Here is a 72089-nt window from a genome sequence, read left to right as displayed (position 1 = left end):
TGGGATTCCCATCTCTCTCAGAATTTTCCAGAGTTTATTGTGATCCACACAGTCAAAGGCTTTGGCATAGTCAATAAAGCAGAAATAGATGTTTTTCTGGAACTCTCTTGCTTTTTCGATGATCCAGTGGATGTTGGCAATTTGATCCCTGGTTCCTCTGCCTTTTCCAAAACCAGCTTGGACATCTGCCGGGAGGAGCTACCTCGCGTCCAAGGTTAGGGGAGGCAGCCGGGAGGAGCTATCCCATGGCTGAGGCCAGTGGCAGCAGCCGAGAGGAGCAATCCCACGTCCAAGGAGCAGTGGCTGTGCGGGCGCGGGAGGGCCAAGAGGAGCTACTCCACATTCAAGGTCAGGAGCAGCGGTGGTGAGGAGATACCCCATGTCCAAGGTAAAAGAAACCCAAATAAGACTGTAGGTGTTGCGAGAGGGTATTAGAGAGCAGACACACTGAAACCATAGTCACAGAAAACTAGTCAATCTAATCACATGGACCACAGCCTGGTTTAACTCAATAAAACTAAGCCATGCCGTGTGGGGCCACCCAAGACGAGTGGGTCATGGTGGAGAGGTCTGACAGAATGTGGTCCACTGGAGAAGGGAATGGCAAACCGCTTCAGTATTCTTGCCTTGAGAACCACATGAAAAGTATGAAAATATAATATTACTCAGCTATTAAAAAGAATGTATTTGAATCAGTTCTAATGAGATGGATGAAACCAGAGTCTATTATACAGAGTGAAGTAAGTCAGAAAGAAAAATACCAATACAGTATATTAATATATATATGAAATTTAGAAAGATGGTAACAATGATCCTATATGTGAGACAGCAAAAGAGACACAGATATAAAGAACAGACTGTTGGACTCTGTGAGAGAAGGCGAGGGTGGGATGATTTGAGAGAACAACATTGAAACATGTATATTATCATATGTGAAATAGATCGCCAGTCCAGGTTTGATGCATGAGGCAGGGTGCTCAGGGCTGGTGCCTGGGATGACCCTGAGGGATGGGATGAGGAGGCAAGTAGGAGGGAGGGTCTGGCTAAGGAACACATGTACACCCATGGCTGATTCATGTGAATGTATGGCAAAAACCACCACAATATTGTAATTAGCCTCCAATTAAAAAAAAAAGACTAAAAGTGGAACAGAGGGAGTTGGAGGGAGACCCGAGATAGAGGAGATATATGTACACCTATAGTTGATTCACTTTTTGTACAACAGACACTAACACAACGTTGTAAAGCAATTATACCCCAATAATAAAATAAAAAATAATTTAGAATGTTTAAAAATGAAAAAGAATGAAAAGAAATCATATATTGAAGAAAATATCAACTGTATTTACTGTACAATGTAGGCTGTGTTAGACACATTTGATTCATTTGTCCAAAATCTCCTCTTGAGAAATGTTCTCTCATCCACATGGTTACTATGGGAACAGTCATTTTCAGAGCTGCTTCCTGTTATCTTGTGAAAGCTGATAGTTAGCCCCTCATCCCAATCCACATTAGTGATATCCCATTGAGAGCTTGAAAATGGCCGTCATGAAAGTATTTACAACTCAGAGATGGCAATCACCACAAATGGGTCCCTCTGTCCACCCAGGTTCCCACTTTCATACCCCTCAGCCCACCTCCTCACTCCTGCCTTACTCCAAATCAGCACACCACTGCATTTGGTACACTGTGGTTCTGGTTTGGGCTACAGCTTATATAGGGGGGATCACCAGCTGAATCAATAGGTTCTTTTCCCATAACCTGTGAAACTGGAATTGAAAATAAAAGCCAGTTTCTCTCAGTATAGTATAAGTAAATCTTAGCAGAGAAAGGAGAGATGCTTATTGCTGTTTAGATCAGAAAACCAAAGACAAAGGGCCTAGAAAAATAGAAAGAATTATGAATTATGCTGTACAGAGGTGAGCAGAAATGAGAAACGGTGAGACGATTTAAGAATATTTAAATCCTCCTTCTACTTATTCCTTGAAAACATCTGCATGACTATCCATGGGTTCCATTCAACACTTCATTTCCTTTATAACAAATTATTCTTTGTGTTAATTTAATTTCGATAAGATTTCTGATCTTTGCAATCCAGGAGAGTCCTAATTAACATGTGAAACCTCAATTATTTGCTGATTTAATCAGAAAAACCTCTCAAAGCCTCTCATTTAGTAGTAGCCAATATATAACCAAACTTAGAAGCGTCAACCTGACACTAACCTTATTTAAAATTAAAAGGAGTCAAAATGAAGTGATTTGTGATAAGAAGCATTGAAAAGATAGAAACTAATCCTTCCAATATAAATATGGTATGAAATCCTGTGTGGGAATTCCCTGGCAGTACAGTGGTTAGGACCCCACACTTCCACTGCTGGAGGTTGAATTTAATCCCTGGTAGTGGAACTAACTACTTTGCCCCTGATGCGAAGAAACAACTCATTGGAAAAGACCCTGATTCTGGGAAAGATTGAAGGTGGGAGGAGAAGGGAACAACAGAGGATGAGATGGTTGGATGGCATCACTGACACAATGGACATGAGTTTGAGTAGGCTCCAGGAGTTGGTGATGGCCAAGGAAGCCTGGCATGCTGCAGTCCATGGGGTCGCCAAGAGTCGGACACGATTGAGCCACCTAACTGACTGAGTGAAACTAAGACTGTATAAGTTGTGCAGTGCTGCCAAAAAAGAAAAATTGTGCTGTGCCATTAATTACCATCTCTGAAAGTTAAAGAAAAGAAAGTTACAAGGTATTTATATTTCAGTAATTTCACAAGTTGTTGGCTTAAAGCTCAACATTCAGAAAACGAAGATCATGGTCCCATCACTTCATGGGAAATAGAAGGGGAAACAGTGGTAACTATTTTGGGGGGCTCCAAAATTACTGCAGATGGTAATTGCAGCCATGAAATTAAAAGACGCTTACTCCTTGGAAGAAAAGTTATGACTAGCCTAGACAGCATATTGAAAAGCAGAGACATTACTTTGCCAACAAAGGTCCGTCTAGTCAAGGCTATGGTTTTTCCAGTGGTCATGTATGGATGTGAGAGTTGGACTGTGAAGAAAGACGAGTACCGAAGAATTGATGCTTTTGAACTGTGGTGTTGGAGAAGACTCTTGAGAGTCCCTTGGACTGCAAGGAGATCCAGCCAGTCCTTTCTAAAAGAGATCAGTCCTGGGTGTTCATTGAAAGGACTGATGCTGAAGCTGAAACTCCAGTACTTTGGCCACCTCATGCGAAGAGTTGACTCATTGGAAAAGACTCTGATGCTGGGAGGGATTGGGGGCAGGAGGAGAAGGGGACGACAGAGGATGAGATGGCATCACCGACTTGATGAACATGAGTGTGAGTAGACTCCGGGAGTTGGTGATGGACAGGGAGGCCTGGCGTGCTGCAATTCATGGGGTCGCAAAGAGTTGGACGCAACTGAGCAACTGAACTGAACTGAATTCCACAAGAATATAGTAACCAAAGACAAGCTTTGGAAATTATTCAGGTGAGGCAAAGTTACTTTCTCTGTTTATTATTATTGTGTTAATAGTTTCACCCATGTTTATTGATACTTAATGATAAGTTGAAAAACCTGCATAATTTTTTAGCATCAATTTTTTAATTTCCCAGAAATTTTACATCAATTTTGTTTCATGGTTACCCAAAAGCTTATAAGATACATTTGTTAAAGTTAACTTCATTTGATTCATAATAAATGTTTATTATAGAAAATAAAATTTTCCTAATTTATAAACTCTGCCATATTAATTACTCACCACTTAATACCCATTCTGTGAATTTCCTTGAAAATAGGAAATGTATGACTTCATAGTCCACACTCTCTCCCTGTCACTAACTTAAAATTTAAAAGCACCACTAGGAAGTACTAATCCGAATAAAACTGGGAGCTTTGGTCTTCTACTTTCACAATTCTTAATTTCATCATTCATAGTTTAAAAAATTAGGTCTGTCATTCTCTCACAAGGCATAGTGTTTAAGATCTCGGATTTTGGAGTCAGAGTGCCGAGTTTCAAATCCTGAATTCATACTGACTGGATGTGTGGCTTTAAGCAAGCTCCTCCACCTCTACATATCTCAGTTTTCATGTCTATATAATAAGAATAGACATATCGATAGTACTTATTTCTAGGGTAATTGTGAAAATTAAATGAGTTAACATGTGCTAAGCTTTCAAAACAATCCCTGACATATCATAAGCTATATGAGAATTTGCTATTAGGTACTTACCCATCTTTAGACAGTTTTGCATAAATAAATTCCTGAAACTATGTTCACCTAAAATATTAATGAATATTTCTACTTGGTGAAGTATTCAATGTTCTTTTTTTCCTTCTTTGTAACTTTTTACAATACCTTATTTTTATAGTATGTATATGCTGTTTATATAAACACAATAAAGCTTTACTGTATATATGCTGCTGCTGAGTCAGCATATTTTTTATATATTTATTTTATATATAAATTTATTTATATATAAACATATTTATTTTATATATAAGTAATGTAAATAAATTCATTTGGAAAGAAACAGACACATTATGGCTAGGAATGTTTCTTTTTTTTTTTAAGTGATAGGGGAATGATTCTTCTGGACATAAAAATAAGCTATAAATTTGGGCTACAAAAAGAAAATTAAACTTGTGTAAAAATAGATAAGTAGATCAATGAAACAAAATAAATTGCCCCAAAATAGAAGCACGTGTGCATGAGAATTCAGCATGTAATAACATTGACCTATCATATCAACTGGAAAAGAATAGCTATTCAACAAGTGCTATTAGACATCTTGAGGAAAAACTTGCGAGATTTCTATCTTACTGAAACATAGACATAAAATTTTAAATTGATTACATTGGCATTTTACAAGCAAAAATATAAAAGTCCTAAAGAAGGAGATCATATTAGTTTCCTATTGCTCCTGTAACAAATTTCCAAAACCTTACTGAATACAATACAAATTTATTCTGTAAAAGTTCTGGAGGTCAGAGTCTGAAGTGGGTCTCACTGGGCTAAAAATTAACGGCCAAAGTCCCTTCTAAGGCTTCTAGGAAGGAATTCATTTCCTTGATTTTTCTTCCCTATAGCAGCTTCTGCACTCTTTGTCTCATGGCCTCCTAAATCAGCGATGACTAGTCAAACCTTATCCTTCTGACACTTCCCCTCTTCTACTTCCCTCTTTCATTTATAAGAATCCTTGCAATTACACCTTGAAATCCAGGATAATCTCCCCATTTTAAAGTCAGCAGTTCAGCAACCTTAGTTCCAGCTACAATATAAGTTCTCATTTGTCATGTAACCTAACATATTCACAGGTTCTGAGAATTAGTAGATGGACATATTTGGGGGACTATTTACCAGCCTACCACAAAGATAAAGAAGAGTATTTTGGTAGTCTTACAAAACTTTTTTAGAAATAAAAATTTTCTAGACCAACAGAAACTCAAGTTAACATAAAAATTTCAACAGGTATGACTTCATAAAGATTTGGAAACTTCAATGAGCAAAATGTCAGTTTGAAAAACAAATGAAATACTTTGATTAAATATTTTTTACTACATGGAAGAGAGAAAGAATTTATATACAAATATTTTTAAATTTATTTAAATTCTCTGATATATTCTGTTTGCTAGTATTTTGTTGAGGATTTTTGCATATACATTCTTCAGTGATATTCATCTATGATTTTCTTTTTTTGTGGTATCTGTGTCTGATTTTGGTATCAGGGTGATGGTCACCTCATAGAATGAGCTTGGGAGTATTCCTTCATCTGTAGTTTTTTGGAAGACTTTGAGAAGCATAGGTATTAGCTCTTCTCTAAATATCTGATAGAATTTGCCTGTGAAGTCATCTGGTCCTGGACTTTTGTTGTTGGAAGATTTTTATTCACAATTTCAATTTCAGTACTTGTGATTGGTCTATTTATATTTTCGATTTCTTCCTGGTTCAGTCTTAAACGGTTGTAGCTTTCTAAGATTTTGTTCATTTCTCTAGGGTGGTCCATTTTATGGGCATGTATTTGCTTGTGGTAGTCTCTTATGGGGCTTCCCTCATGGCTCAGGTGATAAAGAATCCACCTGCAATGCAGGAAACTCGGGCTCAATCCCTGGGTCAGAAAGATCCCCTGAAGAAGGGAATAGCTACCCTTTCCAGTAATCTTGCCTGGAGAATTCCATGGACAGAGGAGCCTGGAGAGCTACAGTTCACGGGTCACAGAGTCAGATACAACTGGGCAGCTAACGCTTTCCCTTTACTTTTTCAGAGGTCTCTTATGATGCTTTGTATTTCTGTAGTGTCAGTTATTGAAGAAGGCAGTGGCACCTCACTCCAGTACTCTTGCCTGGAAAATCCCGCGGATGGAGGAGCCTGGTGGGCTGCAGTCCATGGGGTCGCTAAGAGTCGGATATGACTGAGCGACTTCCCTTTCACTTTTCACTTTCATGCATTGGAGAGGAAATGGCAACCCACTCCAGTGTTCTTGCCTGGAGAATCCCAGGGACGGGGAGCCTAGTGGGCTGCCATCTATGGGGTCGCATAGAGTTGGACACAACTGAAGTGACTTAGCAGCAGTAGCAGTGTCAGTTATAGCTCTGTATAATTTCTAATTTTATTGATTTTAGTCATCTGTCTTTTCTTGATGAGTCTGGCTAAAGGTTTATCCATTTTGTTTATCTCCTCAAAGAACTAGCTTTTGGTGTCACTGATATTTGTTATTGCTTTCTTCATCTCTGGTGGTGGTTTAGTCACTAAGTTGTGTCCAACTCTTTGCAACCACATGGACTGTAGCCAACCAGGCTCCTCTGACCATGGGATTCTCCAGGCAAGAATACTGAAGTGGGTTGTCATTCCCTTCTCCAGGGGAATCTTCCCATCCCAGGGTTTGAACCTGAGTCTCCTGCATTGCAGGTGGATTCTTTACCATCTAAGCCACCAGACATAGAAAAATATGCCTGACAGAAAAACTTGACAGAAAAATATAAAATTCCAGATAAGAGAAGATAAAGATAAAGTTATAAATATCTAATTTTCCCACTATAATCTTCAAAGTCAAAGCAATTCCTATTAAAATCACAGGAAGATTTTTTTTTAGAGAATTTGATAAACTTACTCTAAAATTGATATGGTAGGGCGGTAGTGAGACCAGAGCTGCGCTCCAGCCCCCTTTTCCCTCCATGGTTTCTCTCCGCTCCCGCGAGTAACTTGGCTCCGGGGGCTCCGCTCGCCTGCCCGCACGCCGCCCGCCACCCAGGACCGCGCCGTCGGCCTGTGCCTCGAGCAGACCCCTTCCGACGGCCCCTTCCGACGGCCCTCGCTGCGCAGGCTGGGACGCCTCTCCCCCCTCCGCCCCCGCCGCGGAAAGTTAAGTTTGAAGAGGGGGGAAGAGAGAGAAACATGGACATGAAGAGGAGGATCCACCTGGAGCTGAGGAACCGGACCCCGGCAGCTGTTCGAGAACTTGTCCTGGACAATTGCAAATCAAATGATGGGAAAATTGAGGGCTTAACAGCTGAATTTGTGAACTTAGAGTTCCTCAGTTTAATAAATGTAGGCTTGGTTTCAGTTTCAAATCTTCCCAAACTACCTAAATTGAAAAAGCTTGAGCTCAGTGACAATAGAATCTGTGGAGGTCTGGATATGTTAGCAGAAAAACTTCCAAATCTTACACATCTAAACTTAAGTGGAAATAAACTGAAAGATATCAGCACCCTGGAACCTTTGAAAAAGTTGGACTGTCTAAAGAGCCTGGATCTGTTTAACTGTGGGGTTACTAACCTGAATGACTACCGAGAGAGTGTCTTCAAGCTCCTGCCCCAGCTGACCTATCTGGATGGCTATGACCGAGAGGGTCGTGAAGCCCCAGATTCAGATGCCGAGGTGGATGGTGTGGATGAAGAAGAGGATGATGAAGAAGGAGAAGATGAGGATAAGGAGGAGGATGAAGATGGTGAGGAAGAAGAGTTTGATGATGAAGAGGATGATGATGAAGACGAAGATGTAGAAGGGGGGAGGATGAAGACGAAGTCAGTGGGGAGGAAGAAGAATTTGGACATGATGGAGAAGTTGATGAAGATGATGAAGATGAGGATGAGGACGAAGATGAAGATGAAGAAGAGGAAGAAAGCGGGAAAGGTGAAAAGAGGAAGAGAGAAACAGATGATGAAGGAGAAGATGATTAATAAGACCCCAATAACCTGCAAAAAAAAGAACTGTTCAGTATTGGTTGGACTGCTGACATGGATTTGGTAGCTTTTTTTTTTTTTTTAAGAAAAATAAAAGGGTAGCTGTGATACAAACCCCAGGACACCCACCCACCCAAAGAGCCAAAGAATAGTTCCTGTGACATTCCACCTTCCTCCATTTAGTCCCTCTTGGAAATCCACCACCAAGCTTGGGGACTTCACCCCAACAAAATTGTAAGCATTGTTAGGTTTTTGTGTAAGACTTGCTGTAGCGTGTGTAGCTGTGATTGGTGAGGCAACTGTCCGTGGCTACCAGTTACACCAAGATTGTAACAGCATTTTTACTTTCTGTACAACAAAGAAGCTTTGTAAATAAAATCTTAACATTTTGAAAAAAAAAATAAAATAAAATTGATATGGTAAAGAATATGCATAATCATAATAAAAAGAATGGCTAAAATTTTTGAGTACTTAATATTTTCCATTCACAGAATTATAATCTTCATTGTAACACTACTAGCAGCATCACAAATGAGGAAATTGAGACTTACAGAGGCTAAATGACTGGTCTGATATGACAAAATGACAATAGGCAAAGCATTAGCACTGATCCCAGCTGATCTGACCCAGAATCTCTGCTTTTAGCCCCTAAACACTCAGGGTTCAAAAGACACATGAAAATAAATTCCTAAAAAGAAAAACAAAAATAAGGGACTTGGAATTATAATTTGATTGTTAAAGTAATTAAAGAATGTTGTCTATGAACTAAATAAAGACACTTAACCCAACTACCTATGTGGACTCGACTAATGGGCCATTCTCCCTGAGCTCTTATGCTATGATTCAGATCAACAGCATCATGAAGCAAGGGCAGGCTCCAATCTACAATCAATGTCCAAATGAAGATGTGCCAATTTAGTGCCAAAGATTGGACTACTGGGAGCTATAAAGTTAATAACCCCCACAGATCATATTTCAGCATCTCAGCCGACTTAATTAATGTCCTCTGGTGCCAGCTTCCTTGTACAACGTTTGTGCATGTTTGGAGCATCAATCACTCTAGAGAGCTCTGGATACTTGATCTTTATTTTTAAATTCCAGGATTTAGTACCAAGATATCAGGTGACTATAGAGTGGTTAGGATGAAAATTAGACAGACGCTAAATCCTCCTGCAATGTCTTTGCCAAAATGCACATATTGATTTATTGCCATCGGTTGATAATGGTTAGAACCATACTTGATTGCTGGTTGGCAAAATTGCCTAGGAAATGGGCTCAAAATTCCCAGGCAATTTTATTTGACCTCTACAGTTTAGGTCCAAGAACTAGCTTGAAATCAGATGTATAGAACTAAAAATGACCTCGTTTGCATCATGAAAATAGTTAGTTAGGAATTAAAGTCCTGAAGGTGTATCATTTTTATTTCACTATATTTTAAAGCAAATAAGCATATAAATAAATAATTTTCAAAGCAGAAATGACAGACTTCCTGCAGAGGCCAGAACTGGGCCCTTGGACTCAATTCCTTGGTATATGCCAGTTCTATCAGTGAGTAATCAATGGTCCACAGAGTCCAGTTCTACCTATGAGAGAAGTGGATGCAGTTTTTCTATTATTCTCATCTTGTTTCTATAATTTTCTCACATTCCCCACCCTTTCTAGAGATTTTTCTTTTCTTAGATACCTGGATTTTGATTCTTGCTATTGCCACGCAGGAAATCAATAGGTAAACTAATTCACAGTAAGATATACAATACTAAAATATTTTATATTCTCTTCTCTCATACCCTTAATTTAGACATGCTACATCATTCCCTGCATCTGTGTTTTCAAAGTCTCATTCTTTTCTGATCACTCTACTCTTCAATTCCTGGTATAGGGGAATAGCAGCAGCATCTCATACAATTCTTTTTTCCTGCTCCATACTAAATTCAGGGTTGAATTTAGTCTGTTTCCTTGATTTTTATTGAGGCGTTTCTTATAGCAGAGTTTACCAAAAGTTCAGGGAAACGCACAAGGTTTATGTTAATATTAATGCAACATGAATATACTAAAATTGAATATTAGGCTTACTTGTTTTGAAAAACAGTTCTTCAGATTTTTTTCTACTAACCTGAGCTGCAACATTCAGTGTTTCCACTCAGTTGATTTGCTTTCTCCTCTGTTACTCCCGGGGTGCCCAGGTGGCACTAGTGGCAAAGAACCCACCTGTCAATGCAGTTGACATAAGAGACATGGGTTCAATCCCTGGATCAGGAAGATCTCCTGGAGGAGGGTATGGCAACCCACTGTAGTGCTCTTGACTGGAGAATCTTGCCTAGACAGAGGAACCTGGTGGGCTACAGTCCATAGGGTCGAACAGAGTTGGACACAACTGAAGCAACTTACACACACACATGCAAACATGCTCTTACTCCTGCTTGATTGCCATGGGCAATTCCTCAGTCTTGGGCAACCAAGGTTCTTTCTCTAGCCCTTGCGCTAACTGAGGCCTCCCTTCTCATAACGCAAGTTTCATCCATTCATAGGCCATTATCTCTCCTCCATCCATATCTGTAGGGAAAAGGGACCAATCCACATTGGATTATTTCCCACTAATCTGAAGCATATCGTTATTTTACTAGAGCCAGCTTCACCTCCAAGTATCATTTTTTTCTTCTATAACTGTGTTCATCCTTTAAGACTTAGCACAAGTTTATCTCTCGTATAAATTTTCCTGACTCTCAACCTCTAACCTCCCTGTGCCTCCACCCCTACTCCTATCAAAGTAATTTGTCTCTTCTCACAATGTACGCTTCCCTGTAGCTCAAACAGTAAAAGATATGCCTGCAATGCAGGAGGCCTGGATTCGATCCCTTGGTCGGGAAAAATCCTCTGGAGAAGGGAATGACCACTCCGATATTTTTGCCTGGAGAATCCCATGGACAGAGGAGCCTGGTGGACTATAATCCATGGGGGTCTCAGACACGACTGAGCAACTAACACCACCTCTACTACTGCTACTACTACTACTCTCACAATGTATTAAAAATAAATATTTCATAATTTTTTCTTTCCTAAGATGCAATGTATTCCTCAAGAAAGGAATCATGTCTTTTTTGTTGTCTTAATCCCCCATTTACTAAACGTGTTCTTAATAAATGTTTTCTGAACTTTTCGAATCTCAGAAATATTTGCATGTTGAGAGGGCAATATTTAATCTCTTTTAAACCATAACTCCTAATTATTCACCACCCTTATGGCAGAAAGTGAAGAGGAACTAAAAAGCCTCTTGATGAAAGTAAAAGAGGAGAATGAAAAAGTTGGCTTAAAGCTCAACATTCAGAAAACGAAGATCATGGCATCTGGTCCCATCACTCCATGGGAAATAGATGGGGAAACAGTGGAAACAGTGTCAGACTTTATTTTGGGGGTTCCAAAATCACTGCAGATGGTGACTGCAGCCATGAAATTAAAAGACGATTACTCCTTGCAAGAAAAGTTATGACCAACCTAGATAGCATATTCAAAAGCAGAGACATTACTTTGCCAACTAAGGTCCATCTAGTCAAGGCTATGGTTTTTCCAGTAGTCATGTATGGATGTGAGAGTTGGACTGTGAAGAAAGATGAGTGCCGAAGAATTGATGCTTTTGAACTGTGGTGTTGGAGAAGACTCTTGAGAGTCCCTTGGACTTCAAGGAGATCCAACCAGTCCATTCTAAAGGAGATCAGCCCTGGGTGTTCTTTGGAAGGAATGATGCTAAAGCTGAAACTCCAGTACTTTGGCCACCTCATGCAAAGAGTTGACTCATTGGAGAAGACTCTGATGCTGGGAGGGATTGGGGACAGGAGGAGAAGGGGACGACAGAGGATGAGATGGCTGGATGGCATCACAGACTCAATGGATGCGACTCTGAGTGGACTCTGGGAGTTGGTGATGTACAGGGAGGCCTGGCGTGCTGCGATTCATGGGGTCGCAAAGAGTCAGATACAACTGAGCGACTGAACTGAACTAAACTGATTCATCAAATTTAGTTCAAATGTTATCTCTTCTATGAAACTTTGAGTTTTCACAGTACTTTATTCACATTTTTATTATAACAATATAATCTTTTCACATAAGATTCCAGGTGTCTTTTTGCTAAAGTAAACACTGGATTCCTTTGGGGAAGGAATGACGTCTACTTTATGACAATATCTCAAGATCCCCAACTTTTATGGTGTCTGGGTCATGAAAGGCATTCAGTAGATTAAAGGAGAAAAAAAAAGGATTACTAGAAATATAGAAATTATCTGGGTTTTCCTGGTCCTCAGATGGTAAAGAATCTTCCTGCAATTCAGGGAGACCTGGGTTCTATCCCTGGGTCTGGAAGATCCCCTGGAGAAGGGAATGGCTTCATTCCAGTATTCTTGCCAGGAGAATCTTGCCCACAGACAGCCTGGTGGGCTACAGTCCATGGGGTTGCAAAGTGTCAGACATGACTGAGCAACTAACACTTTCACTTCACTTTAGAGATTATTTCCCCACCAATATGAAGAAGTCTTCCATCTGCTGGAGTCAGCTTCAATTTAAGGCAAGGGAAGGAGGCGTGAAGGAAGGAGTTAAGAGGGTCCTTTCAGATAGCTTTTGATCTAAAAGCTTTTCAGAAAGCTTTTCTAAAAGTTTTCAGAAAGGCAGGCTTTCCAATGCTTTTCAAATGAAATCATACTGCTAACTACTACTAATGTCTGTAAATGACATCAGTCCAGCAAGTTTATTATAAAGTTAACTCAGTAGAAAAAATATCTTCTCTGATATCTTATGTATCTAACATGTCTCTAACAGAAAATCTAGACAAAAAATCAGCAGCTATAACAACACATTGATATATCATGAAGTCTTCACACCTATCTACCAAATATTTATTATTGAATAAATATTTTTATACCCCACCTGAAGATATATTCTAATATAATGATAGCTATTGGCTAGACCATTGAGTTAAGTGGGTAATAAAAAGCAGTGTACTGCCAAGTACAATCTGATACAAGTAAAAGCTAGAATGGTAATGTAGCACTAAGATCACTAAGATGGCACCAAAGTAATGTCTCAGATTTCCTGGAACATGTGAGAACTTCATTTCTTAAACATGTAAGCAAATCCAGTCAGGACCATTATCCATAGTTCAGCAACATTTTTCTCTAAATAGTAAAATACTGAATATTTTAGCCTTTGTAGGCACAGGCCATGTGGAATCTGTCACAGTTACTCAGCTCCACCATTATATTACAAAAATAGCAATAGACAATAATAAATAACTGTGCATGACTATGTTCCGATAAAATCCCAGATATCATATAATTTGTAAAAATGTTAGTATGGGTATCTAAACGCATAAAGACTCATTTTTAAAAACATAGCTGTATTTTGTTAGTTGGTGGGTCAGGGCCTATTGTATGCAGATTCATGCCATAACCTGTTGTTCAAACAACATAATTTTGAAAGTCATTAGTGCATAGTCCCATAAAGAAGAATTAAATGCAAGTGAGTCACACCAAGTGTACCTTTAATCCTTTCTGTGTTTAAAACTGTGCTGTGAATACAGTTCAGAATCACAAGCCCTGATTTAGCCTCTGCTAATATGACTTTCTGCCTGAGTGCTTGCTGCTGTGATTCAGGACAGTACATGTCATGAGTAAGAGCAGGCTCTAATCTTTGGTCTATATTCCAAACAAATATCTATTGAGTCTCCTTAAAACAACAACTTACTTGAAGCTCAGTATTCAGGGACCTGATGTGTTACCCAAAATCAGTCTGGTCAATCACCACTCAAAAACCAATAAAGAGGCAAAGTTGATGGAAAGGAAAGTTTGCTCTATTTTAGAGGACAGCAAATGGGAGAAAGAACGGCAGATTCCTGTCCAAAGGCCAACTCCCCCCACACTGACAAACAGTGAACAGGACCTTTTAAAGAGGACTTTCAAGAGTATATAGGTGGAGGGAGGGGACTAGATGCAGTAACAGCACAGTCAGCTCTGATAGTAATCTTGAAATTGGTCATGTGGTGATCTGATCAACATCATTGTGACTGTTTTAAGTACAGTTAATCTTTAGTTCCAGGGTTGGCTTATTCCCATTTCTATGAGGTCAATTCTTGGAATTACAGCAGCTTATGTCATAGCTACAATCTGGTCATTGTGTAGTTAACATCTTCCATCTGGAGGGGTTTCAGTATTTACAAGGCAACTCAAAGGACGTGGCTCAAAATTACCCACAGCCCTTGTAGAAAAACTAAAAGCCTTTTCTTTACTGACTAACCTATTAATATTCAGTCTTACTTTCCTTTGCTTTTGCCTTTTCTCACTTCTCTGATTATACTTAGTCTTTGGCTAAAGTTTTCCTACAGACAAAAAGATGGAAGACATGGGGGAAAGACCAGAGGATCCTGCTCCGTCTCAGCATGGTATTTTATTTTAGCAAAGAGCACAAGTAATTGATCCCTTAGTTGATAATTCAAATAGGCTTGAGAGTACAAAATGCCTGAAATCTATATTCTTGATCTTCCTTTCAGAGAAACAGGATGCACTACACAGATATGATTAAGCACTAGCTGTAGGACATGCCCAGAGCATATAAAAATTATTTGGACAGAAGCTGAATTTTCACTTGACTCAATAGCTGAGAATTGTTTACTATAATGTACTTATTTTATTCAAAAGCTGTTTTGGCTGACAATTTTTTGGTGTAAAGTTATTATTCTTTAATGATAATATTGCCAAGTGGATGGATTCCGAAATTTTATTGACCAATACAATTTTAGCTTAAGAGCCAGTTCTAACAATTACACAAAGCTAAACTACACAATTTAAATGATTAAAGTAGTTGGATGAGGATCAACATTTCCGAAGGGATTCCATATTGATTTCTTCTTAAAGCACATTTAAAAGTAAACAGGGATTGAAAACAAATATTGCTGCTGGATGGTAATTGCAGTTTTCTGCAGAGGTTATCGCTGGGCCCTCAGAGTCAATCGTCTTGTGGCATGGTAAAAAACATGCCTGCCAGCGCAAGAGATATAAGAGACGTGGGTTTGATCCTAAATTCAGGAAGATCCCCTGGAGGAGGATCTTCACTCCAGTATTCTTGCCTGGAGAATTCCATGGACAGAGGAGCCAACAGTGAACTATGGTCACAAAGAGTTGGACTGAAATGACTTAGCACAGCATAAAATGAAATGAAGTGGAGACCATGGGCCCAGGAAGCACCGCATCTGAAGGAAAGGCTCTCTTTTAATACCCTCCTTCTAGAATTTTCTATCTTCTCCTCAGAAACACACATGTCCCTTCTGGAGGCTTCTTCCTCGAGGGGCATCTGGAGCACTGACATTGCCCAGAACCCTTACTCCTTGCTTAACAGACTAAAGCACCTGAAAAACTATTTCCAACATAATACTGGTGACTACATTTTATTAGCTTCCTTCTCCTTTTTTTACATGGCCAATTCCAATTTTAACCCACACGTCAGCATATCCAACCTCCAGCCTAATCCTGGATCCCTCCTCCTCACGTCTATGCATTCCTACGGTTAACCTTCTAGGTCTTAAAGTTTTCTTCCCAAGAGTTCTTCAGTATCACCTCCCATGACTGAGGTGTTCCATCTTGTGGCACTTAGGTTTATTTCCTTATGTTCTGCAAAAGGGAAAATAAGAAAAGAACAAAACAGACAAATCATTTGTGTTGCAGCGTTTTGTGAAGACCTGGAGACAATGGACAAAGTTGTATAGCAGCAATACACACAAGCAGTTCAATACCATGTCCAGTGAGAATACCCTGGCAGTGCAGTGGGTAGGACCTCATGATTTAACGGCTAAGGATGCTGGTTCCATCCCTGGTTGGGAAATTTCAGCAAATCTCTCAGCATGGCAAAAAAAAAAAAAAAAAGTCCACCAACTTTGATGAAAGCACCCTCTACTGTTGCTCAGCATTCTCCTTCCCTCTTTACAAACACCAGCATTTCAAAGACACCAAATCTGGTTTCAGTATTTGTATCCAAAGACTCATCCATATGCTCTGGTTAGACATGGGTCATTTCATTTGAATCCAATTTTTCTCTCCATCTCCCCAGTCTCTAAAGACAAAAGGGTCAAATGGAGATACAGTTAACCAATGAAGTGAACTATGTCACATCCTCTACATTGTAGAATGGGTTAGGGTTCATTTTATTTTAAATAGCTATTATTTCATTCTATAACACTAGTCTTCCTTTCTTAGTTAAGTGTTTCTCCATGTAATGCATTAAAACAGTCTCTTTGGATCTCTCTTTCCAAGAGACTGCAACTTTTCTAAATCAGAAATCAAGTCTAATTGTTTTATTTTTACTGTTTATTATGAAAAATAATCTCATGAATCCCTGATACTCACCACCCAGCTTCATCAATAACCAGTTTATGACCAGTCTGGCCATCTATACCTTGCCCTCTTGCTCTTTCCAACATGATTTTAAAGAAAATCCCAGATACCATAAAAAAAAAAATTAAAGATACCTTGTGCTCATTTTGCCAGGAGGAATATCAATAACCTCAGATATGCAGATGACACCACCCTTATGGCAGAAAGTGAAGAGGAGCTAAAAAGCCTCTTGATGAAAGTGAAAGAGGAGAGTGAAAAAGTTGGCTTAAAGCTCAACATTCAGAAAACGAAGATCATGGCATCTGGTCCCATTACTCCATGGGAAATAGATGGGGAAACAGTGGAAACAGTGTCAGACTTAATTTTTCTGGGCTCCAAAATCACTGCAGATGGTGATTGCAGCCATGAAATTAAAAGACACTTCCTCCTTGGAAGGAAACTTATGACCAACCTAGATAGTACATTCAAAACCAGAGACATTACTTTGCCGACTAAGGTCCACCTAGTCGAGGCTATGGTTTTTCCAGTCGTCATGTATGGATGTGAGTTGGACTGTGAAGAAAGCTGAGTGCCGAAGAATTGATACTTTGAACTGTGGTGCTGGAGAAGACTCTTGAGAGTCCCTTGGACTGCAAGGAGATCCAACCAGTCCATTCTAAAAGAGATCAGTCCTGAGTGTTCTTTGGAAGGAATGATGCTAAAGCTGAAACTCCAGTACTTTGGCCGGCCACCTCATGCGAAGAGTTGACTCATTGGAAAAGACTCTGATGCTGGGAGGGATTGGAGGCAGGAGGAGAAGGGGACGACAGAGGATGAGATGGCTGGATGGCATCACTGACTCGATGGACGTGAGTCTGAGTGAACTCCGGGAGATGGCGATGGACAGGGAGGCCTGGCGTGCTGCAATTCATGGGGTTGCAAAGAGTCGGACACTACTGAGTGACTGAACTGAACAAAGAAACACAGGAAATAAGTACATTCATTATACTAATTGCAATGATGGATTTATAGGTGTCAAAACATGTCAAAAGTTGCCAAATTGTATACTCTAGCTATATGTGGTTTATTGTAAGTTCAGTCAGGCCTCAATAGAGCTGTTCAAGCAAGAAATCTCCATGGTCCAGTGGTTAAGAGTCCAGCTTCCAATGCAGGTGCTGTGGGTTCAATACCTGGTCGAGGAACTAAGATCCCACATGCTGTGGAGCAATTTATTCTGCATGCCACAATGAAGACCCTGTGTGCCACAATTCAGACCTGATGTAACTAAATAAACAAGCTTTTTTTTTTTTTTAAAGCTATCTTATTAGGAATGAGGCCAAATATTAATCATGTTTGTAACCCTGTGTTCTGAATGCTGCCCTGGTACATCATAAGTACACAGCAGCACAACCAGAAATAGCAGTTGGTAAATGAGATAAGAGAAGGATAGTGTCCAACTCCTGTCGTCATGTAGACTGACTTTGGACAAGTAAATTCATCATATCTCAGTCTGCAAGTGGTTACATAATATTCACACTGAAGCCTACATCATGGGAATATTTTTAGTTTTTAATAAGTATCATTGTAATTCTTTGGGTAAAACTTTAAAAGATTATTTCCATAATGAGCTCTAGGTGTCCATTGCCTCTTGACCTACTCTTTATTCAGAGCAAAGGGGAAAACTATAACCTGTTAGTTACAAAGCATGAAAAGAAAGAAGAAAAGCAAAATTATTTTATCTATTTTATCTTCAGTTCAGTTCAGTTCATTTCAGTCACTCAGTCATGTCCAACTCTTTGTGACCCCATGAATTGCAGCACGCCAGGCCTTCCTGTCCATCACCAACTCCTGGAGTTTACCCAAACTCATGTCCATCAAGTCAGTGATGCCATCCAGTCATCTCATCCTCTGTCATCCTCTTCTCCTCCTCCCCCCAATCCCTCCCAGCATCAGGGTCTTTTCTAATAAATCAACCCTTCGCATGAGGTAGCCAAAATATTGGAGTTTCAGCTTCAGCATCAGTCCTTCCAATGAACACCCAGGACTGATCTCTTTTAGAATGGACTGGTTGGATCTCCTTGCAGTCCAAGGGACTGTCAAGAGTCTTCTCCAACAGCACAGTTCAAAAGCATCAATCCTTCGGCACTCAGCTTTTTTCACATTCCAACTCTCACATCCATACGTGACCACTGGGAAAATCATAGCCTTGACTAGACAGACCTTTGTTGGCAAAGTAATGTCTCTGCTTTTCAATATGCTCTCTAGGTTGGTCATAACTTTTCTTCCAAGGAGTAAGCATCTTTTAATTTCATGGCTGCAGTCACCATCTGCAGTGATTTTGGAGCCCAGAAAAATAAACTCTGACACTGTTTGCCCATCTAATTGCCATGAAGTGATGGGACCAGATGCCATGATCTTCGTATTCTGAATGTTGAGCTTTAAGCCAACTGTTTCACTCTCCTCTTTCACTTTCATCAAGAGGGTTTTTAGTTCCTCTTCACTTTCTGCCATAAGGGTGATGTCATCTGCATATCTGAGGTGATTGATATTTCTCCCAGCAATCTTGATTCCAGCTTGTGCTTCTTCCAGCCCAGCATTCTCATCATGTACTCTGCATATAAGTTAGATAGGCAGGGTGACAATATACAGCCTTGATGTACTCCTTTTCCTATTTGGAACCAGTCTGTTAGAGCATAATAGAAAGTAAAACCATAGTGTGTTTAAGCCCACTGAGAAGTAGTATTTTGAAATAGATACAATACTGAATAATTCTGTCACTTCACAACACAAAAAGAAATAACTATGAAATATATCCATTTAACCTGGGTAAAATTTTTATAATAAAAATATAGATTATCAATGTGCTGAAGTTCACTCTTTGGCATCTCCATATTAAAAAAATATCATCTCACTCTATAAATCTATATCTATTGCTATTGTTGAATCTGAATATAGAATAATAATAATGCCATTATTTCAACAGAAACTCTCTGCCAAGCATTCCTCATCCAATAGGAAAGTGAGAAGGAAAGTTGGTATAAAAGGAAATACAATGAGTCAAATATATGAAAGACGTTCACTAAATGCAAGTTAAAACTATAATGAGACACCATTTTTCATCCATCAGATTGGTAAAGACCAAACATTTGATAAATTCTTGTGTTGGAAATTGATGGGGAAAAAAATCACTTTTATTCTTTGCTAGTAGGAGTGCAAAGTGACACACAACATCCATGGAGATGTTGGGTAGTATCTCTCAAAAGTAAAAGGCACTTATCAGTTAGTCTAGCCAATATATAGCCTGCTCAGTATAGTACTTTGATGTTCACTGGGAATAAATGTCAATCATGCAAATATCCTTGTTCTTAATATATTATTTTCTATTAGTGTAATTGTATGAATATAGGAGAGACTATCTAGTGCTTCCCTGGTGGCTCAATGGTAAAGAATCTACCTGCCAATTCAGGAGACATAAGTTTGATCCCTGACCTGGGAAGATCCCACATGTTAAGAAGCCACCAAGCCCACGCACCACAACTCTTGAGCCTGTGCTGTCGAGCCTGAAGCCCACACTCCCTAGAGGTCATACTCTGCAACATGAGAAGCAACTGCAATGAGAAGCCTGTGCACCACAACCATAGAGCAGACCTCCCCGCCCCGCTACAACTAGAGAAGAGCCTCCCATGCAGCAACGAAGACCCAGCACTGCCAAAAATAAACAAATAAGAGAGACCATATAATATAAAATTTACACCATGATGTAGATTGCTGATTTTAATGTTTCCACATCATATTGTTTTTATTTCATCTATAAATGTTCATCATGTGTCCATTTCTTTTTCTTACATGACCTGGCAAAACCAGCTGAAAAACAGAGACATTATGTAGCCATAGTTACACAATATTGGACCCCAAATGCCTTATTTATCTTTACTCCTGTGCTTTGCAGGCATTTCATAACACATCCAAAGATTTCATTACAGGTTTGTTAATCTCTAGTGTTGAGATCACAGGTTTGTTAATAATTAGTGTTTAAAAACACTAAAGAACTGTTACTAATGTCAGGGAAATTTTAATCTCATGCTATCAGTGATTTTACACAGAGGCAAAAGGGGTCTCTTTTTGATTCAGAGTACAAGCAGAACTTGCCAAAGCAAATTTAAAATAACCCTCCGCTGAAAAACAGCACATAAACAGAGAAGAAAACTATAACATCAGAAAGTTTTCTTTATATATAATGCAAATAAATAAGCAGCCAGTAGCTTGCTGAGCATCTTAAAAGAAAGTATATCCTTTTGTAAAATGCTGTTAATAAGGACTTGATACTTAAAGACTGCACTTTGAGTAAATGCATAGTCAAAGACTGGCTTTATAATAATAGCCCCAAAGGAGAAAACTGACATGAGACATACAGAGCAGAATAAAGATGAGACCAGAATGGAAACTATGTTTCAGCTATTAATACAATAGATAACGATGTCACTAGATTTTTAGAAAAGGGAATAGGGGAGTTATTTCTGAAACCATTAAGAATCCTTTGAAGGCTGTTATACATAAACACATGAGGTAAAACATTTCTTGCTACAAAGTCTGGGCTTATTCACTCCCAACAACTTATTTTATTACCCTTATTTAGTCTCCAATTGTAGATATCAAAGTAGTGTAAGACTTCTGGCTTTGTAGTTGTGATCAGGGATACCCTACCTTGCAGAATTCTCTTGTAATGGAGTCTATTTCAATCTTGAAAGGCAACACATTATACTAATCTAGATTTTTGCAAAGTACATGTTCTGAAACATTAGACATGGCTGATGCTCCTTAGTTTGGGGTCAAGGTGAAGGGTTAAAGGAGAAGATGAAATGTGAATTCCATGGTTCAAAAATGCTCGCTATAGATCTCTCTGGAAATCAGTAAAACACATTAGCTGATTAAAGATGAAAAACTGTTGCAGTAAAGAAATCTTTTTAACATGAAATGAAATTAAACGTTCATAGCTCCAAGTCTTTCCCACCCCATGGACTGTAGACGTCCAGGCTTCTCTGTCCATGGAATTATCCAGGCAAGAATAATGGAGTGGGTTGCCATTCCCTTCTTGGGGATCTTCCTGACCCAGGAATCAAACCCAGATCTCCTGCATTGCGAGCAGATTCTTTACCATCTGAGCCTCCAGGGAAGCTGTCTCTTTGATACAGCATTTCTCAAACTAAATTGATCAAATAAAGCTTTTCTCATGTAATATTAAATAACACACTGAAGATGTAATATTTCACAGAACAAGCTTTGGAAGAATGTACTACTTTGTGATAGTCATAGACAAGGAGTAAGGAGCCAGATCCCATAAACAGAAACTATTTTCTCCTACCCCAAATTATAAACCTACTAAAGACACAGATTGCTGGCTTAATAACTCAAATCCAGAAACAGGAGTATTATTTGGAACATCTTGGCTAGAATGACTTCTTGGGGAGTCCATCTTTAAGAGTTTAGTTAGGGAGTAACCAAGTGAAGAGGAACTAAAAAGCCTCTTGATGAAAGTGAAAGTGGAGAGTGAAAAAGTTGGCTTAAGGCTCAACATTCAGAAAATGAAGATCATGGCATCCAGTCCCATCACTTCATGGGAAATAGATGGGGAAACAGTGGAAACAGTGTCAGACTTTATATTTTGGGGCTCCAAAATCATTGCAGATGGTGACTGCAGCCATGAAATTAAAAGACACTTACTCCTTGGAAGAAAAGTTATGACCAACCCTAGATAGCATATTCAAAAGCAGAGACATTCCTTTGCCGACTAAGGTCCGTATAGTCAAGACTATGGTTTTTCCAGTGGTCATGTATGGATGTGAGAGTTGGACTGTGAAGAAGGCTGAGTGCCAAAGAATTGATGCTTTTGAACTGTGGTGTTGGAGAAGACTCTTGAGAGTCCCTTGGACTGCAAGGAGATCCAACCAGTCCATTCTGAAGATCAGCCCTGGGATTTCTTTGGAAGGAATGATGCTAAAGCTGAATCTCCAGAACGTTGGCCACCTCATGTGAAGAGTTGACTCATTGGAAAAGACTCTGATGCTGGGAGGGATTGGGGGCAGGAAGAGAAGGGGACAACAGAGGATGAGATGGCTGGATGGCATCACGGACTCGATGGACGTGAGTCTGAATGAACTCCGGGAGTTGGTGATGGACAGGGAGGCCTGGCATGCTGCGAATCATGGGGTCACAAAGAGTCAGACACAACTGAGCAACTGAACTTAACTGAATTGAACTGTAAGAATAATTGCTAAATATCTACCACCATTTGTTTTGTTTGGAACAGATTTGAAACCAGCAAAAGTTGACTCTACACAGACCCTTTTCCCCAAGACTGTTTAAATTAATTTTAATTTTTAATCAAAGCATTGCAATACTTTTTTCTCAATTTGCTCACTTACTTTATCAAAGATACATTTTTCAGTATCTCTCTGAGGAAGAATGCATAGGAGATAAAAGCCTGGGAGTGTCCATTTATCTCAATAGCTTTGTTCCACTATAATACCTGATCGGTATGCTGTTATATATCAAATAAGTCTTTTAGCTTTTTATATTCCCATTGAGATGTCTGATGTTATTCTATTTTCTGATGGTCATCTTTGTACATAAACTTTTTCTTTCTAGAAAATTCTGCACTTTTTTTTCCCTGATATTTTAGTGTTTTTCTGCCCCTGAAGCAAGTATGTCACTGACCACATTGTGTAGCCCAGAGTATGACCAGAGGCGTAGTTTTTAGTTAAGCAGAGCCCTCTTGAGCTTCCACACTAAATTAGACTGGTGCTAGAGAGGTTATGGTAATGGAAATCTTTGAAAATAGACAGAACATCTAATCCAGTTCTGCAAAGACTGACTTACACTTAATCTCATGTTCTACTCTGAAAACTACTCGAAGCTCAGAAATGTTGGCCTCACAGCATGTAAATTATTTTGCCATAATTTTAGTTCCAGTTAACCCCAAGACAAAGGAGAGAGAGACAGAGAGAAGGACAGAGACAGAGAATAATACAGTTTAATAAAAGACATTGCTCATGAAATGGAGCAATCATAGACCTCCACTGAAAGACAATTTATTTTTTAAATTTCTAAATAAATAATTGAAGAATGAGACAAGACCCTTGCTCTCATGCAGCCTAAGGCCTAGTAAAAAGAAATGAAAAGCTTAGATCAAAAATATGGGCTCACAGAGGAGAGAAATTATTTCCAGCTAAAAAGAACAGAGATGGCTTCATGGAGAGATGATTTGAGCTGGTGTGTAAAGGATGGGTTGCATTTTGATAGATGGTAGTAAAAACAAAGAACAGCAATTCTGATTTCAAAGAAAAGCAAGGCTTCTTACAACTTGAGACATTTCAATTTTAAGGTTCCCAATGTACTAAAAAGTAAAGAAACAAAAAAATATAAGGTTGTAAAAACATGGCATACCGATGGGTTTTTCCTACTATATCTTTAAGAAATGTTTAATCAATTTTTTTCAGGATAAAGAAAGCAAAGAAATATGATTTTTTAATGGCTTAAAACCATTTACCTATCTCCTTCATGCATCATCCTCCTTGTCGGCTGCAGTAAAGCCATCTCATATATTTTCTTCCTCATCAGTTTTTATTTTCTAGCAAAAGGAAAGACTATCAAAGCACAACATGACTTTCCTTGAAGTAGCAGCCAACTTGCGCAGCATAAACACCAGATGACCTCTTCACTGAGGGTCAGATCGACAAGAGAAGAAACTGCTCTGAAGAGAAGCCACTCATCTTCAACAACAATAGCATCCAATAAAAATCAGTGTTAATGCTAAAATTCACCAGTTCACAAAATCACTATTTCATACTTTATAAATGCCTTTGTTTTACATACTATATTTCACACAAAACTTACTTCCCCTGGCTTTTTAACCTATGAGTATTTTCCTAGGATTAATCATGGCATTATAGATAATGTTGGTGAACAAATCAGAGTTTATCAGGCAGAGAGATTAGCAAACCTATGATTATTTCTCTAGACCTTAGAAGAGACTGGGGTGAAAAACAATAGACAAGAAACTATCGAAGGAACTAGAAGTGGGAAAGGACCAACAAAGTCACAACAAATAAGCTCCAAAATACATCAGATGATTTTCCAGGAGCAAAACAAATAATAATGGAGACCCATGAGTCCTACATGATACCCATGTAACCAGGATATTATTTGAAAGTAGAGGTGAAGAAATTATGAACAGTCTTTCTTTTGTTAGTTTAAATATCTAAGTGTTATCTTTTTAAGTAATGTAAAATGAATTTGTTATCTGTTAGGTTTATAGAGAATGCACACTTAATCATCATTTTTTTACAATATTTTTCTCCATTGATGGAGTGAATGTAGGAAGATGGTACTAGAGTCATTGTTGATGATCCCTAATACTAGTAAGTGTTTTTTTGGTAAATAGGATTTAAATTGCATGTTCACTCTATATGGGTTTCCTTTTGTGAACTTACCTGCTAGCCTGTCTCTGTTAGAAAGATTTATTGGCTCTGCCTCTTCAGGGCATCTAAGAAGCACTACCATGCCAGAGGAAGATATATATGACTCAGAGAGTTCTCAGACAACTCCCTCCATGATTGTGAGTTATTTGTTGCAAAAAGGTCCCCAATGGTTTACCTCTTTCTAGTATAAGTTCTCTTCACAATGTGACTTTTAGCTTCTCCTAGAAAGACATGGAGTCTGTTTCCCTACTCCTTGAATCTGGACTAGCCTTGTGATTTGCTTGGGCCAACAGAATGCAGTGGAAGCAATGCATGCAAGTTCAAGGTGAATATCTCAAGAGGCACTGCACATCTCCATTCTCATCTAGAATTATGACACTGCCACGTTAGCAAGCCTGAACTAGCCTGCTGAAGGGTAAGCATCATTCAGGGAAGGTGGAACTAATGCTGGGTAGCAAATAAAACAGAAATATCCACAATATTGATCAAATATGGGTTAAGGAAATGAAATCAAAAATTAAGGAAAAGTCAAGAAAATATAGCATATATATTTGTTCTTGCAGTTATAGATCCTCTTCTTTGACATTTTATTTTTATAGAATTTGTACAAAGGGGATTAACATCTGAGATAATTATTTTTTATAAATCAATTCAGCAGACTTTGTGAATATTTTATTTCATAGGTTCTTCATTTTTCCCCTTTTATATATCAAATATTATCCCATAAAATAAACTATTTGGGTGAACAATTAAAAGAAGGGAGAAGGAAGAAGGAGAACAAAGTTTTCTTAAATAATCTCTCCTGGCAACTGAGGATGTACTTATCTAGAAACAAACTTGTTGATCATATAATCTTGTTACATGTATTTGCTGAGAACTTCAGTGAGACACATCTCATCAGTGGGTTCTTCTGTCTGAAGTTGGGGGCTTTTTGGTTAGGGATTGCCCTCAATCCTTTATGAGCCAATTTGCAGTTTACTATTTCTAATACTATTAATGAGGCTATGGGAGTCCCTAGTAGTTCAGCTGGTAGCATCCACCTGCAATGCAGGAGAACCCAGTTCGATTCCTGGGTTGGAAAGATCCCCAGGAGAAAGAAATAGATACCCACTCCAGTATTCTGGCCTGGAGAATTCCAAGGACTGTATAGTCTATGGGGGTGCAAAGAGTCGGACACAACTGAGAGACTTTCACTTCACTGGACACCAGACCAGATGTTCTTGAAGATTTACCAGAAATTATCGATATGATAAGATTTTTTTTAGGGGGGGAAGCAAAGAACAAGGAAACACATTGTCACAATTTCTGGCAACTTTGAAAACATTACCAGTTTGAAAAAATGAAAAATTAGAATAGAGAGTGATTTTGAAGTGTCGTTTGCAGTAACGAAGCAAAAATGCAGTCAAATTTGGTTATAACTTGTTTGGGGTATGGACAGACAAGAAAATGCTTCTTTCCTATAGATTTTCTCTGAGACTTGGAGTAAAAAAATCACCTGACGTCAGTGCATACACAGGCTATATTGAGGTTCAGAAACAAGAGCATGGATTAGGATGGAGACAGGAAATGGGCTCTGGTCTTGGATCCACCATAACTGGCTGTGTGACCACCTTCAATTTCTTTCCAATACCTTGGAGACAATAATTATGCTTTTTCAATAATGAGGTTGGTTTTGTTTTTTTTTTTGTCTGTGCTGGGTCTTGGTTACTGCATACAGGCTTTCTCTAATTGCAATGCACAGGCTTCTCATTGCCATGGGTTCTCTTGCGGCAGACTCCGACCTCTAGGGCACACGGGCTTCAGTAGTTGTGGCGCATGGGATTAATTGCCTTACAACATACGGAGTCTTCCCAACCCAGAGATCGAAACTGTATCCTTTGTCAGGGGGATTCTTAACCACTGGACCACTAGGGAAGTCCAATAATGAGTTCTTATTTTAATTTTTTAAAGCAACAATATAAATCCAGTAATGACTATTACTATGTAGGGAGTGCTTAGTATATGTCAGGCACTGTGCTAAGCACTTCACAGTATTCTACCTGTTACTGTTCAAAATAATCCAGAGAAGTAGGTGCTATTATTATCTCTGTTTTAGAAATGAGAAAACAAAGAGGAGATTGGTAATTTGCCTAAAGCCTCATGAGAAGTAAAAACAGATTCAAATTCAGGCCATGTGGTTCCAGAGTCCATACTTGTAAATTTATTCTATATTTGAAAAAAGTATGATATATTCTAGAGATAATATGTGATTTATGAATTCTATTTCACAGTATTACAAAATGTGTGGTCTTGCTAGTTAAAATAATTATAGATCATAATAACTGTATTGAAATTGTGCTTGGCACAATTCTTCCTTTTCATTTTTTTGATAATGCACTTTCTAGCAGGTTAGTGAGTGTGACAGTGGAGGGATGTCTAGATCTAAAGGTTCTGTATCTGTTTCTTCCATGAATTTAGGAATCTGGTCTCTGGCTTTTAGGTTGAAGAGTCAAGTTCATTGGTTCAGATTAGCTATCTTCCACCAAAATGTAGGTACTGGTCTAAACCACACTGCTCCTTCCTACCACCAGGTAAGATCCAGCTCAATACTGGTCCTGGTTATTGTAGGTCTGAGGAGTAAGGAGGAAACCAGCAAGGTCTGAGGAAGATATAAAGACCCAGTTAACTAGGCTTTGACCTGGGAGTAGAAAGGAAGCACTGTTGTAGGCTAGCACCCCAACTTTAGTGAGTGCTAATCTGCCTAAAACATAAGTCATTTAACTCAGCAACCTGAAGACCAGAAGCCAGACTAGGGAGTACATAAATAGTCATAAAACTTTCCAGAAGAACCTAAAGATAAAACACTTATCTCACCAATTAGTCAGATCCTTCAACTTTCCCCAAGCTCTTGACTTCTAGAACACTTCTAGAAAGAGGAGGACCTTCCAAATGTGCAGAAGTATCTAGGGTCACTCTAGACCATGACGTCTCCCTCCTGCTCAGGAAGAACTTTTATCTACAGATGTAGATTATTTTAAAAATTGGAAACCAAGGCATTATCTCTACAGATTTTCTCTTATTTCATCATTAATTCTCATAAAATAAGAAAACATTGAAATTGGAAGGTCATGGTAAATAGAATAATGACTCCCCCACCCCAAGATGTCCCTGTCTTAAACCTCATAACCCATGAATATGTGATCTCACATGGTAAATGGAACTTTGCAGATGTGGTTAAGGTTAAGGGCCTTGAGATGGCAAATTACCTTGTATTATCCAAGTGAGGGCAATCTAATCAGATGAGTTCTTAAAAGTAGAGAATCTTTCCTCACTGGGTCAGAGAGGCAAAATGCAAAAAGGAGAGATTCAAAGCATGAGAGGAACTCAACCCACTTGTTTGAAGATGGAGAGAAGGTCCGTGAGACAACAAGTGTGAAGAAGCTAGGAACAGCCCTCAGATGACAACCAGAAAAGAAATGAGGACCCTAGTTCTATAGCTACAAGGACTGAATTCTCCCAACAACCTGAATGAGAAGGAAAATGGATCTTCCCCTAGATCCTCCAGAAAGGAACACAGTCTGGCTGATAACAGTTTAATTTTAGTCCAATGACACTCATGTCAGACTTCTAACCTTCAGAACTGGAAAATCATGAATTTGTATTGTTCAAGCTGCTACGTTTGTGATAATTTGTTATAGTAGCAATAGAAGACATATACAGAAGGGATCTTAAAGATTTTTTTTTTTTAGCTCTATCCCTAATACTGACTGATGCTTCCTTCATAGCTTAGTCAGTAAAGAATCTGTCTGCAATGCAGGAGTCCCAGTTTCAATCCCTCGGTCAGGAAGATTCCCCTGGAAAAGGAAATGGTGCCCCACTCTAGTATTCTTGCCTGAAGAATTCCATGGACAGAGCAGCCTGGCGGGCTACAGTCCATGGGGTTGCAAGATTTGGACACGACTCGGCAGCTAAACCACCACCACACGATATTGACCAGTGATAAAACTGAGTTCTACCTGCGCTGTAAAATAGCCTTCCAGTTCTGTCCATCTGGCTAACACCTCAGGATTCAGCTTGGACTCCTTTTCTTCCAGGAAGGTTTCCCTGGCCCTCCAGGACATATAGCACCCTCTGCATGATTTAGCATACCGTCTACCTCTCAGTACTCCTACTACATTTTTGAGGTCAAGGACTTTGTTTTAGTCAACATGCTGCTAGAGTATTCTGTTGAAAATGACCAAAGCGTGGCAAACAAATTGGTAGCCTTGAAGGGCAGTATGTCTTATCTGTTAAAAGCATGGGCTTGAGAATCAGACAAGCCAGGTTCATGTCCTGGCTCCAGTATCTATTAGCTGTATGACCTTAAATACTTTCTTTGATGTTTAATTTCCTTTACTGTTATTTTCTCATTAAAAAAAAAAAGAGATAGTAGCAGCACCTTGCTCAAACAATTGTTATGAGAATTCATTGAAATAATGCTTGTAAAAATCTTAGCCAGATACCTGCTGCATATGAAGAGCTAAATAAATGTTGGTCATCATTATTATTAGGTATCTGTATGATCATTAGGTATCTGTGACGGTTAAGGGCTTCCCTGGTGGCTCAGTGGTAAAGAATCTGCCCGCAATGCAGGAGACTGGAGATGCGGGTTTGATCCCTGAGTTGGGAAGATCCCCTGGAGGAGGGCAAGGCAACTCACTCCAGTATTCTTGCCTGGAGAATCCCATGGACAGAGGAGCCTAGCAGGCTATAGCCCATAGGGTCGCAAAGAGTCAGACACGGCTGAAGTGACTTAGCATGCACGCACGAGGTGGTCAATTTTATGTTAACTTGGCTGGGCCATAGTGTCCAGATATTTGATCAAATATTATTCTGAATGTTTATGTGAGAGTATTATGGATGAGATTGACATTCAAAGTGGTGTGCTCTGAGTAAATCAGATTACTCTTTATAACACGCATGGGGTGGGCTTCATCCAAACAGTTGAAGGCCTGAATAGAACAAATAACTGATCTCCTCCAAAAAAGAAAGATTAGCCAGAAGATGGCCTTTGAGTTGAATGGCAACATTGACTTTCCCTGCGCCATACACACATATGCACACATACACATTGCTTTCTTTGGAGAACACTCATACAATATCAAAACTGTAACCTGTAAATATGGTAATATCACTATGTACAACATATAAAAATAAAGATGTGAGGATAGGTAAGACTCACATTACCCATTATAAGTAAATTTTCCTTCATTTCAATATCAGATGGGACTCTTTCAATTATGAAGAGTAGCAGAAAGAAGACAATGAAAGGGAAGCTGGCTTAATCCAGAAAAGGGAGAAGGGAGGAAGAAGAGGAAGGTGGGTGGGAGGAAGAGGGAGAGGAGGAGAAGAAATGGCTTGACTCCTGTGACTGATATGTACAAGCATAGGCCTAGCTTCTAGGATACCTGGATCCACATTTCAAAAATATTGCCATGGCCCAGTTTCTGTCCATCTCTCAGAGATGCCTTCTCCAGGGGGTTTCATTCTCAGATAGGTGTTCCCCTCAAAGTGGTGAGATGGGCTACAGCACCTCCATATTACACACATCCAGGTTCAAGTTACAAGGGAATGAGAATGCATCTTTTCTGATAATTCCCATAAAGGTTCTGAGATCCATTCTAAGTCGTCTTCTTTAGATCAAGTGTTCATCTGGAACCATCACTGTGGGCAGCAGACCAGATGTGTGCATTGGTTTAAATTAGTCTGTGCTCTCTGCTAGAACTCCTCACTAAACCAGTTATCAATCATGGGCACAGGGAAGCTTTCCACAGGATATATATTGACTAAAGAAGTTTTTAATAGATGAATGCCAGGTAGTCAAAACCAAGAAGCAGTCACTCCAATGGCTTAGCAAAATCACTCTTTACAATTTTGGTTATTTTGCCTTTTACAAAAACTATTTAATTTCTGAGAATAAAAAACACAAGAGGATACCTGGCATTAAATAGTTTTGAAACATCATGCTATAAATTCATCCAACATAGAAAATTTGTAACAGTGAATTTCTTTTCTTGGCTCTTTTAAAACAAGAACAATTTCAAACTTTTCCACCACATTACAGTAATCATTGTTGCCATTTGGTGATGGTTAAACTTCTAGGCTTACTTTATATTTTCATAATATTGTTATAATTTGTATTAGCTATCACATATGGGTGAACCAGATCCTCTGGCATTTCTGCAATATTAATTTTAAAAACAAAGACAAAAACAAAAAATTATCACGCTAGTTGGTTGAAGCAGGCTGTGGCTAAGCTAAAATGAAAACTACATCCCCTCCTTCATATAACCAGGATAACAAGTCTGTTACTTAGTAACAACAGCAAAGTTTCTAAATCTAAACCACAACAGGAGTTAGGTGGTTAGTTTTTATCTGCCATTATTCCAATATTCAAAACACTAACTTAGAGAAAGAACCCAAAAGCATACACCCAGAAATTTTACAATGGTTATTACTGAGCCAAAGGGAGAGCTAACAATTCCTGAGCACCTACTATATGTGTGTTTTACAAGCATTATTTAACCTCATTCTCATAACAACTCTATGAAGCAAACATTACTACTAATCTCCATTGTACTGATGAAGACAAATATTGAATCTTAGAGTGTTTAAATAAGTTATTCAAATCAAAGTAAAATAGCTGGTTAAACACCTGACCTGGGTTTTGAACTCAGAAAGTCTACTTTTTACTTTTCTGTTATGAAAGCCTGTTTTTAAAAATATCCTTTTCCCTCTAAAACCCTAAATTCATTAGAAAAAAAATCATCTTCCACAAAAGAAAAAATATTGTAGAAGGAAGGAGGAAGAAAGTAAGGAAAGAAGTCAGGCAACAATTTCATCATAGTATAATAATCACATTATAGCTACGGCAGGCTTCCCAGGTGGCTCAGTGGTAAAGAATCCACCTGCCCGTGCAGGGATCAATGATTCAATCTCTTGGTCAGGAAGATCCCCTGGAGGAGGAAATGGCAACCCACTCCACTATTCTTGCTTGAAAAATCCCCTGGACAGAGGAGCCTGGCAGGCTGCAGTCCATGGGTCACAAAACAATCGGACACGACTGAGCAACTAAGCAACAACAACTTAACTTGGAGGTTGTTAGATACTAATGGAAGAAATTTTCAAATATTGTGTTGCGGGGAAGTCATTCTGGCTTCTATATGATTTAACTTGAATTTTATACTAACTAAAAAAGCCTATGTGTGGCCTATATATAATATATATAAAACCTATATCATACATCTGCTTTAGTCATTAAAAAGAAGATATTAACCATAAGTAAAGAATGACCCTGTTAAAAATAAAGATTAAATCCCTCCAGTTCTGGGAAACCAGTGCTGGTACTCCTTCAATGATGAGACCCTTTCCCCAGGTGTCAAGGTCATACTGACTCACTGGGTACATGCTGATCTGTTTATTTGCTTGTTTGTTTGTTTGTTGGAAATATTGAAGGAATGTATCGCTGACTTGTTTGATGCTCTTTGTCGTGACAAGGTATAAAGCTGTGTGAAAACCACGCTTCTATGGAGCAATTCCTCAGACTTACCTAAGAGGCTGTCTCTGAGGCTGTAGTCCTCAATTTGGCTCAAATAAAACTCTTTTTTATTCATATTATAGTTTGGTTATTGATTGAAGTGAAGTGAAGTGAAGTCGCTCAGTCGTGTCTGACTCTTTGTAACCCCATGAACTGTAGCCCACCAGGCTCCTCCGCCCATGGGATTCTCCAGGCAGCTCTTCTGCCCATGGGATTCTCCAGGTTATTGATTAACTACACCAAAAATGTAAATGGACGAGGCATGTTACTTGCAGTGGGTGTAATAGTACCAGGCCTATCTACCCTTGTCTATAGAATTGCCTTCTGTGGGGTAGAGCCACATAGGGTAGTTACCCAACATCCACGATCGCCCCCCATCAACTTCCCTGCCCCTTCCCATCCCCGGACCACAACTAATGACTGATTAGTACAGGACTATAAAATTCCAAACCCACATCTACAGGGCATTTATTTCAGAGAACGTCCCTTGAGGAGCTGGCCAAGGCAAGACTTCGCCAAACTCTTAATCAAAATAAATTAAGGACTTCTGCAGTGGTCCAGTGGTTAAGAGTTCACCTGCCAACGCAGGGGATACAAGTTTGTTCCCTGCTCCAGGAGGATTCTACATGCCGCAGGGGAATTAAGCTCATGTGCCACAACTTTTGAGCCTGTGCTCTAGAGCCAGAGAACCACAACTACTGAGCTCACGTGCACAACTATTGAAGCCTGAGTGCCCTAGAGCCTCTGCTCCACAAAGGAAGCCACCGCAGTGAGAAGCCCAAGCATCACACCTAGAGAGCAGCCCCCGCCAGCCACAACTAGAGAAGAGCCCAGATAGCAAGGAAGACCCAGCAAAGTCTAAAACAAAATTTTATTATAAAAAGTTAAATCTCTCATTCCCCAGCGCTGTGCTGTATGTGTTCTATCGAGTCATACTACTCGAAAGATAGGAATATTTGCAGTATCTGACCATTCTCATGGGAACAAATTTAAATTAATTTTGTGAGCCATGTCAACATTTAATCAAGTGTGGTTATTAAAACAAGAAATACCACAATCTGTTCTTCAACAAACCTTCAATTTCTATCCCAAAGCAATTACATTGCATAATTTTTTTCAAAGTTTGTAGTTGTATTATGAACCAGGTGGAATCAGGGTTTTAGTTGTGGAGATGAGAATTCTTTTTTAACTATTTACTTACCTTTGGATAATTACTAAGAGAAGTTTTCCTATTTTTAATAATAAGACTTTTGTTATCCCTTGAAGACTTTGGTTTAATCATGTTTGCCGTATTTCTTATTTCTTTTGATACTGGCCTCCTAAGAGAGCTTTCTTATGAAGCATTTGTGTTCCCTTTCATGCATTTCCAAAGTGCATTACAAGCTTTATTTGCTTTTCCCTGAAACTTTCTTTAGGTTCACCTGAGTAATTGATTATATTATTTTTACTTTACAAAAACACAGGGTGTCAGATTTCTGTCTTTGTGTAAAATCAGTTTGTAGCTCCCAACTGTTTTCTGGCTCCTCTGTGGAATTCAGGTCATTTAAGGTTATGCTGTTGCTAAAAGGAATGTCTTACTTTTTTTTTTTTAATGCCAGATTGCATTACTCTCTTATTTACCCCTCACATCTCAGCACTGGCCATCTCTGGCACAATATTCCAAAATAATGGACCACTTTATGATCCTTGGAGAAGGCACTGGCAACCCACTCCAGTACTCTTGCCTGGAAAATCCCATGGACAGTCTGGTAGGCTGCAGTCCATGGGGTCGCTAAGAGTCAGACACGACTGAGTGACTTCACTTTCCCTTTTCCCTTTCATGCATTGGAGAAGGAAATGGCAACCCACTCCAGTGTTCCTGCCTGGAGAATCCCAGAGACGGGGGAGCCTAGTGGGCTGCCATCTATGGGGTCGCACAGAGTCAGACACGACTGAAGCGACTTAGCAGCAGTAGCAGTTATGATCCTTATGTATAACAGAATTCACTAAAAATCTAATGAAAATGTATGAGGCAGGATTGAATTTTGACTAACGTGCCTTATAAAGCAACTCCGAATATTTGTGTCCTAGAAGCCTGACCTCATCTTTCCTGACCAGTATGTGGCTGTCTGATTATGTTATAATGCCAGATGTACTATGAAGTGGGGTGCAGTATTTAAACAGAGTCATCATCTCAGTGTGAATTGTGCTAATGGAGACATACTTGCAGATAACCAAAAGTGTAGAGAAGATTCTTAAACCCCAATAAATATAATGGTGCCTTCTCGGGCAGTAAGGGACAGTGCCTAGAACATGGTTTTGACAGTTAATTCTATACATCAATTCGTTTGAGCTATAATGCCCACTGTTTGGTCAAATAAATACTCATCCAGATGGTGCTGTGAAGATATTTCTTTAGTGATTAACACCTAAATCAGTAGCCTTTGAGTAAAGGAAACTAGTCTCTGTAATGTGGGTAGCCCTGACTATCAGACAAAGGCTAAGCAATTCTGCTTCAAAACCAGCAACACAGAAACCTTGCCTGAGATTCTAACTTGCTGGCCTGCCCTGCAGATTTTGAACTCGAGATTGCAACAACTCTTAGATGAATCTCCAGCCTGCCCCACACACATTTCAGACTTGCCATACCCCACCATTACATGCTCAAATTTCTTGAGATTAATCTCTTTAAATCTCTCTCTCTACATATGCATGTGCACACACACACACACACACACACCACACACTCTGTTGCTTCTGTTTCTCTGGAGAACTTTAATAAAATGGTAGTTACTTATTGCTCATCAGAAACTCCACAGGACTGAATATACAAATGGGCAAAGGATAGACCATATATAAAAACAGAACTTAGACCTACCATCTGCAGCAATCCCCTCAGAAACCAACTCCTTTTCTACAATAAACAACCTAGGAAGCCAGCTGCTATAAGTCAGATTTATAGCAAATCTAATTGCTATCTTGAGTGACATCCAGGAAGCTAAACAATTCCTTCTGTAATAATCAGCCCCAAATGGTTAGGACTTGATTAATACCTGATTGCTTCCCTAATTTTTGTCCCTGCTTTTAACTGAGGACTAATCCTAGGAAGTCAAATATGCTCTCCATTCTTGCCTGGGAAATCCCATGGACAGAGCAGCCTGGAGGGCTACAATTCATGTGGTCTCAAGAGTTGGACAGCATTTAGCAACTAAACCACCACCACCACCCAATCACACCGGATGCCCACATTAAGTCAACCAGCCCAAGCTTTCCTAGGCCAGTAGCCTCTAATCAGGGCACAGGTGAAGCCTTCTCTCTACACCACAAAGCTTTTCCATTCTTCTGTCTGCCTTTGTTTTTCTTAGCCTTTTTTTTTTTATAACAGTAATTTAATCTTATTCATTCAAAAGTTATCAGTTTTAAATATAAAATTTGTTTCTTATCCACATTAACAGATATTAACTTTTCTACAGTTTCTATGCTCTGCCTTCCTTTGAGTCTGCTAAAAAACAAGTGACAGTAACGACTCCCTTGCAAGCTTAGAATAAAAAGCCTTTGCTTTTCTCATTCAAATGGTCATTTGTTTATCCCCACAGCCATAGGGTAATGAAATAGAAAGAAGTTAATCTTTCAGAAACCACAAATGGATATAACCAGCCTCAAAATTCTGCTACCTACAGAGACAGAATTTCCAGGTTCAATAACAAGATTTTTTTTTTTTTACTATGCTCTGTGGCATGTGAGAATCTCAGTTCCCTAACCAGGGATCAAACCCGCATGGCCCCTGCAATGAAATCATGGAATCTTAATCACTGGACTGCCAGGGAAGTCTCAATGATAAGTTTTTTGGTTTTTTTTTTTCACTGAAACAAATGGTGATAGCAAACATGACTGAAAGGCTTTAGTACAAAAATTTTAAAAATCCAATTATCTGACTATGACAGTAACATCCTGATGATGCACCTAACTATGAGAGATTTTAAGTATTTCTTATTTTAGCCTCAACAAATTAACTGTTTCAGATAAAATTTTCAGAAAAGGGTAATATTTCTCTATAAACATGGCTTTTGACCTGTCGTATACCAATTTTTTATAACTAATCTGCTAACACTAAGATTTGAGCATGATTGTTACACAATTAAACTTATAAATTCAGTGGCTGAGATCTCTAAGAGTTGGAAATTAAAAGGGCCCAGGAATATAATTTAATGTCATATAATACAGAAATATCACAATGGGATACATGTGGTAATTAGATTTATTCTTAAAAAAATAGTAAGTACAACCTTAAATCAGTAGAATTTCACAGACTTTTCAGATATATGATTTTTGGCTTATGATAATTAAGTGTAAACCATTGCTTTGAGTGCTATTTTCAACAATACAAAAATCACACTTGACTTAAGAACATTTATTCAATAATTTAAATTCTTCATAAAACATCAAAAATGAATTACCATTATATTGTAAACATAATCAATATAAATCTTAAACTTGAAAAAAAGAATATAATCCCCAATAGCATCACAAATCTCACCTCCTTCAGAGGCACATGTATATCAAAATTAATAAAAAGATCTGAACAGAATTGACCTGTCAGTTACAATAAGGGGAAGAGGAAATTTTTTAACAGGGACGATCCCAGGAAGATTACAGCTGTGAAAGGTAACGAGGTGCCTTAAAATTTTCATTTGAAAATTCTGTGGAGGCTCATTAATGGTCCATTCAATTATTCAGATTTGATCGTCTCAGGAAGCAGTCACCAATAGCAGTTCTGGGATGCTAGTTGGAACTTGCATTTGGAGAGTGCTGTATTAATGGTACACAAGAAAAATATGTTATTAAACCTTCAGGCAAAGACTTCACCTCCTCCAAGAATTCTTTTCTGACGACTACCTTCTTTTAAATCTGCACTTTGGGCTGAGTTCTCTGCACATTTATACATGCTATTGTAATAAAAGAAGAAAAAAACCTTTACAGAGAACAGTGAGGCCACCCTATAAACATAGTGACTTCCCCCTCACCCTCAAGATTAAGCACACACACGCATGCACACACATATACTAAAACAAAACTTACAGCCGCCTTCAAAGCTTGATCTAGATCATCCAGTAAGTCTTGTTTATCCTCTAGGCCCACTGAGAGTCGAATAAGTGTGTCACTAATGCCAAGGACTTCTCTGTCGCTCTTAGGCACTGATGCGTGGGTCATGATTGCCCTGGAAGAAAGAGTGAGCAAATTTCTGATCACTATATTGTAGCAGTGAAGGCTTGTTTCTATCTCATAAATTGCACTTATTTTCAAATTTTTTCTATTCTAAATATCAAATCCTTCATACATACACCTGCAATGTTTTGTAAACAAAAGATTAAGGAATTGTGAAAATTATCTTTTCTAGTCATGCTTTTAAATGAAAACCACTATCTTTTGCTGTTTTTATACCATCAGTGAGGTATACTTAATCAGAAACTGAAAGTGCCAGTCAAGTGCTCACATACAGGAGGGAAAGACATTGCTTTCAGTGTGTAAAGTTTAACACCTACCTGAATGAGGCCTTGGTCAGAAGTCAACACCCCATTACCATTCAGCTGCACTTATAAGAGGCCTCTTGGACCAACAGTTGGTCAGAATTAATTCTGTGTGGATCAAAGGATCAGTCCAGAATTGGACCTTCTGAGGCAGACCAGGGAAAAGACAACCTAGGATTGCTAGCAGCAATCACTAAGCACTAGGAATTAATTTCAACTCACAATTCATGACAAAGAGGCCTCGGAGGATGTTTAAAACCATCTAATAACTCACTGTCAACATCGACCTGTGTAAGGGTGGAGCACCTAGTATGGGTCAGCCACTAAAAAAGCTGGGAAACCAAGAAGGAAAGATTATTTTTACTCTAGGTAGCAAGGCAGAAGCTAAAGACTATGACAATTCACAGAACAGTCTACGGTGAATGTTAAACAAGTATGGACAACAAGGGTTGCTGGAATTCAGTGGAGGCTGAATCTCTGTGGGCTGAGGCTTCGTGGAGGAAAGGCTTACAGTCTTACTGAGCACTTGAGTACACTGCCCCCACACCCAACCCTCCCTTCCCACATCCAGGAGAAGGAACTACTTTCTCCTACCCACTTCAGGCCCATGGAAAGAAAATCTTAGTAAATGAATATTAAATGAATAACCTCTTTTATGACTCTAATGAAGTGATGCTCACAGTAAATGAATATCCTCTTCTATCACTAAGGAAGTTTTACACGCAAATGTCCTCCTTAAAAATTTCTTCCTTTTTAGGTTTTTAATTCCCTGAAAGAGAGTGAATACTCAGAAACAAGAACGCAGGCCTCTGGGAGCAAAAGACTTGGGTACCTGAATCTCAGCCCCTCCACATACTGGCTGTGTTGGACTTGTAAGTTACCAGTCCTCAAGTCAATTTCCTCATCTGGTACGGTGTTATCGACACTTTACAACCAAGGAAACCGAAATGGAGAGTGGATAAGTGAGTTTTCTAAGGCCACTGAGCTAACACATGTTGTCAGGCTGAGAGACCGACCCAGTACCCATTGGCTCTGCTTCTCTCTCGCTGATTGCAATGCTGCGCTGGTTGTGGCATTGTTGGGAGACTCGAAATGAGGAGGACAGAACAGACAAGCTCTGACCTAAATTTATTCTTCCACTGGCATTGGGGTTACAGCCTAGCTGGAGTGCCCGATGGCCGAGCAACTTTAAACCAAATCCCTAAATAAGTCAGGTGAGGTCTACTTTTAAGAGAGTCTTAAACTAATATACACTGTATTACTACGAAAAATAACCAATTTCATATGCTGAGTGTGCCCTCTTGTGCATCCAGACTTACTAGCAGGCATCTTCCTGAAAGACTAACAAAAACGTCTCTGTCTTATCTTAATTGTTTGAATCATTATTTGGGCATCATCTTTTTAAGATTATGAAATTACCTAACTCTCCCCATGAACTGTAAACTACTATAACAGGACAGGAAACGTGCCTACATTCTTAATCCCTGATATTCCTCAACACATAGTTATTTCAGAAATGTTTATGAAAATTAAAACATAGAACTATACCATGCATCTAATACAGCTGAAAATTAATAGCAAATGATATTGATTTATCCCTGTAATAATTATAATATATGGTCATAGAAACTTACCTCCCTGCTCACTGTTTTTGATGCAAACCCTCAAGAGTGAAGTTGCTAACATATTTCTGTGTGACATTTGATCAATCAGCAAAACTTTCTGAATCTTTGTTTCTTTGTCTGTAATATAAGTTGCTGGACTCCCTGATATTAGGTTTTCTAATATCCTCTGGTGCTTTGATAAAATTAGATGAATTAGCTAGGTTAGATAGTGAAGGGCCGGGAATACTAAGTTAGATTTGGGGGTTTACCTTTTACCCCAGAGAAAAGAAAATAAATGGACCTGATGGCAACTAGTAGGGCTCTCCTCTGACAAATAAGAATGTGGAGGTATTTTATCAGAAATACATTCTCTGGAAGCTTTGAAATCAGCCCTTCCAGTTCAGTCTTCAACCTCCCTTCTAGGACAGAATCGGGTAGAATAAGTAGCCCTGGTTCAGAGGTCAGAGAACCACTGCTGAAATCTTCTTTAGGCAAACAGAGAAAAAAACAAAACTTGGGAAAACACAGCTTATTGATCCCAGTAGATTTTTAACAGGGTCTCCATTCTCTTGAGTTAAGAGTCCATTCCAACTGGACAATGCCATGCTGCCCTTATTGCTAAATAACTTGAACAATCACTGATTTTATCCTACTCCTTTCTCAAACAATCATTACAGCTGAAATCAAATTTAAAATACTGAGAAAAACAGAAATATACTTACGGAAGCTCAGCAAGACTTTCATATCCTCCCAAGCTCTCAGCCAGAGTAAATAACTATGGCAAAAAATAAATAAATAAATAAATAAATAAATAAATATATATATATATATATATAGTTTGTCCACTAAAAAATAAAAATACTAAAAAAAAATCCTAAAAATAAATGTTTTTAATACAATGACCCTGCAATGCGAGATGGAAAATTGTGGCAATTATGAATAATTACTATAAAATAATTATTACAAAAACTACAAACTGGATAAAAACTTGGAGAAAAAAATGAAAATAAAATCCATCACGATGAGGCCATTAACAATTGATCTCACCAATTAGACACACTGTGTGTTAACTTTTAAAACATTAAAAGTTGATGAAAGTGAATCTCCTATACCTTCCTCATTTGACCTCTTACAAAAGTAAACCTTAACATGAGCTCTCAAACCTCAGAATTATTATATTTGAGACCCAGCTTTGTGGTTACCCTTTATATAAAAATTTCTTAATATCTATTAAGTTATACAAACTTACTCATTAATATGTACCATTTATCAAATAAATATATCCATTTAACCCCATCCTGGAGTAGAAGGGAAAAAAACTCAGCAGTTGCATTTGGTGTTACTGTGTGTTGCAGAATTTTACAAACATGTTAAAAGTTACTTTCACGACTGTATGCAATTAAATGTACGCTACTATATTTCTGATTTTAGAAGTGGACAAATTTTAGAACCAGGAAGACTTTGACTAATCTGGCAGCATCCTTTTCTTTTCTTTAGATTTGTAGCATTTAAAACTCAGAGTCTTAAATACATGACTGCATGCGCTCAAAGTAAGCCCAAAGCATGGAGTTACACAGGCCTCTCCCCCAGGGCTCTGGAGAGACTCCTACCTCTGAACTTTAGACAAAGGCCGCCTTTCCCTCACTCCAGGCAGACACAGCCTGAGAGGCACAGGGTTCGGGAAGTCATTCCTAGGCTGGATTCCCATACAGTTTTTCAGCAGTGCATTGACACAGTACTGAGGTTTTTCATAATATTTCATTTGAAAAGGCAGTTAGTTCACTATAAATCTAAAAACAAATGGCTTAGAACATTCTGTCTCTCTCAAATGGATGAAAGCCTCTGCAGAGTTAAGAAAATGAACATGTTCTATCTGCTATCACATCACTCTTGCTTCAGGTGATTTTCTAACCCAATGCATTTCATGACAAAGAGGTTTGTGGGTGTGACCTGCAGATACAAACACATTAATCTGAGTTGGGTGGAAGTGAGAAATAATGAAGATCATAACGCTACAAGAAGGCCTTAATGTCTATGAATTGAAAAATGACTTTGTAAAGCTACCTTTAGGTTCTTGAGGAAAGTTTCAGCATGTTGAAGAGAGCCCTTGATATAAAAGGTGATCATCCCGGGGCAACCTGTGCACTGACGCTTGGCCAGCTCATATTGAGGATGAGAAGGCAGCCCTGTAGTCATAAAGTATAATGAATGTCTTATTTCAGAGTCAAACATGTAATTTCAGGACAACAACAACAAAAAATCACTTCGTTTAAGTCAACTGCAAATAAGGCTAATAACAGGCTGTATGCCATGTTTACATCTGACCTCTTGTTCTGGCCCCTATCTGTCTAGTGAAAATGTCCAGTCATGTCCAGCTCTTTGCAACTCCATCTGCAAGCCAGAATACTGGAGTCGGTAGCCTTTCCCTTCTCCAGGGGATCTTCCCAACCCAGGGATCGAACCCAGGTCTCCTGCATTGCAGGCAGATTCTTTACCAGCTGAGCCACAAGGGAAAACCAAACTGCCATCATTTTGACCTATCTTTTCTAGTCTCTCCTCATTCTAGCCATGCCAGCTTTCTTTACACCAGTGGCACTGTACTCTTCTTTTATCTTGGGACTTTTCCACATGCTATCCTTTTAGCCTGGAACATTCTCCCGCTCACTGCCCCCTGCCCTCTGTTAATTATATCCTCTGTAATTTCTGGCTTAATATCTATCTTATGCATCAGGCTAACTCCATGAAGAGAAAGCTACTTCTTTTGTTAACAATTGAATCCCAGATCCCAGTACAAAGCCTGGCCCATGGTTTGCAATTGATAAACATTTATTGAAGAAATCTGAATTGCCTTGTCCAGGCCCTTTTAACAAATGCTAACCTATTTCCTCAGGGCACAGTCCAAAACTTTTCTCCCTCTCTCCATTCAAAATACACACCAGTCAACAGCTCTTTACCTAGTGTACATTCCCTGGTGGCTTAGACGGTAAAGCATCTGTCTACAATGCAGGAGACCTGAGTTCGATCCCTGGGTCAGGAAGATCCCCTGGAGAAGGAAATGGCAATCCACTCCAGTACTATTGCTTGGAAAATCCCATGGACAGAGGAGCCTGGTAGGCTACAGTCCATGGGGTCCAAAGAGTCGGACACGGCTGAGCGACTTCACACACACACAGTCTCATTTGTATTTCTGCCTTGGCTTACCTAAATGCCTTAAAGGCACGGATCAAGCATAATTCTCCTTTACACCCAAGACTCTATGAATGCACACCTCAAAAGGGTTTAAAATAGCTATTTACTTATGACCATCACAATATAGAAGTCTGGTAAATTAAATTCAAAGAGTAACATGTAAGTCTGCTAATTCACATCAGCACTTATAGATTTGTGAGAAGTGAAGGAATTCCAAAAAAGGTAAGAGAATTTCAGGGGAATTTTGGTATCAAGTTTTAACTTGGTAAGTATGAAGTCTCAATGTATATCAGATAAAAGAGCTAGTGCAGAACAGCAGACTGATAAGATTATAAGCAAATCAACTGGAAAGTACAAGGTTGTAATCCTGGAATGTTGTTGTTCAATCACTAAGTTGGGTCTAACTCTTCAAGCAGAGTTCAAGCATCCACTAGACTATTAGACAACTCTAGGCTAAAGAGCACATCTACCTTCTTTACCATCAGACCCACGTACAGCAGCACTCAATGATAAGTGGAAAACAAAACAAAAAAAAAAACATGAAAGCACCTAACTTACAAATGTTACATAAACAGAATGCAAGGGATAACATGTAAAATCCTAGAGTAACCACATGTGCTTAGAAAGCAGATTAACATACCAGGATAAATAACCTTTTCCACCTGAGGATTCGACTCCAAAAACTGAGCAACTGCCATTCCATTTTCAAAATGCTTCTCCATGCGGACTTGTAGAGTCTTCAGACCTCGATTGCAGAGGTAACAGTCAATAGGAGATGGAACCGCTCCAAGAGCTGCAAAACGAGTATGTCTTGCGTCAGTTTGAAGGTGAAGACAGACCTAGAAAAGCCTCTCACCACTCTTTTTCATCATAGTGACTGTGAGAAGCTAACAACAAAGCTCAATATTTGAGTTTTAGTAGGAAAAATTAATATATCAAATAAGAAGCATGAGAATGAGGCATAAAACAAGCTTAGAGAAATGGGCTTTAAAATGAGAAGGGAAATGAATATCCTAAAAATGAAGTACAAACATAATCACATAAATTTTTCAAATATGAGCATCAATAGTGATTTCCATGATTTTAATAAAAGGACACACTGCACATAGCTTAATCTTGTATTTCTTTGAAAGAGTATTAAAACACACAGAAAAAAATAGCAGTTCAGCTTCTATTATTCCTGGGTGTTCTACCAAAATTCTACTTATATATAGCTTCTGTCTAGGGCAGCCAGTGGTTTCCCAGGCCTCCAGGATATATGCCTTATTCCTTCTTTTTACAAATGAAAGGAATTTAGCACACAAAAAATTCTGGTTTCCTTCCTCAGTGCCCCCTTTTGTTGCTCTAATATTTATTCCCTAGAAGGGGATTATTATTCCTAATTATACTGATCTCTGTCAAATCACATTGGTTAAAATCGAGTATTTTTCAATAAACCCTTATGGACACCTGAGATAGTAAACAATCTAAACAGAAAACAGATATTTAGATATCTGTTGAAAAATACAAGTTTATATATCCTAAGTGCCATTTAAAATTACATATCATTCCAGATATAAAAGGTATAGTATAAGAAAGCCATCATTCAAAATGTTGCTCTATTATGCTATAATAAATAGTATTTTTATAACCCAATTTTTCTTTCCTCTAAAAAAATCAGGATTTCCCTTCTATTCCCCATTTCTTTGTAAATTAGTGGAATGCTATCACTTCACAACACTTAGTGGAAATACAATATCAAATGTAGTCACTTTGAGAGCACAAGGGGAAATTCAGGCTTTTTAATACTTACAATTTTGCAAGAAACGGAGCCTATTATGAAGGCTCTCAGAATTGAGCGACACTAAGCCCATTACAACATCACTGTGGCCTAAAAACAAAACCAAAAAGCTTTAAGTTTAAAAACAATATATAAACATTATTCCTCAGCTTATAATTTCTAAAATTAGACTTTCACTTGAAAAAAATCTCTGAGAAAAAGCCTTATAGAATAAGTTTAAATACACTTTACTCAATTTGATAGTAGCAAAGGCTATATCTAAAACAATAAAATTAAAATCCTATAAAATATAAGTGTTTCTTTGTAAGCTGTCAGCAGGATAAAATCTTTTACAGTAAATTTTAATCCTTTGCTGATGTATCATGAGCATAGTTTTGTCTGCTATAAATGAAGTCCTATATTTAATCAAAGGATGATTCTCTAACTTTCTACCTGTGTCAGAGAAAATCTGTATAATAGTAGAAGAAAAAGGATAAAAGGATAAAGCCTATGCTATTATCATCTATCCATGGAAAAGAATGAAGTGTAGACTATGCATGTCTTACCATTCATGTATTTTGTTGCTGAATACATACAAATATCAGCTCCCAGAGACAAAGGCCGCTAAAAGGAATAAAAAAAGGCTTTTATTTTAAATGGGAAATCACTTCAAAATATCCTGCATTACTTATCTATTTACTATTGTAAATTCCACCCATATTTTAATTTTTCAAAAATACATACATCTTAAAATTTTCTAGGACCTCTATTTACCTTTCTCTTGATATCATCTTTCCCTTTCTTCCCTCACATCAAATAAAACTACAAAAGTATTGGATTCATTATTCAATCCAAAGGCAGACATTTTCTGGAAACAGCAGATAACTCAGGTCAACAGGCCTTCTGAACTTGTTTCTTTAGAGCAATTGCTGACTAACCCCTAAATTTATTACCTACAGAAGACATGCTGGCATTTTATGACTCAGTAAATACACAGAATGGCTGACAGAAACACTTAGCAATTGTTATGTCAAGTAAATGTAAAACTAATTTGCTTAGGTTTTTAATCATTAAAACCTTACAGTGTATGCTGTGGCTATTCATTTTATTTATCATGATCTTGAGTCTTAATTACTCTTTTATTATTCTAGTTTTGTCAAGTGTAAAATCACTTGTACAGAAATGCGTTTAGATTGGTTTCCCTCACTCAATTTTCCCGCAAAGTAGTTCTTTAGTCTTAGACGTCTTTGTTCACAGTGAAAATTAATAACCAACTTATTCACTAAACAATATAATATCAACATCTTTTCATTTCAAATTTCTTTAAAATAAAGTGTGTGTATATGTAGGTGTGTGTATGTGTGTGCGTTTAACCTCACCACCTGGAGGCTGGGGGACTTTTCACTTAAATTCTCAAAAATAGGACATTTTAAGTAAAGTATTGCTCAAAGCACTCTGTACATATGTGTTTACTCATCTCCAAAGTGATGGGTCAAATTAGACAATGTGTGAAGACTGTTCCAGTGCTAACATTCTGTAAACCCTATGGTCAAAATGAAAAATAAAAGCCTGTAACTAACATCTATGGATCTCATGAGGCTCCAAAAATCATGTTAAATATTTCACATAACTTAGTGAAGCAGTGTTCAAAAATACTTCAACTCAGTAAAATCAGTATGTTTATGACTCTAATTGTACAGACAAGGAAAAGGAACTGAGACAAATAAAACTGATCACTCAGATTTTAAAAACTGGTAGAGTCAGAACTCAGACTACCGCCAGAATCCAGGGATTCTACTCTGAAACTTTATGCTGGTATTTTTGCCTTTTGTGAGACTTGCAGAAGATCAAGAAGATAAAAGGCAGGAAAAGAAAGAACATACCCAGTTTTCCTGAGGGTAAAACAAAGAGAGGATCTTTTCAGAAGATTTGCTTTGTGGAACCAATGCATGTGGTTGCCTAGGGACAATGTGATTCTGATTAATTCAACTGGAATGAATCCAGATTGAAAAGTGCAGTTCCTGGCAAATGGAATATGATGTGGGCTTCAGAAAAGTAGAAAAACTGGACCTATTTTACTGACAGTAATATGAGAAAAGGGGCCAGGCCTGATGAGTAACCTGGGCAGGCTCAAGCTAAAACAATTCATACAATCTCTTTGAGAATATACAGGACTTATGATGACTCAGCCAGAGCAATCCTCTGCTGTATTAACTGCCCTACTCCAAGTGGTAGATGGAGTAAAGAGCAGGTATAAAAACACCCAGAGTGAAAATCACCTGGGATAAATAGATGATGCCAGGAGATTTTTACTTGGAAATAGACTGCTTTACTTGAGAGAAGAGTCAGCAGAAGTTGTATCACAAGCCAAAGATAGATGGCACAGAAACCATCTGAATACAATGTAACCAGGAAATGTGTTTCAGGAAAGAAAGATAAAACACAGTAGTGCCTTCTGAATAAAACAGACTAAGGTGAAAACAGCTTTGTGCAAACTTCCAGGGAGTCAGTCCCTCACATGGAGGCAGCAACCTGGGCCAACTTCAGGGACCGATAACAGAAGAAGGGAATGTAAACTGTTGAGCTTGTGAACATCAGCCTAATTGAAGAGCTGAAGAAAATGAGCTGGGCTTTTAGGAACTCTACAGAATACAGGTGAACTACAGGAAGTGCAATAAGAATGACCACAAGGCACAGACAGAAAGTAAAGAGCAGGGAGATGGTAATTCCTAATAAGGAAAGGAAACAGTTAAGTTACTCAGGGAAAGAGGTAGAACATGTGGGGAAATGGCAGACAACTAGGCAATTATAGAAAGATTCCCAAGATGATCTACCAAAAGGAGCAAAACAGAAAGGAAAAAGTACAGGGGAAAAAAGAAAGGGATTGAGGATGGATGGGAGGGTTTGAGTTGGGAAGAGATGTATGAAAAGGGATAAGCAGGAAAAGAGTTTAAAAAGAGAACGATAAAGGAGCTGCACAGATACAAGGTGATACATAGAATAGGAATTTATGATACAAGTCAGGTAAAGATACAGAAGGAATGGTCTATGAAACACAAAGAGAAGACAAACTAGAAAGAAGGAAGGGAAATGGAGAAATAGCATGTATTTTACCTGGCTAGCCTTGCAAATAAAAGGAAAAGAAAAGCTATACTCAATGACATTTCAGTATATGATGGACATCTGCAGGACTTATAATGACATGTATGTATATATATACACACAAAACTGGCTTAGAACTAACACATAAACATTGAAGTCCCTACTATGTGTAAGGCACTGACATATACAATCATATAATAAGGGCAGGTCTTCAGAGAGTTTACAGAGAACCTAAAAGCTTTAACGAAGATAATATTTAAAAAACACAAAGTTCCATACAATATACTAGCCTAGGGTTGAAAAAATATTAACTAATGGTAGGAAAGATCCAATTTCAATTCTTTGTCTAATCAATAATTGTGATTAGGTTTCAGGTAATTTAATGTAAACATGTCCTTCCTCTCCTAATTACAAGTACCTGTGTAGTCTACCAATTATGCCAAAAATATTACTTTCATTTACCTGGAAATATGCTGACATAAAAGTGTTATCCACGACCAAAATGATGTCTCCATGTTTATGGACCGTATGTGCACAAGCTTCAATGTCAATCATCTTCAAGCTAGGGTTTGTGGGGGTTTCAATCCAAACAAGCTAAAACAATTTAGAAAATGACAACAGTTTGTAAAAATACGCTGCACAAACATATATCTCATGCACTGTAACCATCTAGGAGGCTACATGGGAAGACCATGGAGAATGAAGTTTAAAGGTCTGAATCTGAATCCTAGCCCCATCAATTTCTGAGAGGTCATCACAGCTAAGTAACTAACCCTCTATGTTCTCCCAATTTTGCATCTATACTATAAGATTGATATCATTTACTTTATACGGTAGTCATAAGGATCAAATGAGATAATGTACATATAAGCAGAAGAGCACTCAAGTTAATCACTATAATTATTTTCCATTAAAAAGAGGATGATTTCCAAAGACATACTCCAAAGTCTGGGAATTTTGCTCTCAAAGATAAACAAAAGATTGTGTAAGATGACATTCTGGAATTTTCAGTAAAGAGAACTATTTGATGCCAAAAATATTATGACTAGTAACTTAAATAATGTCAGATGCACTAGAAACTACAAAATAAGTCCCCAGAACCTGAAGAAGAGCCTGGGTTTTGGAGTGAGGAAGAGAAGTGACTCATACAGAACATAAAACCCGGCCAGAGCTCACTTAAGAGATGGTATCTGTCTATTCCAAAACCTGGCACAATCCCCGCATCATGTATATTTGATAGTTACTAAAAGGCCAAAGAACAGAATTCTACTTGTTAAACAAGCTGCTACTATTTTGATTGACATTATCTACCGTGCTTTGCTTTGCTTCGTTGCTCAGTCGTGTCCAACACTTGGCGACCCCAAGGACTGTAGCCGCCAGGCTCCTCTGTCCATGGGAATTCTCCAGGCAAGAATACTGGAGTGGGTTGCCATGCCCTCCTCGAGGGAATCTTCCCAATCCAGGGATTGAACTCAGGTCTCCCGCATTGCAGCTGGATTCTTTACCGTCTGAGCCACCAGGGAAGCCTGACAGTATCTACAGTTTTCTTTTAAAAAGGGTTAATGATTCTTTCTTCATTGCCTATATAAATGAGCAAGTGATCTGGCTTAACACTCATCCTATTTTAGAGTTTTACCTTAGAAAAGATAGGGTAGTTAAAATAATGCATATTCTATAAGAGCATAATTATTTTAGAACCTATAAAAATTTATTCCTGGGTAAGAATTTATCATTCCCATTCATAATTTTTAAAAGTAATTAAAATAAAAATAAGTAAATAAATACAAAGTAGATTTAACCTAGACTTTAAAAATCTACTCTAAGTGAGGAGGCAGATATATCAGGGGGGAAATGTATTAATTCAAGTTGGTAAGGAACCACTACATAAAGCTCTGCTGACAAGAATTAATATACACACAATTTGCTTTCCTCCCTTAGAAAGACTCAGACCATCTATTTTAATATCTTTTCTCCCAAGGAAGAAAAAAAAAATAAGTTCCTTTGAAAACAAACCTTAATCACTCAAAGAGCACCCTGGAGTTAATCTTCAAAGTAATTTTATGAGAAAAAGTTTTCTCTTTTTTAGCATTCACAGCAATGAATTCACAGCAAAATCTTGAGTACAAACCTTTTAATCATTAGCAAAAAGTTGGAAAAGGCTAATACTTATAAAAGACGCTGGTCCTTCTTTTCCCCATGCAGAATTTCAATGAGGTTCCAAGAAAGAATATCACATATGCCATTCATTCCAGCACAAAACACTTTCCAGTGGCATACAAGCCTTCCCAGGAAGGAAGCTAAGGATTGCTTGTGGTCCTTCTGTGCTTCTGTTATTTTGCTGAAGTATCCTTCAGAACCCTTAATGCTATGCCTATTAGGATTTGGGATTTTACAAGGTTCCTTTCTGCAATCTAAACTCTGTGATGACTTCTGTTACCAATACTAGCTTGGTAATGCAGTTAAGAATCGTCTGCTTCTGCTAACAAATTTTTTAACTGTCATCATGTATTGGGTACCATAATAAAGATTTCATATGCCTTATTATCTCTGGAGGAGGGCATGGCAACCCACTCCAGTATTCTTGCCTGGAGAACCCCATGGGCAAAGGATCCTGGTGGGCTACAGTCCATGGGGTCACAAACAGCTGGACACAACTGAGCAACTAAGCACAGCATATGCCTTATCTCATTTAATTCGCCCAACTACCTTTTAATAAAGCAGATAAAATTACCCTTATTTAGTAAGTGAAAGAAATAAGACTTTGATTAAATAATTTGCCCATGATAATACACCAACTATGATATAGAATTATAATTTGAATCCTACTACCAAATGCATATACCTAATCATTAGGCTACAGTATCCAACAGAAGTCAGACCCTATCCTAATCTTGATGTCTTCTAATGGCTTCCAGGAAAATTGGTTATTCAGATTTAAGTTATGCCCTCAAGTAAACAGAAATGATGAAAATTTAAAAATCACAAGGAAAAACAGACAAACTGAAAACTGAGTTACCTTGGTTTCTGGTGTAATAGCTGCCTCTAGCAATTTGGTTTTGGAACAATCAACAAAAGAAATCTTTAATCCAAATTCAGTTGCCACCTGCCTGAAGTACCTGTTTGTACCTGAGGCAGAAGAAAATCAGATAAAATGAAAAAGAACATTGTATTCGGAAATATTCATTCCTCAAAAGTATAAACACTTTAAAAATATGAGGAAGTGTCAATCACCAATAAAGAAACAACCAAAAGCAAGTCTACTTTATTTGAACCTTCTTGTATGCTAAAGAATGTACTCAGTTGCTCAGGTGGGTCCATGCGACCCCAGGGACTACAGCTCTCCAGGCTCCTAGGCTCATGGGATTTTCTAGGCAAGAATATTGGAGTGGGTTACCATTCTCCTCTAGTGGATCTTCCTGACCCGGGGATCGAACCTGCATCTTCTGCACTGGCAGGTGGATTCTTCACCACTGAACCACCTAAAGAATATAGGGCTTTAAGCCATACTAAAGAATATAGGGCTTAAATTGTAAACTGAAAGTATAAGAGTCAAATAAAACACACTTGATACCCACACCAAGAGGCATGAAGCAGAAAATGTTTCTTAGCAGTCTCTACTCTTCAAACATAAAGTGGCATGCTCCCTAAAACACCAATATATTTTTCTAACAATTCCTTTCTAGTATTTAAATCTAAAATAAATGAACCAAAGTCAATGAAATGTTCAAAGTAAATTTTCAGACTGATTATACTTCGGTAATAGAAAAGAACTAGTTATTATCCTTTGTACTTGCTCAATCTTTTTGTTATGTGGTTCTGAAAGCCTTAACAGAAAAATGAGATCATGTAAACCAAACAACTAGAGTTTTATAGTGAAAGAAGATAAGTCATTCACTTGAGAATAGTTAATTTTATAAACACTGGTCTGGATTTAAGGTTTATACATGCAAAATTAAAGAAAAGTTAACCACTATTGACAGTGAACCAAAAAAGGAAAAAGAACTTTGTCATCAAAGACTCACTAGACCTTTGGTAGACTGACCCTAGGTAATGAAAACATTGAAAAATAATTGAAAGAATTCTTAAAAAAAAAAAATCAACAGCAATTTTCAAGATTTTGTACCTAGGTTTATCAAGAGGCTATAATACTGTATTATAATAGCATCTAAATGTTTGTTTTTTCTTTTTTCTTTTTTGTTTTTCTTTCTCTTTTCTTTGTAATTTCAATTCATCAAATTATCACAGGGAACTATGATAAAATATAAAGCTTTTTACAAATTTCTGAGAGGGATAAAATGATTATTAAGAGTAAATCTCTTCCTTCAAAGAACTTACAGATTTAACTTGTTCAAACAGGAGATAGACAAAGTGATAATATTCTAGAAGTGATCTTTTAATTATCTGGAAGCACTTGGAATACATATGTACATATATGCAGAGTATATCATGAGAAACGCTGGGCTGGAAGAAGCACAAGCTGGAATCAAGATTGCCGGGAGAAATATCAGCAATCTCAGATACGCAGATGACACCACCCTTAAGGCAGAAAGTGAAGAGGAACTAAAAAGCCTCTTGAAGAAAGTGAAAGAGGAGAGTGAAAAAGTTGGCTTAAACCTCAACATTCAGGAAACGAAGATCATGGCATCTGATCCCATCACTTCATGGGAAATAGATGGGGAAAGAGTGGAAACAGTGTCAGACTTTATTTTCTGGGGCTCCAAAATCACTGCAGATGGTGACTGCAGCCATGAAATTAAAAGATGCTTACTCCTTGGAAGGAAAGATGACCAACCTAGATAGCATATTCAAAAGCAGAGACATTACTTTGCCAACAAAGGTCCCTCTAGTCAAGACTATGGTTTTTCCAGTAGTCATGTATGGATGTGAGAGTTGGACTGTGAAGAAAGCTGAGTGCCAAAGAATTGATGCTTTTGAACTGTGGTGTTGGAGAAGACTCTTGAGAGTCCCTTGGACTGCAAGGAGATCCAACCCCTCCATTCTAAAGGAGATCAGTCCTGGGTGTTCACTGGAAGGACTGATGCTAAAGCTGAAACTCCAGTACTTTGGCCACCTCATGCGAAGAGTTGACTCATTGGAAAAGACCCTGATCCTGGGAGGGATTGTGGGCAGGAGAAGGGGACGACAGAGGATGAGATGGCTGGATGGCATCACTGACTCGATGGACATGAGTTTGAGTAAACTCCAGGAGTTGGTGATGGACAGGGAGGCCTCGCGTGCTGCGATTCATGGGGTCGCAAAGAGCTGGACTCAACTGAGCGACTCAACTGAACTGAACTGAAGTACATTAAAAAAAAAAATTTTTTTTTTTTGCTGCTGTTTTGAACACAAATATCAGTCTTACTTAAAGATAAGGGCAACTAGTTTCCCTTAACTTCCCACTTTTTATAACTAGCATTTAAACAATTTGGAATAAAAGTTCTTAAATTTGTATCCACAGATAGGCTACAAAGAGTAGGCCCTTTGATCTTAAAATTACAATGATATATGTTGAGTATAGTCTTAAGCACGTTTTTTGGAGAAAAAGGTCCATAGCTTTCAATGGGTTTTCAAAAGAGTCCCTAAAAAAAAATCAGGGGGCATGGTGGTTAAGAGTTGGGTAAAATTAAGGCCTTTGAAAATGACCTGGACTATAGACATTTTCACTGCAAGAAAAAATTTTAAATTATAGTAGAACACTATCTCCCTAAATACCATCTTCTCTAGAGCAGAGTATGCCTCAAATAGGTTCATCCCAGCAGCTTAAATGGGATTGCCAGGTGGCGCAGCAGTAAGAATCCACCTGCCTATGCAGGAGATACAAAAGATGTGGGTTTGATCTCTGGATAAGGAAGATTCTCTGGAGGAAAAAATGGCAACCCACTCCAGTATTATTGCCTGGAGAATCCATGGACAGAGGAACCTGGCGGGCTACAGTCCATGGGATTGTAAAGAGTTGGACATAATTTAGTGACTGAGCATGCATGCAGCAGCTTAAATAAAATTGTTACTAAACAATCAGTCTTTAAGCAGTTCTAGAGCTTAGACCCCCAGGTGTTTCTGCTCCTCCTTTATCAAGTGTGGAGCAGCATGGAGGTGTTCATATTTTGAAAAGATAATCAATAATCCAAGTAGCAATGTTAATATAATTCAGGACCCATTTTATTGTCTTTAAAATAACAGCTGAAACAGTGTGAATGAGAGAGGTCACCTACCTCCATACACATCATCCATACAAATAATTTGGTCTCCTGCTTTTAAGAGATGGGTAATGGTCACAGTGGCTGCTAAACCTGAAGCAAAAGCCAAACCTAAAATAAAAACCAAGCTAGAGTAAGCCAAAATGCCAGACCCAAAGGTTAAAAAACACCTACAGTATTTATTTGCATTACTTTAAATCCCTCTCTCTGCTGACTAAAGGACAACCATCACTACTGAGTCATCAGAAATCCCCTGATTGTAATGGTATTACCATTACAAAATCCTTTCTATTTCAAAAACAAAAAATACTTAATTCTGCTTTGGTTATAGCAACATCTCTCTGAAAAGCTTCAAAGAAATAATTGTTTACAAAATTCTGAGTCAAAAGATCAATTGCCAATTATATTATATTTTAAAAATATTCAACTCTAAAGAAATTTCAAATTTCTTTATGATTCATCCATTAACTATATGATATTCAATTGAGCAAACATTTTAACAAAATTCAAAATCATACCTGAGATGTGTCTGATAAATTTAAATTTTATTTAAAAAATGTTTTAATGTGGATTCTCTTCTAAACATACGTGATCTGGAATCACATATTGAACAAAAATAGTGAAACTGAACTATAAAAAAAAAGTGGCATTGTACATTAGACCCTGTAAAGGAAAACATCCTGCAAAATATCAATATATCACCTTTATGATAAAAAATCACCTGTGACTGATAGATGGGATATCCAAGTAACTTGAAAAATGTAATTATTTCAAAATTTTCTCAGAAATGTTGAGGTTGGCATTGCAATTTTCTACTAGGCAGATTCAAAGTCCAACCACAAATTTATATAGAAAGCTAACCTTGAAATCCAATTCAAAACAACCATATTTTCTGCAGCCCACCTGTAAAGTGTCTAGCATATGAACCCTCAGCTTTTATACCCTCTGTGGGAAATGTTCCCCATACAGTATTAAATTTCAGAAATTTGGTGTTTAAAACATTCTCTCATCTAAAAAAAAGAAACCCCAACAACTCATGTTAATGTTTCTACACTCTTGCTATGAGAAAACTCCTAAGACTCTTATTTTCTAACTCATTATTCTGCCCTCATTTAGTATCATTTGTATAAAAAATACAAAGATGATATAATAGCCATTCATTCTATTCACTGAAAGAATACTAGATCTGAGGAGTTAATTCGTAATCTCTGAAAGCACAGTATCAAGGACACCTGGCTATTGCAAATGTCCCTTGGTCCTATTCTCGGGCCCCAGTAGCAGCTGACATGAGATTCCCTAGAATTTACTCATGAATTTCTCATAATTTTAAAAGCCATTCATACTTTTTTTCCTATGGAATGACTATTCAAATCCTGTGTTAATATCTATATTTGTTGCCTTCTCATTAACTTGTAAGAGATTTTTATATTGAAAAAGTAGCCCTCTGCTTAAAAAAAAAAAAAAAACCAACACAATGGCAGGTGAATGGACCAGAGCATTAAAAAGTTTATGTTCTCATGCATGGTGTTATAAAACTTGGTTAATCTGTATCTATTTATATTGCCAGCTCCAGGTGAAGAGTGAATTTACATGAATACTAAGTGACACATTCTGCCATTTTGCCTCTATTCAGATTTACTTTCACTTTATACCTACACATATACATATGAAGTCCACTGTGCAACCTTGGGCAAATAATTCAATGTCTTAGAAAAATAAGTTTTGAACTAGCTGATTTCCTTATTTCTTTCCAATTCTACATTCCGTGCCTCTATGATTTTCTCTATAAAAGTAAGAATGAATTCTAGATTTTACAAACTTTGAAACAAAAATCACTTACTGTACTTAGCCCCATCCAGTGCCGCCACTGCTTTTTCCAAGCAATTCCGGGTGGGATTTCCAGAACGGCTATACTCAAAACCCTGAAGGAAAGAGGTCAGAGTTCACCCTAAGAGATTTAAATTTATTATCAGAGTCTTAACACGGACATCTCCACAACTACAGGGGCATCCCACCATAACGAGTTTCTGTTGTTTATCTATGACGTGTCTTGCCGTTAGTCACAAGAATGAGTATTATGTCAGCCAAACTGGATTAGAATTCTGGGTCTGCCACTTAGGAGCTATAGGCCAATAGATAAGTTACTTAATATTTTCAAGAATCAATCTTTAGACCTGTAAAATGGGAAAAAAATACAGGTATCTAGTTCATAAAATTGACATGAAGATAAAATGAGATAATGTATAACTTCTTTGCATGATGCCTGGCATGTGCTAACCACTGGGATAAATGTTTTTATTATTAGCATTATTATTATGTTAGACTCATCTCTACCCATTAATCTAGGGGTGTTAGGAAACAGGAGTCACCTGAATCAACAAAGTAAACCTATTTCTAACCTGCATGTCATTTCCTAAAAAATAAGTGATGCAAGTTCTGTTTAGCATCCAGCAGGAAGATATGCTTACAAATGCCTGAAGCTCAGGTCTTAGTTCTACAAAAGTGACTCAGAAAAGGGAGTCATTCTCAGCAAAACAGCTCTACACAATCCTTTTTAAAAATTTGCATTATATTCCTTTTACACATATGGTACTATACTAGCTGAAGTCACCCAGTCATTTTATTTGATATATTTTTATTGAGGTATAGTTGATGTATAATATTACCTTGTTTCAGGTGTACAACATAGTGACTCACAATTTTTAAAGGTTATATTCCATTTATAGTCATTATAAAATATTGACTATATTCCCCATGTTGGTACTATGTATTCTTATAGCTTATTTATTTCATATTGTAATATTTAACCTCTTAATCAACTGCCCTAACTTCCCCCTCCCCTTTCCTTCTCCCCACTGGTAACCACGAGGTTCTCTATATCTGTGAGTATGGTTTTTTTCTTGTTGTTGCTATAGTGACTAGTTACTTTTATTTTTTAGCTTTCACATGTAAGTGATATCATATAGTATTTGTCAGTCTCTGTCTACATCCAGTCATTTTGCTTAATCCTCACAACCTGCTCTGAAGAAACTAAAGCCAAATGTTCCCAGGTATGTCAGAGCCAGAATTCAAAACCAGGATTTAAACACTGACTAAAAATCCTATACATACTTTTCTCCTCCTGCTTCATACAGCACATGACAAAACATAACCACTTTTTACACCTGGTTCTGATTCAGGAGCTCCCAGGACTAGTTACACACACATGTGCACGCATGCGTGCTAAGTCACTTCAGTCATGCCCGACCCTTCGTGATCCTATGGACTGTAGCCCGCCAGGCTCCTCTGTCCACAGGGATTTTCCACGCAAAAATACGGAAGTGGTTTGCCATACTCTCCTCCTGAGGATCTTCCCAACAAAAACACATATATTACATAAATGTATATGCTTTATACATATAAATATATATATATATAATCTGTAGTTTATTTAAGTTTTGTTGCCATGTTTTTGAGAAACGGAGTAGACATATTTTATAGGGCTCCAGGATATCCTCATCACTCTCCACCATCGCCTCCTTGATAGGACCTGCAGCTGTACTCCAGATGCAAAAAAACTGTTTGGAATCATGTGGCTACTGCCATGGAAAGGTAGCCCACATCTTCCTAAATATTCATGGCAGAGATTTAACTTTGTGGAGAGAAAAGAAGCAAAAATTCCCACACTATCACTCATTTGATGGTTTTCCAAACGGAACTGAAGAATTAGATGCTTCTCATTTCAGTTCCTTGAGTTCTCTTTAGTGCTCTTAACTGATATATTAAAGACAGTAAGAGGAGTTAGGGGGACTTCCCTGGTGTTTCAGTGGTTAGGACTCCCTGCCTCCACTGCAGGGGGTACAGGTTTGGTCCCTGGTTGGGGAACTATTAATAAGATCCCACAAGCAGCACAGCATGGTGGAAAAAAAAAAAAAAAGAGGAGTTTGTGGATTTTATCACCTGGTTGACTCTCTGAAAACATTTAATTATTAATATCATAGCTAAATTATTAACTTTTGCATTAAATATTAAAGCTTGGGCAGCTACACTTTCATGAAGGCTTACACTGGGAAGGAACTTGAAAGACAGATGGTGTACACATGTTGATTACAAGTTACAATAGCTCCAAGTATCCTAAACCAGTTGTAGAAACATCCTTAGAACTCCACCTCACAAAACAAAGGGCCATGTCTAAAAGAATTTCCTCAACTTATATAACACACTAAAGAGGTGTTTGAAATATTGATACAACCAAGGTTTTAGATCTACAAAGTTTATTTAGTTACATTTGACACTGAACAACTCTTGAGTTAGGGTGCCAACCTTCTGCTCAGTGGAAAATCCATGTACAACTTACAGTCTGCCCTCCATATCTGAGGTTCCTACATATCTGTGCTCTGCATCCCCAGATTCAACCAACCACAGGTTGTGCAGCACTGTAGTAGTTACAATTGAAAAAAAAAAACATATATGTGGACCCACACAGTTCACACCCCTATTGTTCAAGGACCAACGGTAATTTCTTTTGGACCTCAGCAACTTTTAAATACTACAAGATTCATCAAGTACTCTACCGAAAAAGAAAAAGCTATATGATTAACACAGAGAGCTGTCTCATCTATGACTCCAAGTAGGTTCCTTTTCTATCAAAAAATATACCTGTCCTGCACTCTAATCTGGTTGTTAAGGATCAAATGGAAAAAATGTACATGTGAACACTGTGAAACTACTAAGCAATTATAATGTATCATACCATATAGCTTAACTTACATATGAACAACTTACATGGCAGGTACTATTATTAAAACATTTATTTACACAGGATAAGTTAAATTACTTCCTCAAGATTGCCCAGCTCAGAAGAGGTGCTGTTAGAATTCAAACCCAGGGCATCTGACTACATGATTTATGCTCTTAATCACTAAGACACACTGATGCAATGGGTTAGATTGTTGCTAACATAACTGTTAGTACAGCACAGTGTGGATTAAAACCCAAGAGTGGGTGGTGCTCTAGAGCAAGAATGAATCCCAGCTCCATTACAATGGCCTTTGCAATAGATGCTTAACATCCCTAAACCTCAGGTTTTTCACGAGAGAAATGAGAACTCAGTTCAGGATAGAATTGCTGTAAGGATTATCTGAGGTAATATATGTAATACATATGATATAATGTACGTATGTACTGATATCTGGCATACAAGCAGTAGTCAATATCTATTAATAACGATTGGAATAATATTGGGAATTAAAAGCTATTGGGAAGGATCTTGATTCCAAGTGAATTATGACTTAGTTTTTTACATTGACTTCTTACTATATCTTTATAATTTTTGTTGCTTACGGTAACTCAAGGAAGTTATGATAATTTTGACCTGCAAATCTGCCCTAATCACATGAATATCAGTCCAAATCTATACAGCAAGTTAGACAAACTGTTCCCTCTAGTCCTGCTTATCAAAAGAAATATGATCCCTGAACCATCCAACACAAAGCTTTACTACAAGGAGGTTTACAGGCATCATCCTTACAGTAAACATTCTTCGTGATAATACACAAATTACACCTTACAAATTACTTGCGTGCTTGTTAATTTATAAGCCATCTCTCTTTGGGGCGCCCAGTGTTGGGGCGCCCAACACTGGACCGCCCCAGACAGACCCAGCTCACCGAGTGCTGGCCAGGAGCCCCTTGCTTGAACGTGGTGGACAGCGAGATGGGGGGCACTACAGCCTGGGAGGTCCATTGCTCCGGTTCTTGGCCCACGTGGATGGCCTGCGTGGCGAAATGCTGGAACCTAGGCAAGAATCCGTGTGGGGAGGCTTCTTTTTCCTGCATGCTGAGCTGCGAAGAAAGGAAAGAGTAAAAGAGCGAGGAAGATAAAACTATGAAACTGATGCGTCAGGACTTGAAAAAGACAGAAGAATCAGGTGAATGGGAGGTAAAGGTACGCAGGGGGAACCAGTGCACAAGAGCCGAACCCTACCCTTCAGTAGCTGGGACTTTATTAACCGGCCGGTAGCGTTGCTTCACCCTGGGGCGGAGCCAGCACGACCCAATGAGCGCAGGCCCCAAAGCGGCCCCCCGCTTGTCATTGGCTGGCAGCAGAGGCGTAGCCTGGAGCGTCACCGCCAAACCTCTTCCCGGTACCGGCTGTGCAGTGAGGCTGGAGTCTCTGTTACCCCTTGGTGTTGGTTCCTGCGGGTGAAATTCCTGAGTCCTGACCCTGGGAAAACTTCCTTGCTGGCTCCTGTGAGCCACCCGGGCGTCTCTGTGACCTCAGACCGGAGGTTCACGGGAGACCAGGAGAAAATCTGGTTTGACATTGAAACCCAGTAACCTGAAAAGAGGCCACACAGATAGCCTCCTCTTAATAGCAGCCCTTGCCTGGACCCTTCCCCACCTCCACCTACCACCCTTTGTCCTGAGGGCGGTTCCGAAGGACGCAAGCGACAAAGTGGAGATCGGTGACGAAAACGCCGGCCCAAGCTGCCAAATGCGCCCCTTGGGTTCTCGTTAACAGCGGGCAGCCTGCCTTTGAAAGTACGCCGAATTCTGTAATGACCCAGTACTTAACGTTGATTGAAATCGGAGTGAGAGTCGTATTTTTAAGTAATAGTAAAGCTAGTGTAGAGAGGATCTCTAAGGAAAACTCTGGCACCTTTCTAAGAGCTATTCAAACATCATTATCTTTTGAAGTACCCAGAGAAACCTCTCTCTGATGAAATACAAAACGAAGTGTGGCTTTGAAAAACTTATTCGAGCCTTAAATCCTTAGACAGAATGCCTTCATTGTTACACAATTGACAGCAACATCCTGGTAGGAATGGAAGTTGTCCTGGGTCGCAATTTATTCACCTGTATCCACAACCCTACTCTCACAAGGATTACTCCTCTAAAAAACAACAAAAGTCTCCTTGTTCCCTAAACAATACAGACTTGACCTATTTAGTGTGGCTACTATTTTCTAGGACTAGGGAATTTAGGAATACTTCTCTTCCTGCGAAGTATTAGCTAAATATCTGAAACTTTATTAAACTAATTAAGGAAGAAAAGAATACAGAATAAATGGCTCTTAAAATTTTACTGAAAGGACTGAGGCAATTTGCTTTTCAAATTAACTACGAGGATACAGCCGTTAAGCACTGGGGAGCAGTGCCTAAGGACCTGCAAATTTTTAAGAAACCAGGCAAAATGTTTAGCCCTGGGGAAAAAATGAATGGACTCCAAAGCACTAATAAATATTAATGTATATTTAATTAACATTTTTCTGTTAAAAATATATCAACTGCAACTCATTTCAAGAGTTATATATAGCTGTACATGCGTATGTTTTTATGCGATAGGAATCTTAGGGACCAGGACGGTCCTAATTGGCTTATCTCCTAAATGAGCTTACCTCCTAATGTCTGTGAACAAACACTGAGTTTCAAATATATGGATATTGTATTTAGTATTACCATAACAAAAGATTCTTTTTTAAATGACACTAATATAAATGCTCTAAATCAAGCCTTTTTCACTCTCATACATTGAGAAAACTTTAATAGACAGCAGCTCAATATTATGTATCAAGGATTCCCATGACTTAGTAACTTTACTTGTAGGAATTTATCCTTCAAACGTATTCCCATATGTGTGTAAGGATGAATAAGGATGTTATTCATACCTATTTTTGCTATTTTAAAAGCAAAAGAAGAGAAAACAGCTTATGTATCCATCTATGGGAGACTGGTGTGTTAATGACACAATTCTGTGAGGGGTACAGTATAGTAGAGAAGCATGGAGATTGATCTCAGTTGGTGTGTCATGATCTCTAACTTCTGAGACAGCAAAGCAAGGTGCAAAGCAATGTGTATATTATGCTCCCACTTTTTCAAGACAGTTTATACCATGGTGCATTATTTTTAGAGCAACATACATAATTCAATGGACTTCCCAGGTGGCTCAGTGGTAAAGAATCCACCTGCAGTGCAGGAGCCGCAGGAGACGAGGGTTCTATCCTTGGATCAGGAGAATCCCCTGGAGGAGGGCATGGCAACCCACTCCAGTATTCTTGCCTGGAGAATCTATGGACAAAAGAGCCTGGTGGCTGCAATCCATGGGATCACAAAGAGTCGGACGGGACTGAAGCAACTTAGCGTGTAATTTAATATGTGTAAAAATCGTTCTGGTAGTTTAAATCATGGATCTGCAGTAAAACGATAACTTCTTAAAGATAATGTTTTATTTGCTTTTGTGTTTAAGTTTTATACCATGAGCATATGCTACCTTTTAATAATAAAATTAATACCAGCCATCCTAATTTGAAAATGGCAGTTAAGTTATTTAGAAAAAACTTCTTAAGTGAAAAGAAGACAACTACTTTAAATATAGTAAATGCTATGTAGTTTGGAGTGTGTGCTAATTTTTCATGTAAATGAGCTCATGAACAGCAAAACAGCATTATAACACTGAAAAAAAGATTAATTCCTCTTGGAGTGGGATTCTGCATGAATGTGTGTTTTTGGAAGAAATGGGAGATTCCTCATTTTTTACATTTCTTTCATTATACAAAGCTCACTAATATTTGTATAATAAATACTTTTTACACACTATGAAAATAGCATTGTCATTAAAGTCAGGCTATGGATAAAGATATTGTGACAGAACAGCAAAAACAGTAAAGACCTGGGAGGGATTTTCTGACTGTAAAGTATAATATGGGCAGTGCTTAGATCTGTTTTGTTTTACCTCAAAGGAAACAAAATTGCTCTTCCTTGGCTTTTGACAACGAAGTTTATGAGAAGGCAATCTAGGGCTCAGGGAGAGAAGAAGGACATTATAACACAAGTTCTTAATTTGGGTTTAGTAGATCACCACAGGGAGCCAAAGCCCTGAGGATATCATTTTTGACACCTACTTTTGTTTGCTAGTAAAAATACATTTTTCAAAATAGTTAACAGAAAATTCCTTCATCTGGTTTTGATATGAAATAATTGAAAGTGATAAGTCTTGAGAGTAAGTCTAAATACTCGATAAAATTATTAAATTTGTTATCAAGAGAAATACTGGAGCTCAAGTTTCTAATACAAGTTCTTTGTTTTAATGATGAGATGAAAAAAGTTGTGGCTTGCTCTTGCTGACATGTACAGTGAGTAATCTGATAATAAACAGAGTCTCAGATATTTGGGATAATAAAGTAGCTTATAAATCATTAAGATGCATTCCAAATAATATAAAAGGAACAGAATATGACTGAAAAATGTAATGAAGTACCATCTGGGGCATTTTTGGAGAAGGCAATGGCACCCCACTCCAGTATTCTTGCCTGGAAAATCCCATGGACGGAGGAGCCTGATAGACTGCAGTCCATGGAGTCGCAAAGAGTCAGACACGACTGAGCGACTTCTTTTTCATTTTTCACTTTCATGCATTGGAGAAGGAAATGGCAACCCACTCCAGTGTTCTTGCCTAGAGAATCTCAGGGACGGGGGAGCCTGGTGGGCTGCCATCTATGGGGTCGCACAGAGTCAGACACGACTGAAGCGACTTAGCACCTGGGGCATTTTAACAGTGAAGCTCCTGAGTTTGGGAGTCAGAATGCTTGAGTTTGAAGCTTAGTTCTAGCACCTGCTCTCTATGTTACCTTGAGGAGTCAGTTTACTGAACCTCTAAATCTCAGGCTCCTCCTTTGTAAAAATGAGAAAAATAATAATACTTCGCAGTTTTCAAAAGTTAAGTCCTTAGAAGCTCATGGCAGACCAGGATAGGATGTGTGGCAAGTAGACCAAGTCGGTAGCACGTAGGTCAGAAAGCTATGTTTTGATGTTTTGATATTTCAGCTTCTTTGCAGAGGTATACTATACATAGGCCATGTATCCCAGTGGAGAAAGTCGATGATGTCATTTTGCACAGCTCACAGAGATAAGAGTGATCGGTGACTTGAACTGTTCAAATGGGCCAAAGTCTTGTTCAACTGATAATACAGCAGTTGAAGAGCTCTTGACTTTCTTGCTAGCAATTTTATGTCATAGGGAAATCATTTTAGGGGGAATTCTTCAAGTTTCAGGATTGTCTTGGCTCATTGGCAGCGGATGACACACCCCTACGTAGTTCCACAGATTTCCAAACATAGAAAGACTAACCTCACTTGAGAACTATGACTAGAGGAACCAAGGGACTGCTCTGAATTTAATCATACCAAAAGGAGAATGGATTGGTAACGAAGACATACAGAGAACTCTGGGAGAAAATGACTTGTTATCCTGAAGATTCTGTTATCTAAGGAATGGAAAGCAAGATATTTAAGATACACTTCCTAGACCAAACCTCCCCAAACTATGTCCCTAGAAATGTCTATATAAAACAAATGGCTTGTGGCCAAAAACTGTTTTGGAAACACTACAGACTTAATCAGACATCTTTAGAGTTATAATACATATTACTAGCATAATAAAGGGTCAGAGAAATCTTAGAATAGGAAACCAAGTGTTAAACATTTCTAAAGAGATGACTCTTCTCTATACATCTATTAATATGCTCTCTTCCTTTGGCATATCTTCCATTTCTACTGTAATAGTTTTCCCAACAGTAATTTTAAAAGATAGAAACATAAAATTTTAAAATTTAAAATAAATTGGAAGAGCTTCTCTGAATAGGCTTTAAACTACAGACATACCTCAGAGATACTGTGGGTGCAGTTCTAGACCACCAGGATAAAGGGAATACCACAGTAAAGTAAGTCACACAAAATTTTTGGCTTCCTAATGAATATAAAACTTTTATTTACACTCTACTATGATCTGCTACATGTGGAAGAGCATTATATCTAAAAAATAATGTACATATTTGATTTTAAATACCTTATTGCTAAAATTCAGTCTTAAATTGAAGAAAGTGGGGAAAACCACTAGACCATTCAGATATGACCTAAATCAAATCCCTTATGATTATACAGTGGAAGTGAGAAATAGATTTAAGGGCCTATATCTGATAGACAGAGTGGCTGATGAGCTATGGACAGAGGTTCGTGACATTGTACAGGAGACAGGGATCAAGACCATCCCCATGGAAAAGAAATGCAAAAAAAGCAAAATGGCTGTCTGGGGAGGCCTTACAAATAGCTGTGAAAAGAAGAGAAGTGAAAAGCAAAGGAGAAAAGGAAAGATATTCCCATCTTAATGCAGAGTTCCAAAGAATAGCAAGGAGAGATAAGAAAGCCTTCCTCAGTGATCAATGCAAAGAAATAGAAGAACAGAATAGAATGGGAAAGACTAGAGATCTCTTCAAGAAAATTAGAGATACCGAGGGAACATTTCATGCAAAGATGGGCTCGATAAAGGACAGAAATGATATGGACCCAACAGAAGCAGAAGATATTAAGAAGAGGTGGCAAGAATACACAGAAGAACTGTACAAAAAGAACTTCATGACCCAGATAATCATGATGGTGTGATCACTCACCTAGAGCCAGGCATCCTGGAATGTGAAGTCAAGTGGGCCTTAGGAAGCATCACTACGAACAAAGCTAGTGGAGGTGATGGAATTCCAGATGAGCTATTTCAAATCCTGAAAGATGATGCTGTGAAAGTGCTGCACTCAATATGCCAGCAAATTTGGAAAACTCAGCAGTGGCAACAGGACTGGAAAAGGTCAGTTTTCATTCCAATCCCAAAGAAAGGCAATGCCAAAGAATGCTCAAACTACAGCACAATTGCACTCATCTCACATGCTAGTAAAGTAATGCTCAAAATTCTCCAAGCCAGGCTTCAGCAATACGTGAACCATGAACTCCCTGATGTTCAAGCTGATTTTAGAAAAGGCAGAGGAACCAGAGATCAAATTGCCAACATCCACTGGATCATCAAAAATCTAAGGGAGTTCCAGAAAAACATCTATTTCTGCTTTATTGACTATGCCAAAGCCTTTGACTATGTGGATTACAATAAACTGTGGAAAATCCTGAAAGAGATGGGAATACCAGACCACCTGACCTGCCTCTTGAGAAACCTATATGCAGGTCAGGAAGCAACAGTTAGAACTGGACATTGAACAAGAGACTGGTTCCAAATAGGAAAAAGAGTACGTCAAGGCTATATATTGTCACCCTGCTTATTTAACTTCTATGCAGAGTCCATCATGAGAAAGGCTGGGCTGGAAGAAGGACAAGCTGGAATCAAGATTGCCGAGAGAAATATCAATAACTTCAGATATGCAAATGACACCACCCTTATGGCAGAAAGTGAAGAGGAGCTAAAAAGCCTCTTGATGAAAGTGAAAGAGGAGAGCGAAAAAGTTGGCTTAAAGCTCAACATTCAGAAAATGAAGATCATGGCATCTGGTCCCATCACTTCATGGGAAATAGATGGGGAAACAGTGTCTTTACACTTTAAAGTCTGTGGAAACAGACTTTATTTTTGGGGGCTCCAAAATCACTGCAGATGGTGATTGCAGCCATGAAATTAAAAGATGCTTACTCTTTGGAAGGAAAGTTATGACCAACCTAGACAGCATATTAAAAAGCATAGATATTACTTTGCCAACAGAGGTCCATCTAGTCAAGGCTATGGTTTTTCCAGTGGTCATGTATAGATGTGAGAGTTGGACTGTGAGAAAGCTGAGTGCCGAAGAATTGGTGTTGGAGAAGACTCTTGGGAGTCCTTTGGACTGCAAGGAGATCCAACCAGTCCATCCTAAGGGAGATCAGTCCTGGGATTTCTTTGGAGGGAATGATGCTGAAGCTGAAACTCCAATACTTGGCCACCTCATGCAAAGAGCTGACTCATTGGAAAAGACCCTGATGCTGGGAGGGATTGGGGGCAGGAGTAGAAGGGGACGACAGAGGATGAGATGGCTGGATGGCATCACCTACTTAATGGACATGAGTTTCCGTGAACTCCAGGAGTTGGCGATGGGCAAGGAGGCCTGGCGTGCTGTGATTCATGGGGTTGCAAAGAGCTGGATACTACTGAGCGACTGAACTCAACTGAACTGATTGCTAAAATATGCTGATCATCATCCAGGCCTTCAATGAGATACAATCTTTTATGCTGGTAGAGGATTTTGTCTTGAGGTTGATGGCTGCCAATTAGTCATAGTGTGGGTTACTGAAGTTAGGATGGCTGTGGCAATTTCTTAAAATAAGACAGCAATGAAGTTTGCAGTATCAATTAACCCTTCCTTTTGTGAATGATTTATCTGAAGGATACACTGATATTTGATAGCATCCTACCCACAGCAAAAATTCTTTCAAAACTGGAGCCAATCTTCTCAAACCCTGAGCAATCTCAAAGTCAGCCATGAGAGTTGGGATCAACTTCTTTTACAGTCCTGTTAATGTTTGCATTTGACCCCTTCTCAGGGATCATTAATGTCGCTAATGACATCCATTCTGGAACTTCCACAGTGGTCCAGTGGCCAAGACCCATGCTTAGACACAGGTTTGATCCTTGGTCTGGGAACTAAGATCCCACATGCTATGCAATGTGGCCAAAAATAAAAAAATAAAATAATCTTTTTCAAAAAATTACATCCATTCTATACATAAGAGTTTGCATCTGCTAATCCTAAACTCCCAGTCCATCTCTCCCTCAACTCCAACCCGTAGGAAACAACAAGTCTGTCTTCTATGGTTCTGCTTCTTAAATAATAAGATTTTAAATACAAAATTACTCCTTGATCTGTGGGCTTCAGAAAGGATGCTGTGCTAGCAGGCACAAAACAACACAAATCTTGCTGTATATCTCCATCAGGGTTCTTAGATTACCAGGTGGATTGTCTATGAACAGCATTATTTTGGAATAATTTTTTTTTTTCCCTAAGCAGTAAGTCTCAAAAAGTGGGCTTAAAATATTCGGTAAACTATGTCATAAATAGATATGCTAAGCATCTAGGCTTTGTTGTTCCATTTATAGAACACTGGGAGCAGCTTTAGCATAATTCTTATGGGCCTAGGATTTTTGGTAAATGAACATCGACTTCAACTTCAAGTCACCAACTACATTAGACCCTAACAAGAGTCAGCCTGACCTTTGAAGCTTTTCAGGCAGGCTTTGATTTCTCCTCTTTACCTATGTAAAAGCCCAGATGCCAACATCTTTCAACATAGGCTGTTTCAGTCTACATTGAAATATAAGGCTGTTTCATCTTACGTTGAAAATCTGCTATTTAGTGTTGCCACTTTTATATTTATTTTAGCTAGAGCTTCCAGATAACTTGTTGCAGCTTCCACATCAGCACTTGTTGCTTCCCTTGCACTGTTATGTTACGAGATGGCTTTTTTCCTTAAACCTCATGAATTAACCTCTGCAAGCTTCAAACTTTTCCTCTGCAGCTTCCTCAGCTCTCTCAACCTTCACAGAACTGGAGAGAGTTAAGACCTTGAAGAGAGTTAGGGTCTTTCCCTGGTGGCTCAGACATAAAGAATCTGCCTGCAATGCAGGTAACCAGGGTTTGATCCCTGGGTGGGGGAGATGTCCTGGAGAAGGGACTGGCTAACCATTCCAGTATTCTTGCCTGGAGAATTCCATGGACAGAGGAGCCTGGTGGGCTACAGTCTCTCTTCTGCATGCCCACTGCAGTATCCTCGATCAGGTGCTACTGCATGCTCCTGCCTGTTTCCTTTTCAGTTCACCTTGTACTTTACAGGCAGAATATTCTTCTAAAATGCAATTTTGATCATGTCAGCACTTTCAAGTCCCTTCTGTCCCTTCTATCTGCACTTTGTCCCTAGAGCTGTACATACATGTGTAACAAGGAACAACACTGAGCTATACTCATTCTTCACTGATATATTCATTCAACAAACAACCATTCAGTGACAATTATGTGCAAGCATAATGCTTTGTCTTTGCTTAAGTCTCTTATTATGTGTTACCTAGGCTATCTAGTCTATACATTCTATCCTCCATTCTAGCAGGAATAACTTTGAAAATGAAGATGCAAAACTGATTATGATATGTCCTGACCAGAAAATGTTTAAATTCCTTCACCTGGCAACTATAACCCTTGTGTCTTGCCAGTCCTTACCCCTCCCCAGCCACACCAAGCCACGTCCAGTTCCTTGAATGTCCCAATACACTTTCATGATTATGGGTTTTTATACATTGTTTCTCTAGTTTCTCAGTTGGTAAAGAATCTGCCTGCAATGAAGGAGACCCGAGTTCCATCCCTGGGTCAGGAAGATTCCCTGGAGAAGGGAATGACTACTTGCTCCAGTATTCTTGCCTGAAGAATTCCATGGACAGAGGAGTCTGGTGAGCTACAGCCCATGGGGTCGCAAAGAGTCAGACATGACTAAGCCACTAACCCACACACATGCCTATTGTTACCCTGGAATTATATTCCCCCTTCTTCACCAGATGAGCTAGCTGCTTTAGGTTCTATAAGTCTCAGCTCAAGCTTTCCCTCTTCTGGCAAGATTTATCTGAGGTTACTGTCCCCAGAGTTGGTTTCCATTTCACAGATGTGAGTTCTATGACAATTCTTATTGTTTTTATTTGAAATTGCTTGTTTAAATGTCTTTTGCTGGGTTACATGTTCCTGGAAGGAAGGCAGCAGTATCATCATGCCACCAGCTCCTAGCTTTGAATCTGGCATACAGAATATGTTCAATGAATATTTGTTAAATGACTGAATAAATGTTAGGCAATTGAGGAAATACCAAGATTTCATTCTCCCTTCAAGAAGTCTAAAAACTGTAAGTAGTGGAAGCATATCAGTACTGTCATACTATTTATTGTGTTGTTTATTTGTTTCAAGTGAAGAAAACTTCTTTATAAAATAACTTTGTTTCCAGATGAATTATTAACCAGGATACTATAAGAAATCTGTTGATATATCCATAAATCTCTTGAGGCCTACTACTTCAGTGATTTTTCTGAAGGAAAAGGTCCAGAGTCCAAGCTTTAGCTGATTGAAGTCAGAATTGACATCAGTCTTCCATCCTTCACCTGAGTGAGGGTCTTAGGTCCTGCAGAACTCAGAGACATGTATCAAATTGTTACATATATTTCAAAACTAGGATTACTTTATCACTGAACTATTGTTTCTTGACTTTTTTCTTTACTCCTTCATTCCCTTGCCTCCCTTAAGATCATTAATCACTGAGATCTGTTCATGGACAAACCTTGTGGCCAGGCTTAGATCACAAAATGGCCTGGACAAAAATGGCTTCTCTTAAGTCAAGAAAGAAATGCGTAGTTCTCTTTATTCCAGGGACCTCATACTATATCTGCTTATACCACCATTGACTGGTGGATTACCTCTAGTTCATGCAGAAAAAGAGAGAATTGCTTCCTTCATCGGTAGCACTGCCATAGCTCAGGCTGACTTTACAACCAGACTTAAGACTCAAAAGCTGACAAAGGAAACTACAACATATTCAAAGGAATATGGTATATCAGGTCCCCCTAGACACAGTCTTTGCAATTATAAGATTTGTGTACAGGGATGTTTTTAGGGAGTGTTCTTGGGGACAATATTTATGATGGGTGCAATAGAGAGAACTGGGCAGAAGGAAAATTTGACCCTTGTGCAGTTGCAACAGAGGCTTTAGGAGTAATCATGGGATGCTTGGGACCTGGAATGACCCTTCAGAGTTGTCCTACCTTGAGGCCAGGGGGATGAGCAGTGGGCTGTGGGCTATCCTGAGGAAAGAATTATATCCTTGGGTAGGGTAATTTGCTATTGCTAAGACAGTCCCCAGAAAGAGAGATAATTGCAAGTAAGTCATCAGCCTCCAACATTCAAAGTGAAGCCATTCATCTCAGATTGGGACTCAAACCCAGCCAAAACCCAGTTTGGGACTTGAACCATGAGGTGTGGACTTGAACTTCAACAAAACCCTGCTTGGGACTCTAACTCACATGACTGGGACTTGAACCCAGCCAAAACCCATGATGTTCCAACTGAGATTGCAGACCTAGTTTCAGGACCTAATGAAGCTCAGATTCTTGCTGTCTTATTGCAGAAAACAATACAATGAGAGACAAAGTGATAGGTAAGAAATGGATTTATTTTTAAAAAAAAAAAGAAGAAATGGATTTATTTAGAGAGAAACAAACTCCACAGATCTCAGAGGGTGAGTGTGGCCTTGGAAGAAACATACTCTACAGAGTGTGGGCCATGACAGAAGACAAGGGTGGCCTCAAAATGTAGTGTGGTTAGCTTTTATGGGATGGGTAATTTCATAGGCCAATGAGTGGGAGAATTGTCCCAACTATCTGGGAGAAGAGGAGATTTCTAGGAGTTCAGCCACTGCCCACTTTTTATCTTTAATGGTCAGCCTTGGAACAGTCTTGGCACCTCTGGTTATGTCATCTAGCTTCCTGATGTGTTATAATGAGTGTATATGGAGGATCAAGGTTTAGTCAAAGTTGACTTGTCTGCCATCATGGACCCATCTAATTCATCAGTTTACTGTATCCTTAGGCTATGTCATCCTTTCAAACTTGTGCCCTGCTCCCTTCCTTCCTGTTTCAAAAGCAGCTGGGAGAGTGAGTGCTTGAGAACTGGGAATCCAGGTGGCTTACTGCAGCATCCAACCAGGGCCTGGGAGTAAAAGACAGCAAAATTAGTCTGGTCAAATAGAATAACCACTCAGTGAAAAAGAACTATTAGAGAAGCTGATGCCATAACTCAGTTGAGACTCAAACCAACTATTTTTCTACTGAAACTGCACGACTTGTCTCAGGACCTAATGAAGCTCATGTTCTATATGTCTCAGTGCAGAAGGAATTCAGCCGGAAGTGAAGTGATAGGTAAGAAGTAGATTTATTAATCATGATGATATGATCACTAATCTAGAGCCAGACATCTTGGAATGTGAAGTCAAGTGGGCCTTAGAAAGCATCACTATGAACAAAGCTAATGGAGGTGATGGAATTCCAGTTGAGCTATTTCAAATCCTGAAAGATGATGCTGTGAAAGTGCTCCACTCAATATGCCAGCAAATTTGGAAAATGCAGCAGTGGCCACAGGACTGGAAAAGGTCAGTTTTCATTCCAATTCCAAAGAAAGGCAATGCCAAAGAATGTTCAAACTACCACACAATTGCACTCATCTCACATGCTAATAAAGTAATACCCAAAATTCTCCAAGCCAGGCTTCAGCAGTACGTGAACTGTGAACCCCCTGATGTTTAAGCTGGTTTTAGAAAAGGCAGAAGAACCAGAGATCAAATTGCCAACATCCGCTGGATCAT

General features: G+C 38.6%; 1 protein-coding gene and 1 pseudogene across 1 annotated transcript; one reads left to right on the top strand and one right to left on the bottom strand.

Moving 5' to 3' along the window:
• Positions 1-7308: 7308 nt before the first annotated feature.
• LOC138427045 (acidic leucine-rich nuclear phosphoprotein 32 family member B pseudogene) lies at positions 7309-8216 on the top strand (annotated as a pseudogene).
• Positions 8217-36788: 28572 nt separating this feature from the next.
• On the bottom strand, positions 36789-60326 carry CTH (cystathionine gamma-lyase). The gene is made up of 13 exons (XM_069566166.1): positions 59892-60326; positions 59576-59749; positions 55768-55849; positions 53943-54038; positions 50747-50856; positions 48193-48324; positions 45195-45252; positions 44662-44739; positions 43510-43662; positions 41745-41866; positions 40403-40455; positions 37628-37766; positions 36789-37357 (listed from the first exon to the last, which is right to left on the bottom strand). Exons 2-13 carry the CDS (start codon positions 59741-59743, stop codon positions 37331-37333), a joined length of 1218 nt encoding a protein of 405 aa, XP_069422267.1. The 5' UTR covers positions 59744-59749; positions 59892-60326; the 3' UTR covers positions 36789-37330.
• Between the last annotated feature and the right edge of the window lie 11763 nt (positions 60327-72089).

This window comes from Ovis canadensis, chromosome 1 (assembly GCF_042477335.2).
Source record: "Ovis canadensis isolate MfBH-ARS-UI-01 breed Bighorn chromosome 1, ARS-UI_OviCan_v2, whole genome shotgun sequence".
Classification (NCBI taxonomy): Eukaryota; Metazoa; Chordata; class Mammalia; order Artiodactyla; family Bovidae; genus Ovis; species Ovis canadensis.
This window is presented reverse-complemented; position numbering and strand designations above follow the sequence as displayed.

Coding starts and splice junctions, on each gene's coding strand:
- CTH (XM_069566166.1), bottom strand. CDS start 59,743: ATGCAGGAAAAAGAAGCCTCCCCACACGGATTCTTGCCTAGGTTCCAG. Junction 54,039..55,767: donor ACTGGATGGGGCTAAGTACA/GTAAGTGATTTT, acceptor TTTTTATTTTAG/GTTTGGCTTTTGCTTCAGGT. Junction 37,358..37,627: donor ATCAAGCTTTGAAGGCGGCT/GTAAGTTTTGTT, acceptor CCATTAATACAG/CACTCTCCAAATGCAAGTTC.